The 71,612-nt window shown below is 45.6% G+C and overlaps 4 protein-coding genes across 5 annotated transcripts; all 4 read right to left on the bottom strand.

Moving 5' to 3' along the window:
- Positions 1-30,440: 30,440 nt before the first annotated feature.
- Positions 30,441-31,231, bottom strand: LOC109732987 (BTB/POZ and MATH domain-containing protein 2-like). The gene is made up of 2 exons (XM_020292194.2): positions 30,822-31,231; positions 30,441-30,747 (listed from the first exon to the last, which is right to left on the bottom strand). The coding sequence occupies exons 1-2, from the start codon at positions 31,229-31,231 to the stop codon at positions 30,441-30,443; spliced, it is 717 nt and encodes a 238-aa protein (XP_020147783.2).
- A 4,799-nt stretch (positions 31,232-36,030) lies between these two features.
- On the bottom strand, positions 36,031-40,858 carry LOC109733033 (uncharacterized). Of its 2 annotated transcripts, XM_020292236.4 has the most exons (8): positions 40,675-40,858; positions 40,388-40,477; positions 39,353-39,458; positions 38,392-38,577; positions 37,571-38,044; positions 37,374-37,457; positions 37,131-37,223; positions 36,031-36,436 (listed from the first exon to the last, which is right to left on the bottom strand). In XM_020292236.4, the coding sequence occupies exons 2-7, from the start codon at positions 40,442-40,444 to the stop codon at positions 37,156-37,158; spliced, it is 975 nt and encodes a 324-aa protein (XP_020147825.1). In that variant the 5' UTR covers positions 40,445-40,477; positions 40,675-40,858; the 3' UTR covers positions 36,031-36,436; positions 37,131-37,155. The 2 variants fall into 2 exon arrangements, with proteins under 2 accessions (XP_020147825.1, XP_020147826.1); XM_020292237.4 differs by lacking the exon at positions 37,131-37,223 and having other exon boundaries at positions 40,675-40,846.
- A 7,912-nt stretch (positions 40,859-48,770) lies between these two features.
- On the bottom strand, positions 48,771-60,898 carry LOC109733032 (uncharacterized). Its single transcript, XM_020292233.4, has 21 exons — positions 59,729-60,898; positions 58,836-59,143; positions 58,656-58,723; positions 58,335-58,422; positions 58,046-58,227; positions 57,773-57,909; positions 57,543-57,609; positions 56,384-56,483; positions 56,113-56,224; positions 55,386-55,461; positions 55,082-55,264; positions 54,519-54,679; positions 53,513-53,615; positions 53,008-53,215; positions 52,641-52,927; positions 52,437-52,558; positions 52,202-52,346; positions 51,111-51,203; positions 49,859-49,932; positions 49,500-49,553; positions 48,771-49,414 (listed from the first exon to the last, which is right to left on the bottom strand). The coding sequence occupies exons 1-21, from the start codon at positions 60,763-60,765 to the stop codon at positions 49,111-49,113; spliced, it is 3,909 nt and encodes a 1,302-aa protein (XP_020147822.1). The 5' UTR covers positions 60,766-60,898; the 3' UTR covers positions 48,771-49,110.
- A 3,713-nt stretch (positions 60,899-64,611) lies between these two features.
- Positions 64,612-67,477, bottom strand: LOC109733016 (uncharacterized). Its single transcript, XM_020292218.4, has 2 exons — positions 66,198-67,477; positions 64,612-65,015 (listed from the first exon to the last, which is right to left on the bottom strand). The coding sequence occupies exon 1, from the start codon at positions 67,412-67,414 to the stop codon at positions 66,209-66,211; it is 1,206 nt and encodes a 401-aa protein (XP_020147807.1). The 5' UTR covers positions 67,415-67,477; the 3' UTR covers positions 64,612-65,015; positions 66,198-66,208.
- Positions 67,478-71,612: the final 4,135 nt, after the last annotated feature.

Below are 71,612 nucleotides of genomic sequence, written 5' to 3'. Positions count from 1 at the left end.
AGATGAGGAAGATCTCTTGTAGGACTTGATGAGGACCTTGAGCTCCTTCATTTGATCATCCATCTTGGCGTCATTGGAGTTGTTTGTGGCATCGAACTCGTCGTTGTTGTTGTAGACCGAAGGTGAAATGCCTTGCCTATCCATCACAAGACTCGAGTAGAGGTGAGTAGGAACTGAGATAAACAATACCAAGTTACCTTTTCCCAAAGTTGAGGATGTATCCCGTTTCACTCAATGTGAGATGAAAGAATAGTGGAATTGGTACCGGACTTGTTCACCCACACCTATCAAGTAAAGCTTATGGTGGATCTCGGTGAGGATAGTGGCACAAAAATTTGATGCAAAATGTTAGCAAGAGTCAATAATGTTGAAAAAGATTCACAAATTCGCAAGTGAAACAAGTAGACCAATAGCAATATGTGGCACATGGAAACACACACACGGATATATAAATGGGGTCGTGCAACCAAGGAATGAGCACAAAATGTGGAATCCACAGAAAACGCTCGTGTTGCACAACTCAAGAGAGACGCTAGCACGATTGCTCAATAGGCGGATACGACACTTGTGCACAACCTATAAGATGCAAAATGGATAAACTTTCTATCCCAAGTATGCTATGTATGTATGGTTCCCGGTGTTTCTCTCAAGATGATCCAAGATGATCGGATATGACAATCTTATGTGCAATGTGGTATGATGCTATGGCACTTGCTTACAAGCTTCTTTGCTCTTCTCTTTTTCTTAAAAGATCTATTCTCTTCTTCTTTTTTGATATGGCCACTATGCGAAATGCACAAACCAAGATAGCAATTGTGTATATGCGGGAACAATCTTGTGGCACAAGGGATGATATGATGATACCGATATGATATGGTATGTATGCAATGGACGGTACGGATCACTAATGTGCACAAGTAACGTTACCGGCAATACTCAATGGCTAGTCTCGATAGGCAAGTAACGCAAAATGGGCTAAGGGGTTAACAATGTAATGACAAGAATGTACAAAGATGGGATACCACGATACCAAGATGATATAGAGGTTACCGTTCTTGCTTACGGTTAGGGTGTCAAAATGGCGAAGTGGTCGATGTCGAAGACGACCTCGTGGCGATGATGAGTGGCGGTGTTCTTGATGTAGATACCAAGATGATGTAGACCCGTCCCTAAGTAGCCGAAACACCTTAGGAAACGGTAAAAACCGCAAACTCAAAATCTCCAAAGGCAAATGTCAAATGGTGGTTGCGGAATGCGTTGGTGGCTCCGGAGTTGGCAATGCGGAAGTGGTGGTGGTGGGTGATGACGAAGTGACCGTCCCTAAGTAGCCGAAACACCTTAGGAGACTCAAGTCACCACTCAAGCAACCACAAATGCTATAAGGAGCAAAAATTGCGTTAGGTTGCGGAAAGCTATGGTTGTTTGGCGGATGATATGGTGGATGGCCTATGCAAAGATGCCAAAATGCCAAAATTTTTATGGAGTCCAATGGTGATGGAACCTATCTAGATGGATGGGGGGTGTCAATAGCTACTCAACGAGCTAAAGAACGTCAAAATCGGACTCCGGGAGCGAAAGTTATGGCCGAAATGGTGAAACTCGGAACGCTGAAACTGGGAGGGGCGGAAGTACCGCTTGGAATGGGCAGTAGTACCGCTCGTGTCGGGTTTTTTCGCAAAATCTGGCTCTGGGAGGGGCGGTAGTGCCACTTGGAAGGGTGGTAGTACCGCTTGGAGGTGCTAAGGGGGGCGGTAGTACCGCTGGTGTCGGGAAGATTCGCAAATCTGGATCGGGGCGCGATGTTGTGGCGGAAAAGGATGATTTCGGGGTCAAAATTTGACGGATTTCATGGATGGAAAGTGGGGAAACTTGGGTAGATGCTAGATCCACTCGAAACCAAGCGAATCCATGGATCAAAATCAACAAAACATCATCAAACCAACAAATCACAAAAAAAAATTGGGGCTATTTTTGGTGGGGAAATTTTCAAAATTAGGACGAAATCACACAAAACAAGGCTAGAAAACGGTGGGGGGGACTCCAAATTCGTGATAAACGTGGCTCATGATACCAAGATGTTGTAGGGTGGAACCCTAAGTGAATATCTTTCACGAATTGGAGGGGGAATCCCCAAAAACAAGATGAACACAAGAGAGAAAACAAGAGGAACACTCAAGAACAAGTCCAATCACACATCCACTAGACCAACAAACACACAAGATCCACAAGGTACATGAACAATCAAAGGGAAACAAGATACATGGTAGAGTTCATCCCAAATCCCATGAAGGAGATGAGGGCTTGATGATCTAGGTAGATCCTTCCCTCAAGGGGGTTTTGAATCCCTAGGGATCTTCTCCAATGGAGGTCTTGTACTTCAATGGAGTCTTCTCTCTCAAGAGGAATCCCACAAGGGGAGGTACATGAGCTAAGCTCTATGATTTGTGTCTATTCTTAGCTCCCCCTAGAAAGGAGGTGGAGGTGGTCTATTTATAGTCTAAGCCACGAAGGGGTAAGTGGGAAAGGGATACATGGCCAAAGGCCCGCGGCTGCGCACACAGGCGGGGCGGTAGTACTGGACATCGGGCGGTAGTACCGCTTGGTGTGGGCGGTAGTACCGCTCATCCCGGACTTGGCTGATCCGCTTCTTCCGTCTTCTCTTCCATGCTTCCCTCGCGGATGGTGTAGGTGTTCCTTGGTGCTTGCACTCCTCCTCGACGTTCGCAGCGTTCCAACAATACCTATGCATGCACACGAGAGGGGTGTCAAGTAGTATACCATCCTCGAAGGCGTCAAGTGAACACGTGTAAAGGAGATGATTCACCTTTATCTGCGTGAAGTAGATGTCGCACGTGTCACTTGCCCAATGGACTCTTGACATGGTGATGTCCGTAGGATGCTTCGCATCACGTATGGTATACCAGATAGCCACATGGTCACAAAACACTTAGCTTCATCTTCATGTTCAAGTGTCTCAACCATTGTAGAGATGAAGTCACTTGCGCTTTCTATTCCAAAGACAAACAGATGTGCTCTATCAGGATTTTGTTGGTGAGTGCCCAAACACACTGTGTAGCATTGCACCCAATAAGGGAGTGTCTCCACAAATATCTCCTACCACACACCGCAGTGATTGTTCGATGCTAGGTGGTGTTGAGCATCTACTGTAGTCAACAAAGTCTTTGCTAAACACAATAGGAATGATTTGATCTTCTCTGGCACCCTGGTACGCCACTACTGTTTTGCATGTCTATCTTATGCCCTTGTTTCGATGAGCATCCTATAGGACGACCGGATAGAGAAAACTCCATGATGATCATAGTGCCACGCCCAGAAAATGAGTTGTTGCCTTGTGCTGATATGTATGTTGTCGATGATGTCGCATCCACCGGGAGGAAAAAACATACGAGCTTCTCCTTATTACATCCTGAACTTTCTGCATTTTTAACTTTCATACCACAATCAGTGCATCATCATGGATACATGTGATCGGACGTAATGAACAATATCTTGGCATCCAGTCCTCGTTCCAAGCATTGGTGTTGCAGCCATCTTTAATTCTTTTTATCATTCCTTTCTTCAAGACTAAAACTCCTTTGTGGATGGACTGCCAAATATGAGATGTATTACTTCGCCGTTCGGCTTCAAGGAAATCCCCTGGAGGGTAGTTTATAGGTTTGAGAATTCTCGCACTAAGAGAGTTCCGGTTTTGCAAGATTCACCAGACCTATCTTGCCAAAAGGTGCTAGATTAAAAAGCTCTATGTCATGGAATCCCAAACCTCATCATGCTTTAGGTTTGCACATATCTCTCCAAGAAACCCATGACAATTTTCCCTTCCCTCTTTTCCATCCCCACCAGAATGGGGAAACATAGTAAGTGAGGCCAACTCAATCTCCACTGGCAAGTCTCTCAAAGATTAAGGAGGCTGAACGGATCCAACAGTTCAGACCTATATGCCTCCTTAATGTTAGCTTCAAGATTTTCACCAAAGTGGCTACGAATAGATTAAACTCGGTAGCTGACCATGTTGTCCGGCCATCTCAAACGACATTCGTGCAAGGAAGAAATATACTCGATGGTGTAGTATTTTGCATGAGACCGTTCACGAGATGCATCGGAAAAACATGAGTGGGGTAGTATTCAAGATCGACTTTGAAAAATCCTATGACAAGGTCAAATGGCCTTTCCTCCAACAGGCCCTAAGAATGAAAGGTTTCTCCGAGAAATGGCGCCAGTGGATCCAAAATTTTGTAACTGGAGGTAGTGTGGCCATCAAAGTCAATGATGATGTAGGCCATTACTTTCAGATAAAAAAAGGACTACGATAGGGTGACTCCATGTCCCCAATGTTATTTAACATTGTCGCTGACATGTTGGCTATTCTGATTGATCGTGCCAAGCAGAACGGCATGGTTGCCGGAGTAGTGCCACACCTTATGGATGGTGGCCTCTCTATTCTGCAATATGCCGATGACACAATTCTTTTTATGGAACATGACCTGGACAAGGTTCGAAACCTGAAACTCTTACTTTCAGCATTTGAGTAAATGTCGGGTCTCAAAATTAACTTCCATAAAAGCGAACTTTTCTGCTTTGGAGATGCCGCTGAGGCGGCTGCTGATTATGCCGACCTGTTTGGTTACGCACATGGGAAATTCCCGATTAAATATCTGGGAATACCTATTCACTATCAGCGTCTCACCATTGCGGAGTGAAAACATGTAGAGGAGCGTTTAGAGAAACAGTTGAGCAGTTGGAAAGGCAAGATGCTCTCAGTTGGAGGACGGGTGGTTTTGATTAACTCAGTCCTCACAAATATGGTTCTCTATATGCTTTCTTTCTTCCAACTCCCAAAAGTGGTGCTGCAAAGACTGGACTATTTTAGATCCAGATTCTTTTGGCAAGGAGACGGTGAAAAGAAAAAGTACAAGCTGGCCAAATGGAGCGTGGTTTGTAGGCCGAAAGACCAAGGTGGCCTTGGAATTCATGACCTGCAGGTCAAGAATGTGTCCCTACTTAGTAAATGGTTGTTCAAACTTTTTACTGAGGATGGTGTTTGGCAAACCATGTTGAGCAACAAGTATCTAGACCAAAAGGCAGTGGCTCAGGCCTATTGGAAACCTGGCGACTCGCACTTTTGGGATGGCCTAATGGCGGAAAAGAAACATCTCTTTCGCTTTGGGTCTTTCACGATAAAGGACGGGTCGGAAATTCGTTTCTGGGAAGACATATGGCTAGGCAATGCCAGTCTCGAGAACAATACCCAGCCTTATACACCATTGCTCGCGATAAAAATAATACTATTGCACACGTGCTCAGTTCGTCGCCGCCGAATATTTCGTTCAGGCGGGACTTGATTGGCCCCCCGACTTATATCATGGCATAATTTTTTATCCTAACTGGATTCGATTAACCTGACACAAGGTCGGGATGTTTTTCGCTGGAACCTTACTACATCGGGGACTTTCACAGTAGACTCTATGTATTGCGCGCTAATGCATTCTGAGGTACCGGTGAGTAATAACAAGAAAATTTGGAAGTCAAAGACTCCACTAAAAGTTAAAATCTTCATGTGGTATCGTTGTAGGGGAGTTGTGCTAACCAAAGACAACCTTGCACAACGCAACTAGCCAGGAAGTAAGCAGTGTTGCTTTTGCGCTCATGACGAGACAATCAAGCACCTCGTTTTCCAATGCAAGTTTGCACGTTCTAGATGGTGAGTCATCCAAATAGCGTCAAATTTGTATCCGCCCACAAGTGTTGCCAATATATTTGGTCATTGGTTGGACGGTATTTCAAATAAGTTCAAAACGCTAATAAGGGTGGCTTACTTTGGTCGTTTTGATTATGTAGAAATGATTTAATTTTTAATGACAAAAATGCTTTTCCTCTACAGGTTATTTTCCGTTGTACGCACTTGCTTCGTATGTGGTCTAGGCTACAACGACCGGAGCACCAACCGTTGTTCAAGGTGGTGTGTACGCGGTTGGAGCAGATGGCTATGGCGGTTTTTCCCAACATGGGTGGCATCATAACCTTCGAATCGATCTACCTCCATTTTTAACATAGGCATAGTGTCGGTCTATAGAACTCTACTGTTGCTGACTTGTCATTTTTGTTACTTTTCCTTTTGCCAGAATTTTGTTGTTTGGCTGTGTGCATCCTATTTATGCAGACGCCGGGTGATACTCATAATGTTTTGTATCTGTTTGATACTACATTTTGAGATAATAAAAAATGTCCTTTATTGAAAAAAAAAGTCTCTCAAAGTGCAGACACCCATAGACAGAGATCATATTATCTGGCATGATTATGTTTCATACAAGAAACATGGGTCTAGTCTAGAGCTGGCCCTTCAGGATGCAACATGCCTATGCGTGGAGAAAGCGCGCAATCGGTGGTGAAGATTCAGTTATGCGAGCGCACGATGGAGCCAATGTAATATTATTGTTGTTGTGCCTTTTTGTTTGCTTTAAAAAACGGAGATGCTAAATCTCAGTGGACTACGAAGTCTCAGTCGACGCATCAGCCATCGGATCCTTGCTTCAAGATTCACCTTGGTTGTGCGTTCGTCTCGTTTTGGCTTATTAACATGTGTCCAGCCTGGTTTTCTTTTTCCTTTGTCTTTTCATTGTTTGGGCTCCTTTTGTTCGTGGGCCAGGGATTGCACCATGAGATGAGGACGTTCGGCCGTGTGGGGGACTTTTTCTGTGTTTTTCCTGCGACTTGTTTCTTTCTTTCTTTTTTCATTTTAATCTTGCTTTTTTTGTGGTGCAGCGGTGGACGCTGGTTGTGAACTTGACCTTTTTCACTTTTCCGGCGTTGTTATGTTTTAGGGAGATGAAAAGGCTTTGTCCATCTCATTGCATGTGTTGTACTTTTTTCTCATTTCTTATTTTCTAGCGGATTTTTTTGTAAATACGGAGTACAATAATACTTTTAAAACTATATGAATATTTCTCTATAGATATTTTTCTTCTTCTAAAATTTCTATTTTTTAATACATGAATACTTTAAAATTGTATGAATTTTTTTTGTATAAATTGTCTTATTTTTATAAATGTTTTTGTTATACACACATGTGCCACCTGCACGTAGCCCACATGAGCCTTTTATTTGAAAGATATTGCTCATTTTTCGATTTCTTAATTTTACACGGCGACTGCAAGTGTGGGCTCTCCGCCAAAAAAAGACTACAACTGTGGCCAGTTTCATGCCTGCCACTAGGAACGCAACTGCAAATGTCGCCAACTACTACAACTTCATGTCTTCAACATGACTACAACTTGGTGGTGTTTTGTCGGGGGAAGAGACGACTGCATGTTTGCCACCAACACGCAATTGCAAGTGTCGACCACGACTGCAATTGCATGTTTTCAACACGGCTGTAACTTGGTGGTCTTTGTTGGCGGAGGGGACAGTTGCATGCCTGCCATCAACATGCAATTGCAAATGAATAAGCAACTCCATGCGTCGCCCCCGACTGCAATTGTATGTCTTTAACGTGACTGAAGCTTAGTGGTGTTTTGTCGGGGAGGGGGCAGTTGAATGCCTGCCACCAATACGCAACTGCAAGTGTCGCCCCGACTGCAATTACATGTCGTTCAATGGGAATGCAACTCTATGGTGTTTTGTCAGGAAGGGGCAGTTTCGTGTCTACCACTAGGCACACAACTGCATATGTCGTCCCTCGACTGCAACTATGTGGTATTCTGTCAGGAAGAACAGTTGCATGTCCATCACTAGTCAAGATGGGAATGGGCCGGGTCGGCCCGCTGGGTCAATGACCCGGCCCAAAAAGTCGGGGTCAATGGGCCAAGTGGGTTGGCCTCAATTAATATACGGGTCAGTAGAGCCGGCACCATGCGACCCGATGGGTCGGACGGGTTGTCCCATTCTGGAGCCATGTAGCGGCAAAATGGTGCCTTGGTCGCCCTGCCTAAATCATGTTTTCTTTACATATGCATACTGCAATACGTGAGTAGCCAGCTGAATGCGCGAGAAATTATTCATCTGCTTAGCTTGCCTGAACGCACTAGAGATTTACCTTTCGCAGTCTGAATGCCCATACGACTGCAACCCACTCCACAAGAAGACAAGACAGGACCTACACACCTCACATCCAACGTTGTATATATATTCAAAACAACTTAGTATTGACTAATGGGTGGTAGTATTGAAGTACTACGGTTCAGAATTTTTTGTGTCCCCTCCTTTAGGCTGGCCCGTCCAGCTGTTCATTTGTAAACACAATTGTGAATTCGTTGGATTTTGGGTCGGCCTCATGTACCCAACGGGTCAGCGAGCCAGAAATTTATGATGAAATGGGCCGACCCATGGCCTCATAGATTGACCTTGGGGCCACAGAGCCAGATCCAAGGCCAGGGCCGGGTCGGCCCATTCCCATCTTGAATCACTAGGCATGCAACTATAAGGGTCGTTCCCTATTGCAACTGCATGTCTTCAATTCAACTGCAACTATAATGTTTTTGTTGGGTAAAGGGGGCAGTTGCATGTCTGCTACTAGGCATTCAGCTGCAAGTGCCGCCCTCGACGCAACTGCAAGTGTCGTTCCCGATTGCAACTACATGTCTTCAACTCAACTGCAACTGTGATGTTTTTTTCAAGTAAGGGGGTAGTTGCATGTCTGCTACTAGGGATGCAACTGCAAGTGTCGCCTTCAACTACAACTGCATGTCTTTAACACGACTACAAACTTTTGTGTGTTTTGTCGAGAGAGTCAATTGCATCTCTGCCACTAGCATGCAACTATAAGTGACACTCCTAACTGCAACTATGTAATATTTTGTCGTGGAAAAGGGGTAGTTGCATGTCTGCCACTAGGCCCATAATTACGAGTTTTGCCTCCAACATCAGTTGCATTTCATCCTGATGTTAGTTGGCTAAGATTTAATTAAGTCCCAATCGACTATGTCGTATGCACACCCTATTATTAACTTTGTTTAATTTCCTTTTCTATTTACTGCTCTTTATTTTCATTTTTCATTTTTGTGTTTTTTTTGTTTTTTCTCTAAAAAGAGGTGTTTCGATTTATGTTTTTCTAAACATGCCACAACAACCTAGGTGCATGTCCGCACCTTATGTGCAATTGTATATGATGGGCTCTCTTTTTTCTGTACTATTGTTAATTTTTGGATGATAGTGAAAATACAAATAGACAAGTAAAACAATGCTCGACCTTACCCAACTGAAGGAAGAAAATATTAGCTAAATCCCAACATTTTTTAATTGCACCAGGAGTATTTTTAAATAATATTGAAAGTTTTCTAGTTACATGATATTATTATTTTCAAATACATGATGAATATTTATAAAAATACAGGAACACATTTTTCTAAATTGACGTCAATTTTTACATTTAATAGAATCGAAATAATAATAATAATGTAAGTAGAAAATGGAAACAAAAAAATTGAAAAGAAAGACAAATTATATAAAACCAGACTTTAAGAAAACGGAAAAGCTAAATTCAGACTGATCCGGGAAAGGCTAAATTTCAACTGATCCAGACTTTAAGAAAGACAATATTTTCGCTTTTGTGGAAATAATATGTGAATATACGCAAAACAGAGCTGACAACTCACGTACAAACACCATAATAACATTTTGACCTAGTAAAAAGATTGTTAAAAAATGTATGCCCGATAACTCCTGCATAAAGGTAATAAAAACATCACAAACATGATAATTTAGGTACGAACAGCGCGATAACTTTTACCCGTGGAAAAAAAAGTTGAATACACACCCCCGGTAATTCCTATATAAGTTTCATGGTAATATAAGCATCGCAGACCTGATAACTTAGGTACAAATACCACGGTAACTTTAGACCCGAATAAAAAGTTGTTGAAACATACCCCAGTTACTTCTATGCAAATAGCATGGTAATATATGCGTCGCGAACCTGATAACTTAGGTACAAATACCACGGTAACTTTGACACAAAGAAAATATCGTTGAAAACACATCACCGGTCACTTCTGCATAAATAATATATTAATATACATATAAAATAATTGATAGCTTACGGTAAATTTCGACCAAAAAGGTGATCAAAACATGTCAACATGAGATCTAGTTTCAAAGTTCTCGTCGCGAGGGATTTTTTATGTGAAAACAACTTTTGAATTAGAAACGACAATTTAAGCTATAAAACATTTTACAGTTTCGAAATAGTGAGAATCTACAATGACATCAGCTTTCCTGTGCTCTAGTGCATTTGCGTTTGGAGAGAATGTTGGAGTCATTTTTATGCCCCTGTAATTTCTATGTAAATTGGACAGGAATAACTTTTGACCAAAAACAAAGTCGTCGAAATATATCAACATGGGATCTAGTTTTAAAGGTCTCATCGCGACGAATCTATTAGGTGAAAACAGTTTTCAATCGGACCAAACAGTTTGAGCTACAAAACGTTTTAAAATTTTATTTTTAATGAAATCTTTGCTAACATCATCTTTTCATCTTATCTACATGTATGCATTGTTAGTTGGGTTCAATAGGTGCGCTTGATGCAAAAAAAAAAAAAGATTAGCAAGATATGCGCCCACTGCATGCGAGATAGGCATCCGCTACATGCGTTCGGAACTTCGAATCTATCGCTAAATTCCGACTAGTCAGAAGTTAGCACAGTCCTTAAAAAAATTGTACGTACAACAGTTTTTTTTTAGGGTACCTACAACGGCTAATATACCAGACTGGTGCACCACATGAGTTGATGAGCAGCAGCGCCCAAGAAATATGTTACACAAACTCGCTGGCCCAACGCTCATACGCACAAAGACATGGCCAGCTCAAAAAGCAGGACAATAAACAACAAAGGGATAACATGTTCTAGAAAAAAAAAACAAATGACATCACCCGACTAAGACTTGGACAGACCCTTTAAGAAACACGTCGGCAAAATTAAGTGGGAAATTCCTCACAGGCGAGGTGAAAGTTCTTTACATATGCAAGTTTAACTAGCAAAACTTTTTTCTCTCTTGGCCTAGTTGGGTGATTTTGGCATAGTTGCATGAAATTATTGGTTTCCATGATGTCTAAACAACTTTGTCACGGGTTCTCGCCATGTATTTGATACAACAATTCTTTAGTTGCTGGCAGTTGTGTCGCTCGGCGAAACCCACGATGAAACCCACCGTCTTGGCATCCAGCGCCTTGCTTAGCTTCAGCCTCTCCATGGCGTACCGGTGTCACGCCCAAGATGCGACCCTATCCTAAAGGAACTCAAAGGTCCCACCAAGGATAGAAGCGCATCTTGAAAACGCTTTTGCAAGATGGATATCATTACATCAACATTACATAATAGATGGGGATACATACAATGCATACAAATGCCGCAAGAATACATCAATATACATGAGAACAACATCCGACTACGGATGAAACACAAACAGAAGCGCAAACGACATCCACCCTGCTAGCCCAGGCTGCCGACCTGGAACCTATCCCCTGATCGAAGAAGAAGCAGAAGAAGAACTCCAAAACAAGCAAAATCGCTCTCGCGTCATGATCATCGCAAAACATGTACCTGCAACTGGTGGTTGTAGTAATCTGTGAGCCACGAGGACTCGGCAATCCCATTACCATGGGTATCAAGACTAGCAAAGCTTGATGGGTAAGTAAAAGGGGTAAAATGATGAGGTTGCAGCAGCGACTAAGCATATATGGTGTCTAACATACGCACATAAAAGCGAGAAGAGGAGCAACGGAACGGTCGTGAAGCTAGCAATGATCAAGAAGTGATTCTGAACTCCTACTTACGTCAAACATAACCCAGAAACCGTGTTCACTTTCCGGACTCCGCCAAAAAGAGACCATCACGGTTACACACGCGGTTGATGCGTTTTATTTAAGTCAAGTGTCAAGTTCTCTACAACCGGACATTAACAAATTCCCATCTGCCACATAACCGCGGGCACGGCTCTCGAAAGTTTATACCCTGCAGGGGTGTCCCAACTTAGCCCATTATAAGCTCTCACGGTCAACGAAGGATATTCCTTCTCCCGGGAAGACCCGATCAGTCTCGGAATCCCGGTTTACAAGACATTTCGACAATGGTAAAACAAGACAAGCAAAGCCGCCCGATGCGCCGACAATCCCGATAGGAGCTGCACATATCTCGTTCTCAGGGCAGCACCGTATAGGTCAAGCTACGAGTAAAACCAGCCCTCAAGTTGCCCCGAGGTGGCCCCGCAGGCTGCCCGGTTCGGGCCAACACTTAGCGAAGCACTGGCCCGGGGGGTTTAAAATAAAGATGACCCTCGGGATGCGCGACTCCCAAGAGAAAAAAGGCTAGGTGAGGCAAATGTAAAACCAAGGTTGGGCCTTGCTGGAAGAGTTTTATTCAAAGCGAACTGTCAAGGGGTCCCCATAACAACCCAACCGCGTAAGGAACGCAAAATTAAGGAACATAACACCGGTATGACGGAAACTAGGGCGGCAAGAGTGGAACAAAACACCAGGCATAAGGCCGAGCCTTCCACCCTTTACCAAGTATATAGATGCATTAATAATATAAGAGATATTGTGATATCCCAACATAAACATAATCCAACATGGAGCAATCTTCATCTTCACCTGCAACTAGCAACGCTATAAGAGGGGCTGAGCAAAGCGGTAACATAGCCAAACAACAGTTTGCTAGGAAGGGTGAAAAGGTTAGAGGCTGACATGGCAATTTGGGAGGCTTGAAAAGCAAGTGATAGGTAGCGCAGCATAGCGATAGAACGAAGCAACTAGCATAGCAATGATAGCAATGAGATCCAAGTTGACGGTCATCTTGCCTGAAATCCCGCTAGGAAGAAGAACGAGTCCATGAAGAAGATGAAGCCACGAAGACGAACCAGGCGTAGACGAGAAGGAGCACAACCGAAAAGAAGCAAACAACAAGGTAAACACAGAACACATAACAAGACATGATGCTCAACCAAGTATGATGCATGACAAGGCTATATGAAGCTACTCATGGCAAGAGATGATGCATACAATAACAACACATCAAAGCAAGTTTAAATGAGGCCGGAAACAACACATAACAATTCTGGTAAGTCCTCATATGCAAATTTCGAAATTGGTCCAGATCTGAATAAGCCTTATGTTCAAGTTTTTAAACAGCAAGTTAAGATGCACCAAGATGATCTACGCGAAATTCTAGTCAAGTTACATATAAAGTTCATTTAGTTCGGAGCTACGGCCTAGAAGATATGAGCAAAACAAGCTAAACATGGCATTGATGCAAAATGCATTCAAACATCAAGCAAACACCTCAAAACAAGGATGCAACAAGAAGCTCACCTAGGGCCCAAGGGCCTGTCGGTGCTGGGTTGGGCCGACGGAGGTGGCTCTGGACCGGGGCGAGGCCGGGCCCACGAGGCCGAGGCGACGAGGCGCGTCGTCCTCCTCGTGCTCGAGCACGAGCAGAGGGTGGCGGCGCTGGGGCTTGCAGGCGGCGGGGCGGCGTGGCCCGGCGGGAGGTCGCCGGCGGGAGCGGGACGGGGCGGATCCGGCGGCTCCTTGCCGGATCTTGCTGGAGGCGGGGCCGGCGACGCGGGATGGCTGCGGGGCGGAGCTCGGGGCGGCTCGGTGAGCTCCTGCGCGGGGAGAGAGAGGGTGAGGCAGGGGAAGGAGAGAGGGAGAGGAAGAGGGCGACGGGGACGCGACCTGGGGCGGAGGCGGCGGACTCCGGGCGAGGCAGCGACCGGAGCGATGCCAGCGGGCGGCGACCGGAGCGGAGGGGCGCGCCGGCGAGGCGGCAGCGGGCCGGTGCGCTGGGCGCGGAGGCGGGCTCGCGCGGGCCCGCGATAGGCCTGGCGGGCCGCGGCGGTGGACGGAGGCGGGATGCCACATGGCGCGCTGGGATTGGCGCGGGGGCAGTGGCGGGCATGTCCGACGGCGAGGGGGTTTTGTCCGGCGGCGCGGAGGGGAAGAAGACTAGGGTTTGTCTGCGAAAATGGACGGGGGAGGCCTTTATATAGGTAGAGGGAGTTAGGAGTGTCCAACTGAGGTGCGGTTTTCGCCCACACGATCGTGATCGAACGACCGAGAGCATGGAGGGGGTTTGGATGGGCCAGTGGGCTGTGGTGAAAGGGTGCTAGGCTGCAAAGAGAAGGGGGCTTCGGGCTACGCGGTTAACCGTTGGGATATCAAACGACTTCCAAATGGAACGAAATTTGACGGGCGGTCTACCGGTGCTATACCAAGGCCACTCGGTAAATCTCGGCCCATTCCGAGAACTTTTTCTCCCGCTCACGAAAGGAAAACAGAGGGGTGCAACGGGCGCGTGCGAGAGTGTCGAATCGCAAAACGGACAACGCGGAAAAGGACCGGATACAAGTTTTGAAAATATGAGGATGCAATGCATATGATGACATGGCAAAATGCAACACGCAAGCAAAAGACAAGGCAACAACGGCGAATAACTGGAAGACACCTGGCGCATCGGATTCGGGGCGTTACAACACTCCTCCACTAACAAGAGATCTCGTCCCGAGATCTTAGGACCGGGACGGAAGGAAAAAGGGATGAGGTGAAATAAGAACAAAACAGTGAGGTGAATAATGTCAAGAACACTCGAGTAGGAAAGAGGAATGTTGAATGAGACAGGAAGCAAAAGCTCAAGGAATACGGCTGAATTTGAAACCACTCCGGTTAGGACAAGATAGAAAAGGAATAATAACGAAGGAATTTATGCAGCAATCCGGCTGAACAAGGAAAGAATAGAACATGAACTTGAGAAATGGAACGACACTTTACTTGAGGAACGACACAAAACCTCTGGAAGACTTGAAATAGTGGAATGAGAAGAACGGGGAAGAAGATGACAACTTCTATCATGAATGAAATAGAGAGCATCCTTAGAAGGAAACATTGAATGGAGTTGTTGGAAATTCAACAACAATAGACTAAGCTTGTTGTGGACTTATGGATAACATCTTAAAATTATGAAGTGGTAACCTACCACAAGCGGAAAAAAATTGAAAAGCTGAGAAGAACGAGGAAATGCAAAACTCCACTTCAGAAGAATATGGAGAATTAATTGCACTTTGAGAAGCAAGAAGAAGATACTTGAGCTACGCCTACAAGAATCTTGATGAACACTTGAAGAATGACTTAAATCATGACGAGCCACCGTGATGAACTCCGGTAACAAAAGAATGACGAGAGAAAATTGAAGGATGAAAGGGATAAGATTAAATCCTTGCGATGATTTAGATGGAGGTTCGCGACGAAATCGGCGAGAGCTTGGAACTCCGGACAAGAAAAGATGAAAACACTTTGAACCGAGAATGTGATAAGATGAACAAACTCCGAAAAGAAGAGATAAAACCACTTGAAGAAAGAAGAATAAGGATTACGTTATGCTTATGTTGGAAATATGCCCTAGAGTCAATAATAAATGGTTATTATTATATTTCTTTGTTCATGATAATAGTCTATTATTCATGCTATAATTGTATTGTCCGGAAATCGTAATACATGTGTGAATACATAGACCACAATGTGTCCCTAGTAAGCCTCTAATTGACTAGCTCGTTGATCAACAGATAGTCATGGTTTCCTGACTATGGACATTGGATGTCATTGATAACGGGATCACATCATTAGGAGAATGATGTGATGGACAAGACCCAATCCTAAGCATAGCATAAAAGATCGTGTAGTTTCGTTTGCTAGAGCTTTTCCAATGTCAAGTATCTTTTCCTTAGACCATGAGATCGTGCAACTCCCGGATACCGTAAGAGTGCTTTGGGTGTGCCAAACGTCACAACGTAACTGGGTGACTATAAAGGTGCACTACGGGTATCTCCGAAAGTGTCTGTTGGGTTGGCACGGATCGAGACTGGGATTTGTCACTCCGTGTGACGGAGAGGTATCTCTGGGCCCACTCGGTGATGCATCATCATAATGAGCTCAATGTGACTAAGGCGTTAGTCACGGGATCATGCATTGCGGTACGAGTAAAGAGACTTGCCGGTAACGAGATTGAACAAGGTATTGGGATACCGACGATCGAATCTCGGGCAAGTAACATACCGATTGACAAAGGGAATTGCAACGGATTGATTGAATCCTCGACACCGTGGTTCATCCGATGAGATCATCGTGGAACATGTGGGAGCCAACATGGGTATCCAGATCCCACTGTTGGTTATTGACCGGAGAGGCGTCTCGGTCATGTCTGCATGTCTCCCGAACCCGTAGGGTCTACACACTTAAGGTTCGGTGACGCTAGGGTTGTAGAGATATATGTATGCGGAAACCCGAAAGTTGTTCGGAGTCCCGGATGATATCCCGGACGTCACGAGAGGTTCCGAAATGGTCCGGAGGTGAATAATTATATATAGTAAGTCAAGTTTCGGCCACCGGGAAAGTTTCGGGGGTTATCGGTATTGTACCGGGACCACCGGAAGGGTCCCGGGGGTCCACCGGGTGGGGCCACCTATGCCGAAGGGCCCCGTGGGCTGAAAGTGGAAAGGAACCAGCCCTTAGTGGGCTGGGGCTCCCCCCTTGGGCCTCCCCCCATGCGCCTAGGGTTGGGAACCCTAGGGGGGAGCTTCCCCCTTGCCTTGGGGGGCAAGGCACCCCTTTCCACCCCTTGGCCGCCGCCCCCCCCAACCCTAGATGGGTTTTGGCCGCCCCCCCCCCTCCCAAGGGGGCCTATATAAAGGGGGGGAGGGAGGGCAGAAACCCACAGCCTTGGGCGCCTCCCTCCTTCCCTGCAACACCTCTCTCTCTCGCAGAAGCTCGGCGAAGCCCTGCCGGAGAACCGCTACATCCACCACCACGCCGTCGTGCTGCTGGATATCCATCAACCTCTCCTTTCCCCTTGCTGGATCAAGAAGGAGGAGACGTCGCTGCACCGTACGTGTGTTGAACGCGGAGGTGCCGTCCGTTCGGCACTCGGTCATCGGTGATTTGGATCACGGCGAGTACGACTCCCTCATCCACGTTCATCGGAACGCTTCCGCTCGCGATCTACAAGGGTATGTAGATGCACTCCTTTCCCCTTGTTGCTAGTATACTCCATAGATGCATCTTGGTGAGCGTAGGAAAATTTTAAAATTATGCTACGATTCCCAACAGTGGCATCATGAGCCAGGCCTATGCGTAGTTACTATGCACGAGTAGAACACAAAGAAGTTGTGGGCGTTGATGTTGCCAATTCTTCTTGCCGCTACTAGTCGTTTCTTGTTTCGGCGGCATTGTAGGATGAAGCGGCCCGGACCGACCTTACACGTACGCTTACGTGAGACAGGTTCCACCGACTGACATGCACTAGTTGCATAAGGTGGCTAGCGGGTGTCTGTCTCTCCTACTTTAGTCGGAACGGATTCGATGAAAAGGGTCCTTATGAAGGGTAAATAGAAATTGGCAAATCACGTTGTGGTCATACGTAGGTAAGAAAACGTTCTTGCTAGAAACCTACAAACCACGTAAAAACTTGCAACAACAATTAGAGGACGTCTAACTTGTTTTTGCAGCAAGTGCTATGTGATGTGATATGGCCAGAAGATGTGATGAATGATATATGTGATGTATGAGATTGATCATATTCTTGTAATAGGAATCACGACTTGCATGTCGATGAGTATGACAACCGGCAGGAGCCATAGGAGTTGTCTTTATTATTTTGCATGACCTGCGTGTCATTGAATAACGCCATGTAATTTACTTTACTTTGTTGCTAAACGCGTTAGCCATACAAGTAGAAGTAATCGTTGGCGTGACGACTTCATGAAGACACAATGATGGAGATCATGGTGTCATGCCGGTGACGAAGATGATCATGGTGCCCCGAAGATGGAGATCAAAGGAGCATGATGATATTGGCCATATCATGTCACTATTTGATTGCATGTGATGTTTATCATGTTTTTGCATCTTATTTGCTTAGAACGACGGTAGTAAGTAAGATGATCCCTTATAATAATATCAAGAAAGTGTTCACCCTAACTGTGCACCGTTGCGAAGGTTCGTTGTTTCGAAGCACCACGTGATGATCGGGTGTGATAGATTCTAACGTTCGAATACAACGGGTGTTGACGAGCCTAGCATGTACAGACATGGCCTCAGAACACACGCAATACACTTAGGTTGACTTGACGAGCCTAGCATGTACAGACATGGCCTCGGAACACGGAGGACCGAAAGGTCGAGCATGAGTCGTATAGAAGATACGATCAACATGGAGATGTTCACCGATCTCGACTAGTCCGTCTCACATGATGATCGGACACGGCCTAGTTGAATTCGGATCATGTTTCACTTAGATGACTAGAGGGATGTCTATCTGAGTGGGAGTTCATTAAATAATTTGATTAGATGAACTTAATTATCATGAACTTAGTCTAAAATCTTTACACTATGTATTGTAGATCAAATGGCCAACGTTGTCCTCAATTTCAACGCGTTCCTAGAGAAAACCAAGCTAAAAGATGATGGCAGCAACTATACGGACTGGGTCCGGAACCTGAGGCTCATCCTCATAGTAGCCAAGAAAGATTATGTCTTAGAAGCACCGCTAGGTGAAGCACCAATCCCAGAGAACCAAGACGTTATGAACGCTTGGCAGCAGCGTGCTGATGATTACTCCCTCGTTCAGTGCGGCATGCTTTACAGCTTAGAACCGGGTCTCCAAAAGCGTTTTGAGAAACATGGAGCATATGAGATGTTCGAGGAGCTGAAATTGGTTTTCCAAGCTCATGCCCGGGTCGAGAGATATGATGTCTTCGACAAGTTCTTCAGCTGTAAAATGGAGGAGAATAGTTCTGTTAGTGAGCACATACTCAGAATGTCTGGGTTGCATAACCGCTTGTCTCAGCTGGGAGTCAATCTCCCGGATGACGCGGTCATTGACAGAATCCTCCAGTCGCTTCCACCAAGCTACAAGAGCTTTGTGATGAACTTCAATATGCAGGGGATGGAAAAGACCATTCCTGAGGTATATTCAATGCTGAAATCAGCTGAGGTAGAGATCAGAAAAGAACATCAAGTGTTGATGGTGAATAAAACCACTAAGTTCAAGAAGGGCAAGGGTAAGAAGAACTTCAAGAAGGACGGCAAGGGAGTTGCCGCGCCCGGTAAGCCAGTTACTGGGAAGAAGTCAAAGAATGGACCCAAGCCTGAAACTGAGTGCTTTTATTGCAAGGGAAGTGGTCACTGGAAGCGGAACTGCCCCAAATACTTAGCGGACAAGAAGAAGGCCGGCAACACCAAAGGTATATGTGATATACATGTAATTGATGTGTACCTTACCAGTACTCGTAGTAGCTCCTGGGTATTTGATACCGGTGCGGTTGCTCATATTTGTAACTCAAAGCAGGAACTACGGAATAAACGGAGACTGACGAAGGACGAGGTGACGATGCGTGTCGGGAATGGTTCCAAGGTCGATGTGATCGCCGTCGGCACACTACCTCTGCATCTACCCACGGGATTAGTTTTAAACCTCAATAATTGTTATTAGTGCCAGCTTTAAGCATGAACATTGTATCTGGATCTCGTTTAATTCGAGATGGCTACTCATTTAAATCCGATCATAATGGTTGTTCTATTTATTTGAGAGATATGTTTTATGGTCATGCCCCGCTGGTCAATGGTTTATTTTCGATGAATCTCGAACGTGATGTTACACATGTTCATAGTGTGAATACCAAAAGATGTAAAGTTGATAACGATAGTCCCACATACTTGTGGCACTGCCGCCTTGGTCACATTGGTGTCAAGCGCATGAAGAAGCTCCATGCAGATGGACTTTTGGAGTCTCTTGATTACGAATCATTTGACACGTGCGAACCATGCCTCATGGGTAAGATGACCAAGACTCCGTTCTCCGGAACAATGGAGCGAGCAACCAACTTATTGGAAATCATACATACCGATGTGTGCGGTCCAATGAGTGTTGAGGCTCGCGGAGGATATCGTTATGTTCTCACTCTCACTGATGATTTAAGTAGATATGGGTATGTCTACCTAATGAAACACAAGTCTGAAACCTTTGAAAAGTTCAAGGAATTTCAGAGTGAAGTCGAGAATCAACGTGACAGGAAAATAAAATTCTTACGATCAGATCGTGGTGGAGAATATTTAAGTCACGAATTTGGTACACACTTAAGGAAATGTGGAATAGTTTCACAACTCACGCCGCCTGGAACACCTCAGAGAAACGGTGTGTCCGAACGTCGTAATCGCACTCTATTGGATATGGTGCGATCTATGATGTCTCTTACCGATTTACCGCTCTCATTTTGGGGCTATGCTTTAGAGACTGCCGCATTCACTTTAAATAGGGCTCCGTCGAAATCCGTTGAGACGACACCGTATGAATTATGGTTTGGGAAGAAACCTAAGCTGTCGTTTCTAAAAGTTTGGGGATGCGATGCTTATGTCAAGAAACTTCAACCTGAAAAGCTCGAACCCAAGTCGGAAAAATGCGTCTTCATAGGATACCCCAAGGAAACTATTGGGTATACCTTCTACCTCAGATCCAAAGGCAAGATCTTCGTTGCCAAGAACGGGTCCTTTCTGGAGAAGGAGTTTCTCTCGAAAGAATTGAGTGGGAGGAAAGTGGAACTTGATGAGGTGATAGTCACCCCTTCCGAACCGGAAAGTAGCGCAGCGCGGGAAAATGTTCCTGTGGTGCCTACACCGACTGGGGAGGAAGTTAATGATGATGATCATGAAGCTTCGGATCAAGTTACTACTGAACTTCGTAGGTCCACAAGGACACGTTCCGCACCAGAGTGGTACGGCAACCCTATCCTGGAAATCATGTTGTTAGACAACGGTGAACCTTCGAACTATGAAGAAGCGATGGCGGGCCCGGATTCCGACAAATGGCTAGAAGCCATGAAATCCGAGATAGGATCCATGTATGAAAACGAAGTATGGACTTTGACTGACTTGCCTGATGATCGGCGAGCCATAGAAAACAAATGGATCTTTAAGAAGAAGACGGACGCAGATGGTAATGTGACCATCTACAAAGCTCGACTTGTCGCTAAGGGTTATCGACAAGTTCAAGGGGTTGACTACGATGAGACTTTCTCACCCGTAGCGAAGCTGAAGTCCGTCCGAATCATGTTAGCAATTGCCGCATACTATGATTATGAGATATGGCAGATGGACGTCAAAACAGCATTCCTTAATGGCTTCCTTAAGGAAGAGTTGTATATGATGCAGCCGGAAGGTTTTGTCGATCCTAAGAATGCTAACAAAGTATGCAAGCTCCAGCGCTCAATCTATGGGCTGGTGCAAGCATCTCGGAGTTGGAACATTCGCTTTGATGAGATGATCAAAGCGTTTGGGTTTACACAGACTTATGGAGAAGCCTGTGTTTACAAGAAAGTGAGTGGGAGCTCTGTAGCATTTCTCATATTATATGTGGATGACATACTGTTGATGGGAAATGATATAGAATTCTTGGAGAGTACAAAGGCCTATTTGAATAAGTGTTTTTCAATGAAGGACCTTGGAGAAGCTGCTTATATATTAGGCATCAAGATCTATAGAGATAGATCAAGACGCCTCATTGGTCTTTCACAGAGTACATACCTTGACAAGATATTGAAGAAGTTCAATATGGATCAGTCCAAGAAGGGGTTCTTGCCTGTATTGCAAGGTGTGCAGTTGAGCACGGCTCAATGCCCGACCATGGCAGAAGATAGAGAAAAGATGAGTGTCATCCCCTATGCCTCGGCCATAGGGTCTATTATGTATGCCATGCTGTGTACCAGACCTGATGTAAACCTTGCCGTAAGTTTGGTAGGAAGATACCAAAGTAATCCCGGCATGGAACACTGGACAGCGGTCAAGAATATCTTGAAGTACCTGAAGAGGACTAAGGATATGTTTCTCGTTTATGGAGGTGACGAAGAGCTCATCGTAAAGGGTTACGTCGACGCTAGCTTCGACACAGATCTTGATGACTCGAAGTCACAGACCGGATACGTGTATATATTGAATGGAGGAGCAGTAAGCTGGTGCGGTTGCAAGCAAAGCGTCGTGGCGGGATCTACATGTGAAGCGGAGTACATGGCAGCCTCGGAGGCAGCACAGGAAGCAGTCTGGATGAAGGAGTTCATTACCGACCTAGGGGTGATTCCCAATGCGTCGGGCCCGATGACTCTCTTCTGTGACAACACTGGAGCCATTGCCCTTGCGAAGGAGCCCAGGTTTCACAGGAAGACCAGGCATATCAAGCGTCGCTTCAACTCCATTCGTGAAAGTGTTCAAAATGGAGACATAGATATTTGTAAAGTACATACGGACCTGAATGTAGCAGATCCGTTGACTAAACCTCTCCCTAGGGCAAAACATGATCAACACCAGGACGCAATGGGTGTTCGATTCATCACAATGTAACTAGATTATTGACTCTAGTGCAAGTGGGAGACTGTTGGAAATATGCCCTAGAGGCAATAATAAATGGTTATTATTATATTTCTTTGTTCATGATAATAGTCTATTATTCATGCTATAATTGTATTGTCCGGAAATCGTAATACATGTGTGAATACATAGACCAAAACGTGTCCCTAGTAAGCCTCTAATTGACTAGCTCGTTGATCAACAGATAGTCATGGTTTCTTGACTATGGACATTGGATGTCATTGATAACGGGATCACATCATTAGGAGAATGATGTGATGGACAAGACCCAATCCTAAGCATAGCATAAAAGATCGTGTAGTTTCGTTTGCTAGAGCTTTTCCAATGTCAAGTATCTTTTCCTTAGACCATGAGATCGTGCAACTCCCGGATACCGTAAGAGTGCTTTGGGTGTGCCAAACGTCACAACGTAACTGGGTGACTATAAAGGTGCACTACGGGTATCTCCGAAAGTGTCTGTTGGGTTGGCACGGATCGAGACTGGGATTTGTCACTCCGTGTGACGGAGAGGTATCTCTGGGCCCACTCGGTGATGCATCATCATAATGAGCTCAATGTGACTAAGGCGTTAGTCACGGGATCATGCATTGCGGTACGAGTAAAGAGACTTGCCGGTAACGAGATTGAACAAGGTATTGGGATACCGACGATCGAATCTCGGGCAAGTAACATACCGATTGACAAAGGGAATTGCATACGGATTGATTGAATCCTCGACACCGTGGTTCATCCGATGAGATCATCGTGGAACATGTGGGAGCCAACATGGGTATCCAGATCCCGCTGTTGGTTATTGACCGGAGAGGCGTCTCGTTCATGTCTGCATGTCTCCCGAACCCGTAGGGTCTACACACTTAAGGTTCGGTGACGCTAGGGTTGTAGAGATATATGTATGCGGAAACCCGAAAGTTGTTCGGAGTCCCGGATGAGATCTCGGACGTCACGAGAGGTTCCGAAATGGTCCGGAGGTGAAGAATTATATATAGGAATTCAAGTTTCGGCCACCGGGAAAGTTTCGGGGGTTACCGGTATTGTACCGGGACCACCGGAAGGGTCCCGGGGGTCCACCGGGTGGGGCCACCTATCCCGAAGGGCCCCGTGGGCTGAAAGTGGAAGGGAACCAGCCCTTAGTGGGCTGGGACGCCCCCCTTGGGCCTCCCCCCATGCGCCTAGGGTTGGGAACCCTAGGGGGGAGCTTCCCCCTTGCCTTGGGGGGCAAGGCACCCCTTTCCACCCCTTGGCCGCCCCCCCCCCCCAACCCTAGATGGGTTTTGGCCACCCCCCCTCCCAAGGGGGCCTATATAAAGGGGGGGAGGGCAGAAACCCACAGCCTTGGGCGCCTCCCTCCTCCCCTGCAACACCTCTCTCTCTCGCAGAAGCTCGGCGAAGCCCTGCCGGAGAACCGCTACATCCACCACCACGCCGTCGTGCTGCTGGATCTCCATCAACCTCTCCTTTCCCCTTGCTGGATCAAGAAGGAGGAGACGTCGCTGCACCGTACGTGTGTTGAACGCGGAGGTGCCGTCCGTTCGGCACTCGGTCATCGGTGATTTGGATCACGGCGAGTACGACTCCGTCATCCACGTTCATTGGAACGCTTCCACTCGCGATCTACAAGGGTATGTAGATGCACTCCTTTCCCCTCGTTGCTAGTATACTCCATAGATGCATCTTGGTGAGCGTAGGAAAATTTTAAAATTATGCTACGATTCCCAACAGCTTATCCTCCACCAATTAAATTGATGAGGAACAATGGATTTGCATAGTACTTATTCTTGTTGGAAAGATAAAGGGGGGATATAGCGCAAAACTTAAGAAAGTCTTCGTGAATCCCCGGTAGGGCTGGAAAGAACGAATGAATTGATATGATAACAACGGAAAGGAAATCTTGAACGAAGCACTGTAGGAATTGAAACGAATGACGAAAAGAGAATGAATCACCGGAAAGAATTGGAAAAACACAAAGATACTTGAGGGAATTAAGAGACAAGAGAACGAAGGGATTGCGAACTGATTGAAGAATGCTTGAACGAGGAGCCGGTGCAAATATAGGAACGAACAGAGCTGAAAACTTGGAACGAAGAAATATTCCGAAAAGATGACCTTCGGATGATTGAGAGAGAAAGCAACTCCTGAAATACTCCGGATGGATGAAAAGAATTGCACGACTAGAAACAATATGAGCGGATAGCATCAAGCTAGCGACATGAATCTTCGGGAGAACGGACAAGATTTAAGAAAAATTCTACTTCAGTCTTCAAATGTTGAGAGTGACGACGAGAAATAACACCAAAATTGTTGAGATACTCCGGGAGAATGAAAAGCGAAGAGGTAGAGTCAACAATGAAAAATAATTTGAAATCGATCTTGGAAAGGCATCTGACTGATGAAATTCATTCTTACGTCAACTTCGAAAAGAATTTGAGAATAACTCTAGGAAAATTAGAAGAGTCAGGTAAGATCCTGGGAAATGACCTGTGGGTTAGGGCCCACTGAAGAGAAAACACCGTTGGAAAGGATTATTGAAGAGATAGATGATGCACAGGAACGACTGAAGGGCTTGAATTAGGTGACAACCTCGAATTAATTGGAACACAGACGAATCTCCTGAGATGTCTTCCGAACTCCGGAATGATTAGATGGCGAGAGGCGAACAAGCAAGGGGAAAACATTTGATCCAAGGAAAGAATATGATCAACCCGAAAAACTTGAATTGAGTCCACCGGAGAAGAAAAGAGATGAAGAATGTCAAACGAGACGAGAATTCACCGGTTGAAATAACTGAGGGAAGACTGGAGAGGCTCCGCATGAATGAAATTGATGCTCGAAAGAGACTCAAGCTCCGGGAATAAAAGGGGATGGGAGGGCGGGAAAAACAACGAAAACTTGGAAGGGAAAATCGACGAATAGCTTTGAAGAGAAAATGCCGGTTGAAATCATTGAGGAAAGAATGCAAAGACTTCGCACGAGTAGGATGGATACTCGATCACGGACTCCGGCTCTGAGAAGAAAAAGGGGTGGGCAGGTGGGAAAAATAAGGACAACTTCGGATGGGAAACAACGTCGGTTGAGAAGCACTGAGGACTGGTCTTGCCAAAGATGACGAGGATCGAAACCACTCGAAGAGAAATGCGCCGGATTGAAAAGAGGATGGACAACGAACAAAAGCTAACCGCGTGATCCTAAAGAAAAATTTGAAGGGGAAGAGAAGTAAGTCGAAACACCTACATCAAGATTCCTCACCAGAGCGACGAAGGGGCTGAGGAGTAAAAGAAATCCTACTCTCCGATATAGCTAGACTCCGAAAACAGTTTTCTTCTAGACTCAACAACGGCCAAACTACACGATCAATCAAGGGGGCTCCTATGGTCGGTCGAGGCTCTGATACCAACTTGTCACGCCCAAGATGCGACCCTATCCTAAAGGAACTCAAAGGTCCCACCAAGGATAGAAGCGCATCTTGAAGACGCTTTTGCAAGGTGGATATCATTACATCAACATTACATAATAGATGGGGATACATACAATGCATACAAATGCCGCAAGAATACATCAATATACATGAGAACAACATCCAACTATGGATGAAACACAAACAGAAGCTCAAACGACATCCACCCTGCTAGCCCAGGCTGCCGACCTGGAACCTATCCCCTGATCGAAGAAGCAGAAGAAGAACTCCAAAACAAGCAAAATCGCTCTCGCGTCATGATCATCGCAAAACATGTACCTGCAACTGGTGGTTGTAGTAATCTGTGAGCCACGAGGACTCGGCAATCCCATTACCATGGGTATCAAGACTAGCAAAGCTTGATGGGTAAGTAAAAGGGGTAAAATGGTGAGGTTGCAGCAGCGACTAAGCATATATGGTGTCTAACATACGCACATAAGAGCGAGAAGAGGAGCAACGGAACGGTCGTGAAGCTAGCAATGATCAAGAAGTGATTCTGAACTCCTACTTACGTCAAACATAACCCAGAAACCGTGTTCACTTTCCGGACTCCGCCAAAAAGAGACCATCACGGTTACACACGCGGTTGATGCGTTTTATTTAAGTCAAGTGTCAAGTTCTCTACAACCGGACATTAACAAATTCCCATCTGCCACATAACCGCGGGCACGGCTCTCGAAAGTTTATACCCTGCAGGGGTGTCCCAACTTAGCCCATTATAAGCTCTCACGGTCAACGAAGGATATTCCTTCTCCCGGGAAGACCCGATCAGTCTCGGAATCCCGGTTTACAAGACATTTCGACAATGGTAAAACAAGACAAGCAAAGCCGCCCGATGCGCCGACAATCCCGATAGGAGCTGCACATATCTCGTTCTCAGGGCAGCACCGTATAGGTCAAGCTACGAGTAAAACCAGCCCTCAAGTTGCCCCGAGGTGGCCCTGCAGGCTGCCCGGTTCGGGCCAACACTTAGCGAAGCACTGGCCCGGGGGGGTTAAAATAAAGATGACCCTCGGGATGCGCGACTCCCAAGGGAAAAAAGGCTAGGTGAGGCAAATGTAAAACCAAGGTTGGGCCTTGCTGGAAGAGTTTTATTCAAAGCGAACTGTCAAGGGGTCCCCATAACAACCCAACCGCGTAAGGAACGCAAAATCAAGGAACATAACACCGGTATGACGGAAACTAGGGCGGCAAGAGTGGAACAAAATACCAGGCATAAGGCCGAGCCTTCCACCCTTTACCAAGTATATAGATGCATTAATAATATAAGAGATATTGTGATATCCCAACATAAACATAATCCAACATGGAGCAATCTTCATCTTCACCTGCAACTAGCAACGCTATAAGAGGGGCTGAGCAAAGCAGTAACATAGCCAAACAACAGTTTGCTAGGAAGGGTGAAAAGGTTAGGGGCTGACATGGCAATTTGGGAGGCTTGAAAAACAAGTGATAGGTAGCGCAGCATAGAGATAGAACGAAGCAACTAGCATAGCAATGATAGTAATGAGATCCAAGGTGACGGTCATCTTGCCTGAAATCCCGCTAGGAAGAAGAACGAGTCCATGAAGAAGATGAAGCCACGAAGACGAACCAAGCGTAGACGAACGAATCCTCATGATCGCAACGAAACAGGAACTAACGAGAAGGAGCACAACCGGAAAGAAGCAAACAACAAGGTAAACACAGAACACATAACAAGACATGATGCTCAACCAAGTATGATGCATGACAAGGCTATATGAAGCTACTCATGGCAAGAGATGATGCATACAATAACAACACATCAAAGCAAGTTTAAATGAGGCCGGAAACAACATATAACAATTCCGGTAAGTCCTCATATGCAAATTTCGTAATTGGTCCAGATCTGAATAAGCCTTATGTTCAAGTTTTTAAACAGCAAGTTAAGATGCACCAAGATGATCTACGCGAAATTCTAGTCAAGTTACATATAAAGTTCATTTAGTTCGGAGCTACGACCTAGAAGATATGAGCAAAACAAGCTAAACATGGCATTGATGCAAAATGCATTCAAACATAAAGCAAACACCTCAAAAGAAGGATGAAACAAGATAATATGGAACTACATGCAATTCTAAGCAAGTTACATATAGAACATGCTCAAAACGGAGCAACGGTGCAACACATACATTCCAAACAAGATATAGCAACAATCTGTCCAAAATAGCAACTAGGCATCTTGCAAGCATCGAAACAACATGCTACAGCATCTCAACATGAAAACAAAAAGCATGGGCATGATTTACAGGTAAAGCATGACAAAACATGAACACTAAGCTAACTCCAGATATCACAAGAACATGCTCAAAAGGACATGGCAAGATTGTAAATAATACCAGATTCACAGACTTAGCAGAAATCACTGGGCATGGCAGAAATAACATCAGGTTGCAAAGTTTAGAGCTATCAAACAATATTTTAAAGTAACAGATCATAGCAAAGAAAGGCATGACATGAATCTACTAACGGCACAGAACAAAAGTCCTTTACTGATCACGAGCCAAAAAGGCACAGAAGATATGATGGCACCCATGTAAACATAGCAAGTTTCATAAACAGATTCAGACTTGGCAGAAAAACTGAGCATGGCATAAACAGAATTATGAAGGCATCTTTGCGAGCTCAAATCACTCATCACAAAGCATTTCATGGCATGTGAAGGCATCAAATAGTAAGATGGCATAATTATGAAGTTAAGCATGGCAAGATCAAGATCATAGGGTGCATGGATCACTAGCAAAACACATGTCAAAACTGAACTTCATGTTAACAGGCTGACAGCAACATTATTTAATAATTTGAGAGCAAGTTTGCAACAAGCTACAGAAGGCTATAAATGCAAACAAGGGCATGGATGGATAGAGCATAACATGTATACCATAATATACAACTCATGGTAGCAGCATGGCAACATAGCAACAAAATATAACAGCTACAGACTTAGCAGAAATGACCAAGTCACAGAAATCAGCAACATCATGGAGGCTATTTTGCATACTTGTGCTAGTCACCATATAGATCACAAAAATACAAGACAAGCACCTCTGTAAATATGACATGATGTAGTTCAAAACACATGTAGAGCTCATGCTCATAGGATGCACACACAAAATGCAATGAAAAAGACAAATCACCAAGTTCTGCAAACAGACAGCAGTTAACATCATATAGCACTCTTGCAACGATGATTAAGGCATCAATATGGACTCAAACAAACATGGCACAATGGAACAAAATGAAGAGCATCTCATGATGAACATTATGATATATTATACACGTAAAACGGAGGAGTACACACAAAGTTACATCACTCACAAGAATGCAATATGCTGATGATCTCAAAAAAGACTTGGCCTTTTTTCTAAAAAAACGAGCGAGCGCAAGATTTTAAAAGTCGCCCGGGGCGAGGGTTAGGCGAAAAGAAGCTCACCTAGGGCCCAAGGGCATGTCGGTGCTGGGCTGGGCCGACGGAGGTGGCTCTGGACCGGGGCGAGGCCGAGGCGGCGAGGCGCGTCATCCTCCTCGTGCTCGAGCACGAGCAGAGGGTGGCGGCGCTGGGGCTTGCAGGCGGCGGGGCGGCGTGGCCCGGCGGGAGGTCCCCGGCGGGAGCGGGACGGGGCGGATCCGGCGGCTCCTTGCCGGATCTAGCCGGAGGCGGGGCCGGCGACGCGGGATGGCTGCGGGGCGGAGCTCGGGGCGGCTCGTTGAGCTCCTGCGCGGGGAGAGAGAGGGTGAGGCAGGGGAAGGAGAGAGGGAGAGGAAGAGGGCGACGGGGACGCGACCCGGGGCGGAGGCGGTGACCGGAGCGGAGGGGCGCGCCGGCGAGGCGGCAGCGGGCCGGTGCGCTGGGCGCGGAGGCGGAGGCACTGGGCGGCGGCGGGCTCGCGCGGGCCCGCGATGGGCCAGGCGGGCCACGGCGGTGGACGGAGGCGGGATGCCACATGGCGCGCTGGGATTGGCGCGGGGGCGGTGGCGGACATGTCCGACGGCGAGGGGCTTTTATCCGGCGGCGCGGAGGGGAAGAAGACTAGGGTTTGTCTGCGATAATGGACGAGGAGGCCTTTATATAGGTAGAGGGAGCTAGGAGTGTCCAACTGAGGTGCGGTTTTCGCCCACACGATCGTGATCGAACAACCGAGAGCATGGAGGGGGTTTGGATGGGCCAGTGGGCTGTGGTGAAAGGGTGCTGGGCTGCAAAGAGAAGGGGGCTTCGGGCTACGCGGTTAACCGTTGGGGTATCAAACGACTTCCAAATGAAACGAAATTTGACGGGCGGTCTACCGGTGCTATATCAAGGCCACTCGGCAAATCTCGGCCCATTTCGAGAACGTTTTTCTCCCGCTCACGAAAAGAAAACAGAGGGGTGCAACGGGCGCGTGCGAGAGTGTCGGATCGTGAAACGGACAACGCGGAAAAGGACCGGATGCAAGTTTTGAAAATATGAGAATGCAATGCATATGATGACATGGAAAAATGTAACACGCAAGCAAAAGACAAGGCAACGACGACGAATAACTGTAAGACACCTGACACATCGGGATCCGGGACGTTACAACCGGTCGGCAGCGACGAGCAGATGCTGCGCCATGTTCGTAGCCTCCTCGGTGGCCTCCTCCATGAACGGCGGCAGGGTGTCCTTGTACATGTAATACAGTAGGGCCTCGAAGACACTTGCGCATATGCCCCTGACGCGAATACTGCTTCGCCTGCTCTCCACCATGGAGACGCACAGCTGCGCGCGGAAGACCGGCGACCGCGCGGCGAGCACGCACCCGTGCACCTTGAACCTCCTGAACCAGCCGATCTTGACGGTCATGTCCGCCTTGAGGCCGTCGTCTAGGATCTTGCCGATATCTCTGGTCAGTTCCGAGGGCGGCACGACGACGCTCGTGTCGTCGTCTCCGTGGCCCTCTGAAGATGTCGGAGGCACTTGATCAGGAGGCAGTCGTCGTTGAGGTAGCCCCACTTGGTTAGATCGGCTTTGCGCACGAACTTGCTGAATCTGTAGCTCTTGTGCGCGGCGGAGAAATCGTGCGTGCTGCTGTTAACTGTGGTCTTCTCCCCCGTCGCCGGCAAGCCAGGGCAAAAGGAGTAGTTCGCCCGGACAATGGCCTCCCCGGGGTTTTCCAAGTTGATGAAGACCGACGTGTGTTGCTCGCCGGTGTTCTTGTTGCCGGAGGGGTAGTACTCGACGACCCAATCGTGACCGGCGACGTGGAAGGGCTTGGACTCGACGCTGATGCTGGCTCCTTTGATCAGGGAGTGTCCGGCGACCTTGAGCAGGTGCACGCCTGTGGTGGACGACAGGCGGTGCGTGGAGGCGGTCTCGTTCGCCGCCATGGCCGGCGCCGCACGCACGAGATCGTTACGAGATGGAACCACGGAGTCGATCAATGGAAACAACCTGATGCGTTTGATTCACTTGTCCTTCAAAACAAGATTGTGGAGTAGTTTTTTTTTAGAACGAAGGTTCAAGAAAAGCCCGGCTTTGAATTAACAAAGCCATCAACCGGCGAGGAGTACAAGAGCGAGACCACCACACAATATCGGCCAAACGATACAAGGGGGCTTACAGCGCTACACCTACAACCAGCAAACAAAAGATAACTAACTGCTAGTTGAGGAGAAGCCCACTACAGAAAGGCACCTAAAACGACTACAAGTGAAGCCTTGAGGATCAGCAACCGGCAGAGGAGTCGAACTCAGGACTGAAAACCAGGGGCTGGAGATGACCCAACACGTGCCTCCTCTAACATCGAAGGGGATCCCTTCCCCCCGCCTAGGCTCGAAGGCGCCGCACCGTCGAATGTAGAGACGCTCACCCGAGAGCTAGAGCAATGGTTGGTCTCGAGTCTGGGGCAGCCACGGAGCACGACCACAAGTCAGAGCACACACACATCGGCAACACCGCAGACACCGAAGGAGATCGATAGTAGAGGGTAAGCCGCCGGAAGAGTCACCGAAATGAAGGAGCTACCGAGCCACAAAGACTCTATACCCGCGGAAATTGAGGAGTACCAGATTTTGGTGGGTAAAATCGTAACGATGGTTCATGAATTGAGAGGGTTTTATTTTTGGACTTCGTAAGTGCCACACATGATAACTCCGAACGTGTGACCTAACCTGCGGTTGGATGGTTAGAGGGGCAGTGATATCCCCAGCCCACCAGGTGCTCATATCGGTAGGGCGTGCGTGTGTGCATTCATAAGGGTGAGTGCATACGCGTGTATATGAACGCTTGCGTCTGTACTATGTTAAAAAAAAACTCCAAACGTTTTTATATGGAAAGTTTAGTGACGTGGATGACAATTTTAGTTGTCAAGCATGACAACCTCTTTTTTATGACAAGGTTTGGCTTTTTCGGGTTCGGTTTTTTTGGATGACAACTTTAGTTGTACCCGCAAAAAATACTTTAGTTGTAAAAAACGTCAGGACTGGAGTGCTTCGTGTCACATGTGTGACACTTATCATTTGGTTTATTTTTCGTGAAATGAATTGTGAGTATTGTGCACCAAGTTGAACAAACTAAACATAAATTTTTGAGTAACCCCGGAAACAGTGGATCCCGTACACAGGCGAAAAGGAGGCGCCCACGGCTTCCCTTTGCACGCCACCAGTGCTGCTGATGGTTCCCTCTCCCTCCACCAGCCGCTCCGGTGGTGGGAGGGAGGGGAAACCTCAGATTTGTGCATCGGGTGGATTCTCAATAAGGTTAGGGTTGAGGAAGACGTTGTCGACGCCGTTGCGGTGTCGTCATGTCTGTATAAGTTTCTCTGGGCTCCGTTTGCGGTTAAGCGGTCCGGCGTCACACCTGAATAAGTTTCCCCAAGCTTCGTTTGTGGTCAAGCATGGCTCTTGCCTTCGTCTAGGAGCCAACGGGGTGGCGGATCTCCGGATCTTGTCGGGGTCGCGGGCTATGGTGTCTAGAGGTCGATCGACACTGGCCAGTTGGGTCCACGGATGGGAGGTGGTTGCGTGGAGATGGAGATTCTTCTTCCTCCTCATCGGTATGATTTTTTGTTGCTGTTCTATCTCTTTCTTTGTGCTGCTGCTCGAGGGATGTCCAGCTTTGCCCAGGCGGTTGGCCCGGCTACAGCACAGGGACCGGATCCTAGTTCTCCATGTGGAAGGGGCACATATAGTGGTACTTAAAGCCACAGATAGCGAAGACTGGTGTAGGCATGTTGGATGCACATGTATGTCCTTGTCTTTTCGGCACCTGGGCAAAGAAAAGAGGGAGCAACGTGGCGACAATTATGTCGTGATTGAAGATGATGACTTGCTTGCGACTGGTTGCATATACTTGTGTTGCAGAGGTCTTCTCGTAAGATCCAGGGATGATGACATTGAGTTGTGGAGATCTTCGTGTTCAATTGGTTATTGTTTCTCTAATTCTTTGTGCGTATGTTAGGATGTGTTTGTACGGGTCAAGGACTATGCACTATTTCATGATTTGAATACAAGCATCTTTTAGAAAAACATAAATTTTGGAGAACTAACTTAGCTGATCATAAATTACGGAGTACTTTTATTTTGTATACACCTGCAAAATGAGATTTACTACATGTGTATTTTTCCCTGTATTAAGGCATCTCCAATGTTGTCCCGCAAATTACTCCAGCAACTGTCGGACCAGTTCGTGGATACTGATGCAGAGGCCGCCATCCAAAGCTAACCAGACGGTTCAAACTAACTAGACAAAATTCATGCAAACACGACATATTTTCATATAAACCAAAAGAGATTCATGCAAACACAGCGGATTTCATATAAACCAGACAAAATTCATTATATTTCGGACATACTTCAAAAAAGGGGGATTTCGTTTGACTCTGGAGGTATAATTTCGGACATACTTCTATTTTAAACCCAAACTAAATGATCGCCTTGGCGATGTCCTCCTCGTTGTTAGTCTTGCTCCACACCTTGTCGACCTCCAGTTCCACCTGACATTGGTGATACCACCAGCGGGCGAGGTGGATCACGCGGGCGGAGGGGTAGGACTTGAATAGCGCCGCCTGCTCCGCCACGTCCACGTCCGGTGCGATTGCCCTGCCGGCGGCGAGCTGCTCCTCTGCCTGTTGGTGCTCCTAGAGGAGCTGGAGGTTGTAGGCCATGTCGGCCTACGCCTCCAGAAACTGCGCCTCCCGCACCATGTCCATGTAATGGGCACGGTCCACACCGATGGTCATGGTGCAATGCACCGACGAGGGTAGCGCCGGCTCTTCCTCGGCCGCGTCATCCATTGGGACGTCTTCGGCCATCGGCTGCCTGCCAGCCAGCAGCAATGGCAGCCATCTCATTCTTCTACTCCGGCGACAGTCCGTCCCAAAGAGTTTTGGACCACGAGGAGGCCATAGTGGGAGTAGTGCGAAGAGGAGAAAGGGACCGGAGGCGGATGACTATGGCTATGGACAAGGCTAGAGTTTATATAGCGGGTGAATGGCAATGGTGGGCAACAAACGGACGAACATGTGGCGCCAGAGTAGGTTCATTGCAACCGCGTGTCATAAATGTGGGCGGTAGACGGACGGACGGACGATCGTGGTGTCATTTGAACGCGAAGCAGTCGCGTGCACCGGGAAGCGGCGCGGGCGGCGCTCTCTCGGCCGACGCGCCGCTTCAATGCCAGCGCCAATGAGAGGTCGCGTCCGCTCTGACCAGGCATGAACGCAGCACTGACACTCTGGAGCGGCGCTAATCGTTTCAGAAAGAAAGCATGCGCGAGCAAGGGAGGGTGTTTTTGTGGGCCACGACCGTCAGGAGCGGACGTACCAACTGTCCGGACACCCGCAAAGCCCCCCCCCCCCAGTTTGTCTCCGGTTTGCGGAAAAAAATACGTCCGGACCGCTCAGCGGACCGATACAGGTCCGCATTGAATGGCACAACACGGGACAGCGTGGTCCAAACTTACACGTGCGATTTGAGAGTCGGCGTTAGAAATGCCCTTACAATGGATAAAATCTAAATCAATTTCTAACAATAAAGACAGATTGTGGACGAACATGTCCACATAAATTTTACCATAATATGTCCTTATAACATCATCACAGATAGTTTGCGTTGAGTGAGAGATTCGTATTACTGTACTGGCAACGGACTTTTTTATGAAAAATCACACATACCCTTTGAACTCGAACATCGCGGCCTGCTCTGCCACGTCCACATCCAGCGCGATTCTAGCGGCGAGCTGCTCCTCCGCCTGCCGGTGCTCCTGGAGGAGCTGAAGGTTGTAGGCCACGTCGGCCTACGCCTCCCGAAACTGCTCCTCCGGCACCATGTCAATTTATATAACACCAATTTAAAATTTCTTTAAAAAGTATACTTTCATTTAAAGGTATTAGATGCACGAAACAACGCGTAATCCCTCTGTCCCGAATTACTTGTCTTTCTAAAGACAAAAAAGACTAATTCTACACTAGTGTCAAAAACACTTTTATATATAAAACGGAGGAAGTAGTAACTAAAAGAACGTCCAGAAATTAAATCACTTTCGAGTTCCATAATACCCGCTAGTGATGACTAGACATGACCTATCATAGTGAGCTAAGATACGCTCTTTGGACTATCACTAGTGGTTGGGGCGCCACCAGGTGGCGCCGCTTGAGAGAAAATTGTGCGCACGTTTTTACTTAAAAAAGTACATGTAGTCCTCACCTTCATCTAGGAAAATATTTTTTTTAAACATCACCTCCATCTAGAAAAAGAAGTAAAAAAAGAAAAAAAAAAGATCACCAACACGGCCTACCAGCACTCGCCACTTTGCGCAGCCCTCCATTTAAAAAAATATATGAGGTCAACACCTTCATCTAAAAAACATTTTAAAAAATTTCTCACCTCCATCTAAAAATAATATTCAAAAGCTTTTTCAACACGACCAACAAGCTTGCGCCACGTGGCATAGCTGGTTGGCCGTCCTTCACGTGTAGCTTAATAGGTTTAATTGTGAGCTCTAGCTCTTTTTAAGATCGTCTCAACCACTTATTCTTCACCCTCTCTGGACTCAGAACTAGCAGATTATCTCTATTGTCGTATGCTTTGATGATAAATTTGCAAACAGATTTCATAAAGTGAGAGGGGAAATAAAGACCAGTAATGTAATCTTAATCGCAATCATCATAACAGCAGTCCGTCAAGGATAGCAAAACCTTAAAAATAATATTACCAGCCTTAAAAAGAGGCGACTAATAATCTTCGGTTTGAATGGAAGTGGAACATGACATTGGACAAGTACGAACCATAAGCATCAGTTAAGAACACTCTTTATACAAGATTCTCACAGATGATAACTCAACCACCATACGGGGGGGGCTCCAACCAAACCTAATGCTATCTTAAGTAACTGAAACAGTTACAGAAGGCTTCTACAATACCATCAGCAAGGATACACGAACATAGGCTTCTTGCATCCCCTTCTACTACAGCACAGAACCGCAAGTCCGACAACGAACAGTTTCCGCAAATTAGCTGTGTTCACCGCAAATGATTATAGAGGTTTGCCTGCCCAAAGGACGACTCTGTACAGATGGCGGATCACTACTCAAACTGCACACATAGGATGGAGGACAAAATATATTAGAACAGTGAAGATCTTGGAAAACTTAAAACGGTATCAGCTAAAGGTAAACACTTCGCTAGCCAGCTGGGTTATGGAAAAAATATGCAAGTTCAAACAACGGATTCACCTCCGGCAAGAGCATTGCCACACACCACACACCACTACCATGTCCTCAAAAGATGATATCCATGTGTCCCCAACTAAGAAATAGTTTCCTTGTACCATCTTAAGTTACTCAACCATGGCAATCTTACAAGTTAAGAGCATGCCATTTACTCTTGATATAAAGGTCATATCATCCAGTTTTCACAGTTTTAATATAAAGGTCATGTGCTACTTTTTATTTTGTTCTGATGTACTAACTACCAAGCCCGCATAACGACTAATGGTGTAGTGAACTCACATTCAGCTACAATCTTCTTGAGCTATACTCGCTCTATTCTCTACACAGATTAATTCTAATGGCAATAACTTCAACCCAGAAGATACCAATTGAATGTGCCAGTACAGATTTCAGCTTAGACATGGAAAACAAGGTCCGTTGTAGGTTAACCATTTACACCAGGTCCCCAGCCAATCAAATCCACACGAAGACCAGGAAATTACATGAAAATAAGAAAATCTATCTATTTGTGAATTTACCTAACAGCTGTTAAAACCTATTTCTGGTCACGAAATTACCTCAGGCAGTATGATCAAAAGCTGATTAATCACTTCCAAAATCTTCATAACTAACACCCTCAGATATGGAATCTAGCCGTATATTTCCTATTTCTGACAATAGCAAGAGAACCATTAGCTAGATCTAACATTGCATCAATGCATAGTGCTGTAATTCAGAGTGAATACTCGTTTATCTTGTTGCCTTATTTAGGGTGGGTGAGCATGAAAACGAGGAATGTGGACGGAAGGAGGATGTTTAACCTGTGTGTCCTCCAGCAGTAGACTCTGAGAAGTTGTTCGTCTCAGAAGGGATGAAAGGGGATCTGCCATAATTTTCTAATATTTCTGCAGAGAACCCAAAGAAAAGGGTATTACAAATACATAATAACAGTATTGTAACAGCAGGACTTAAGAAAGCAACAGAAAGAATAAATATCAGAAATGTCAATCAGAAGTACCTGTACTATGACTGAAATCCTCTGTTAAATCTGAGAAACTGAAATTGCGAGGAATCTGGCTCAAGAAACCATATGATGACGTATCCATGTCAAGAATTGTATCACCAAGTGGTTGCCCATTCAGTTCAGAGCTACTAAAGGACCCACCAGAGGCATCCCCAATTGATTGGCAAGGCTCTAGGTAAGTGTTCTCGTTGCAGAATGCAAACTCTGGATTGCTCGAAAAGCTAGACTCTGCCTTTATTGTTGTGCCATTGTCTCCATTAAACTGTCCACCAGTCGAATTATGCGCTGATAGTAGACTAACTGAAGCATCCATACCACTAGGAAGACCATGGACAACTTTACCACCATAGATAAACTGGTCAGTAGCAGGAGCGCCATTTATTACACCACTAGAATTTCCATTGTGTAGGAAGCTATCTGGAATTGCAGTGCTAGTAGTGTCTTGTAAAAAACATGTATTTTGGTTCACTGAGGAAGTAAGAAAAAGACTGCTTTAGAGCATAATAAAATAGGGTTGTGACGTAGCTAAAATTAAAAGCAAGCTACTAATGCATAAATCAAGAATCAAGACTTGCAAAAACCAGAAATAGTGATCTTGATCTGTAATGAATGAATAAAAGGAATCTTTATCAAACTATCACTGGAGATGAGATAACTACCATACAATTATACAAATGAGTTTGCATTGGCTCTGTATGGGCAACATATTAAATATATTAATCTAACTGCACTGCCACTGGAAAATTTTAGGAGATAGCAAGTGGACTCCCAGTTAACTTAGCTGTATAAAAGCTACCCAGGAAAAAAAAACTTACATGTGCTCGAGTCAGAGCCATTAGGGGCAGTAGGGGTAATTGAAAGCGCTCCAGAAGGATCTTTATTCATAAGACGACACTGATGCGCAAGGAGCTTGTTGAACACATTTATTTGATTCTTAAGCATCAACCTCACATAATATGCCTTAAAAAACTCAGGGTTCTCTTCTTCAAGTTTCTGCCAGACTGGAGGAAATAAGGATGAGAAAGAGAGGGCCAAATCATCCATACATGTACCAGTAAAGACACCAAACGAAGATTCAATTGTTTATGAACAAAAATAGAATCATTATGTTCTCAATGTCAGAAAAGAATCACTATGTTCTCCAAAATTCTGATAGAAAGACAAATATTCCTTTTCATCATAAGCTAATTGCCGGGATTCATTCATCATGTTAAATTGTAATGAAATGGCATTAAATTCAAAAGATAAGGCTGTTTAGATTCAACGCACAGCATGGAATTTACTTTGACACATGAAAGCCTCCTACGTGGCTCTGTCATTAATTTTGTATCAGAGAGCCTCATGGAGTGACGGTGTGAAATTTTTTCTACTTTATAGAAAATGCACATTTTGCTCAAGTTGCTATGCTTTATTCAAGGATGGGGAAACTGCAAAGATCATGAAGGCATTGCATACTGCAATCATATTTACAAAAACATAGAGCTGGTAATGTTTTCATTCTGTGACAAGGTAGTCAAAACAAGGAAAAAGACTAACAAGCTGACACCATCATGCCAATAAAGCTAGGACTACATAATATATACATACAGCATTCAAATACAATACAAAACTGTGCTTTCAATCTTAAGCACCATGTATGCTATGTAAAAAGTTGGGAAAAAAAGGAGTCCATGGGATCTAACTATTAAGTGTTGCCAGTTGTGATACCTCACTCAACTAAATCAAGCAAAAGTGCAACATAAGAAGTAAGCGAACTTCTGAGTTCACGAGTATTACCGAGCTCAGTAAAGCTGGGTTCTATTTTCGCCTGGAAAGATAGAGTTTCAACCACTTCTTTCTGGTTCATGTAAAGCTGAAGACAACGTTCGATGAGATTCTGGACCTGTAAAGTAGTTTCCGCATGAAAACTCATTGCTTCAAGGAAATATGCATGCACAAAACTAACAAAGAATCCTATCTAGATGCAAAGAAATTCCAGTCACAACTTTATGTCAAACAAACACATACAGTGCCATATACAGTAACCACAATTGACTGTGCATACAATGTGATAAACAGACTCAGACACATAGGAGACACATAACAAGGCAGATATACGTCTGTGAAAATGGCAGTAACTAAAGAGCAAACCGCAAGGTAGGAAATGACATCGAACACATTTTATCAAAATCAAAAAATAAAATAAAATGGAAAAACAAGAGTGTGTAGTCAGTGCGAACTATTAGGGTCTTGAAGTGTTAGCATCTTGCTTCAAACTTAATGTCTTTGGAGGGAAACAGAACCCTGTTAGTAGCACAATCTTGCGCAATGAATTTCGAATTCTGAAGAAAATCGCATGCGTCCCATTGATGAACTATGATTAGGACTTCAGAAGAAGGATGTAATCACACACAAATTTGACTAGTTGTAGTTGACGACCGATCAGATATCATAATTCATGTTAAGAAATTTCCTAGTTTGCATTCCAGTTCAGTCGATTGCAATGGGGGCCACATATTCCCCCCTCCGTCCTTCCTTCACCCATTTATTACCCTCACCTGTACCTTTGCCTCAACACAGCCATTCCGTTCCATTCTCAAGGGCCAACAGTAATCAGAATCAAACACACGGACAAGAAGAAAGAAATAAAACTGCAACGGCGAGCAATTCTAATCAGCCCGGCCTGCAAGTACCGCACAACCTAAAGACTTTTTCGGGAAATAAATTGAGAAAAAAAAAACAGAGCCTGCTCGGATTCAGCTAGACAATAAATTATTAAAAAATCATGCGAAGAGGAAACCGGAGCCGGGATCATGGGGGGTGGGGGCTCACGAGCTGTATGTCCTCGCGAGACACCTTGCGCCCTTCGCCTTCCTCTCCCCCGGACATGCCGCCTCCTGCCCTAGCCTCCCTCCTCCTCTCCTGCGACACCAACCCAATAAAAAAACAATTAATCAACAGAGCGCAGGCAGAGCGCCGATTCGAAGAGCAAGCGAGAGGAGCGCGAAGCAGCGGCGAGAAAGGAACCGTTCGACCCCGCCGGCCGCCGGCGAGCGGCCGCGCGGAGGGGGCCGGAAGGGGCCGGTCGAGCGAGAGCGCTGGCCGCCTCGCGTACGTACCTCGGCCTGCTCGCGGGGAGGGAAGGAAGCGCTGACGACGCCGAGGCGGGCGCGCGCGCGCGTGTATGATCGGATCACGGTGGTGAGGGCGACGGCAGGAGCGAGAGGGGGGCGGGGTCGGGGGCGTTTGTCCGCTTGCTTGTTTGCTGCGGCTCGTTAACCCGTTGGGGTTATCGATGGATGCGTGATCTTATCCGGTTTTGTTTATTAAATAAAGGCGGATGGGATGGGGATGGGGATGGGGATGGTGGTGGGAGGATGCTGGGTGGCCACTTGGCTCGGGTCGGGTCAGCTCGGCTGATTGGGTGGGTTGGCTCCCATAAACACGTTATCTGACACTGTTGCGTTGTGTCCGATATGCTTGCTTTTCTTCTGTGTAAAAAAGGATGGTTTTGGCTGCTGTGTTTGAGTTGGTATTGACTTGTAAGTTGAATCAAGAATGGTTAAAGTGGATAGAAACGCAAGGAATGGCATGTTCGCATGGAAAAACACGAGAAAAGCATGCCCGAGGTTTTTGTTTCCGACTGGATTTTTTTATAACACATGTTAATTAACATGAAAAGATCGAACCTCCTGCAAAAAAAAAAAAGATTGCAAAGGTGGAAGTAGAATTCTTTCGCATCGTGCTGGCGCATAATAAAGGTGGATCTTATGAAAGCTTTCGAGCTGTTCTGCCGTGGTGACATGTAGGGCCTGCCGGCGATCAATAAAGTGTTTACGAGTATGATTATTGTCAAGTTTCGAACCAGGTTCATGTCCCTAGGTGAGGGGAAAAGGTACATATTTCATTATAATATCCCTATTTTCAACTAAAAAAAGGGTTTTATCAGTTTTGCCATCGGTTGTATTACACTACTCAGTTCTGCCACTAAATTCTTTTACTGCTCAGAAATGCCACTGTTCCGTTAGGCGCGTGCTCAAAAAAGCCATTTTTTCACCGTTATTGTGAGGTCAATGGACGTTGACCACGTTATCTCTACTTCTAATGGAGCAGTTGGTAGTCTCGCTTCCAGGGTTTTTTTCGTCCCACCTCCCATGGTTTTTTTGGTACCTCCTCCCTCCTTTGCTGGTTTTTTTTCGTAGATTTTTTTTCGTCCCCTCCCCCACTTCATCGGTTTATTTTCGCGTCACCCTCTCACACAACGAAAGAAATCTGAACAGATCAGAACTTTCCATACTGGCGCAAGTTATTTAGTAATGTAGAATCAATCACGAGCAATCTCTAAAGATCAAATCTAAATTAATTAACCTTACCTTAAATCACTCAATCACATTAATTAGAAAACAAATAATTGATTTTCAGAAAAATCGCTCAATCACATTAACCTTACCTTAACTCGCGGATGGTAATCAATCTCCAAACAAAGGAAACAATACATCAAGGGAGCAGTAAATAAACTCCCTTTCTTATGACATGTATATGATCTTCCCTTCCCTCTCTGTTGTCGAGCGTTCTTGATTCTCGAGGCCGATGCTTGGGCTGCGTCACTGGGTCGCGACGGTGCCGGAGGACGAGGACGGCGAGGCCGGGTGCCGCGGCACCGCGTTGGCCGCGGCCGGTGAAGGGGGCGAAGAAGGGTGGCTTCCCTGGCCCTGACTGTGGACGTGGCCCTGGGAGTTGGTGCGGTGGAAGCGGCACTTGAAGGACCCGACATGGGTGGCCGGCGCGCAGACGCACTTGGAAGCGGGCCCGTGGCCCGCGCCGGACGGCGCCGACGCTGACCCGGGCCACCTCCTCCACGTATTCTTGGAGCTGTGGCTGGCTGATTTACATGAAATTAATTCCCTCAGTTGTGGTGGCAAATATAATACACATAATCCATATTGTTATGCACTAGCGTGTGTGTGTGAAATAGATGGATTATGGTCCCGTACCCAATAAGATGGATATGTGTGTGTGTGTGTGTTAGAGAGAGAGAGGGAGAGGGGGAGAGAGAGTGAGGAAGAGGGAGGGAGAGAGTGTGTGTGTGCGGATTTGATGGTAAAAAGGTCGCCAATGTCACTTGATATGTATGAGAATATTAATATTGAACTTTTAAAGTTAATGTGGCCCCGTTGCAACGCACGGGCGTTCTTCTAGTATGACTACAATGCCCCTGGTCTCATTTGCAAGATCTCTCTCCATGGTGTGGGCCCAACTTGTTAAGGAGTAGGAAAAGAAATTACGAGGAAAAAGAGCGACATTGTGGATCGAACCAGAGACGTGAGTGTGGTGAGCGGGCAAGCTAACCACCACATCCAATGAAAGCATTTGTTTGAGGAACAGATGTATTTAACCTTATCCAATATCTAACCTGCTCGTATCAGTTTCCCTAGCCGGAACCACAATCCCTATCCGCCGTCTACCGATCCTCAACTGCAACCGCCGGTCGCCAGGCTGCCCACCCAGCTCCGGCGCTCCTCCACTCGCCGCAGCCGCCGCGCTGCCCGCCCAGCGCCGCCCTCGCGCGGCTTCGGCGCTGCCTCCCGCCTAGCACCGCCACTCGAGGCAGGCAGCTCCGGTGCTTCTCCCGCCTGACTTCGCAGCTCCTCCCAAGTCCAGCTCCGCCACCTCCCGTGATGCCTTGAAGTGATTTGTTCCATGGCAATGGTGACGGACAACCGTCTTGAATCGGAGAGGTGCGTCGGCCACCGAACGCCCCAACATGTTGTAGCCTCTGAAATTCTTGCAGGGTGAGTATGCTAATTCTAAGTGTGGTGGGTGTGTGGCTCATAGTAGCTTGTAGAGATGGAATTTCTTGTGTAGAATTTGTAGTAGCTGATTGGTGCCTTGTTGATACTCATGTGCAATTTGATACACGTGTTCTGATGGTCAGGATGGCTATGGAATTATGGATACTAGAAGTAAAAAAAGGTTGCACCTGTGAAGTTTGTAAACCTTGCTGCGTTTGTGTTGTTTTCAGAAAAATGGGCAGGCACAATGCTGAAATTTTCAGAGAAATTTAGAAAATCATGTGCTCCTGCTATCATATTTGTTGTTGCTGTCAATTAGTGTGTGATGCATGAATTAGCTAGCTGGAGAAATGGAGTAGCGAGCAACAAAAAATGATATTATATACTGTTCGGTTTGAATATTATTTACCTAAAGGATATATGACATACATTTTCTTCTATACCAAAAGTTTCCCTTAGCTCAACTCGTTAGCACGCGCACCTGTCCAGGTCGTGGTCTTGGGTTCGAGAAACCCCTTGGCTCCAATTTTCGTCTTCTATTTTCATGCTCGCCTTACAGGTGGGCCCATAGCTCAAAAAAAGAGAGGATAGTTGACAAAAGGAATAGGGGTATTTTCGTCGTCTACCTTCGGTCAACATCCATTGACCTCGGCTCCAATTTTCGTCTTCTATTTTCATGCTCGCCTTACAGATGGGCCCATAGCTCAAAAAAAAGAGAGGATAGTTGACAAAAGGAACAGGGGTATTTTCGTCGTCTACCTTCGGTCAACGTCCATTGACCTCACGGTAACGGTGAAAAAATGGCTTTTTTGAGCACGCACCTAACGGAACAGTGGCATTTCTGAGCAGTGAAAAACTTTAGTGGCAAAACTGAGTAGTGTAGTACAATCGATGGCAAAACTGATAAAAACCCAAAAAAAAATATCCCTGTTTCTGGTGCATCATGCAAATGTGACGATTTCCACCCAACTGTCGGCGAGGACGTCCTCCTTGAATGATAAGTCAGCAGTTTCCAAATTCCGAAGTACTCCTACTACAAGTTTCTTAAGAGCATGTATACTCGGACTTGGCAAATCCGACTCACTAAACATGCGCGGACCCCGCCCCCACCCCCTCCGGATGTGACCCCGGACAGCACCAGACGACCCCTCAAATGTCCTCCACTGCATTCACGTCTTTCATTTTCAAATCCTCAAATGTAAACACATGCGCGTCGATCGTACACATGAATACCACATGTAAACAACATTTTTTCATAGCGAAAAATACATGGTTCAAACCTAAAAATTGTTCTGAGTGCACAGTTCAAACATTAAATTCCTTGGTTTCCATTGTGGGTCCACATATGCTCCACAAGATCATTGAATAGTTACATGTGCACTTTTTGATCTCGAAAATTCTGACGAGTCTCTAGAAATTTCACGACATGCTTGACATCTTGTTCTGGGAGGAGGACATTTATTTCGGAATTCTCAAAATCACGTGTTTGGGCTGCCCCTTCACCCTCATCCTCGACAATCATGTTGTGCAAGATAACACAAAATATCATCAGTTGCCACAATGTATTTGATTCTCACATCACTGCAGCTCCACAAACAATACTCCAAAGAGCATGGAGCACTCAGAATGCTCTCTGCATATTCTTCCTGGCTGCTTCTTGCATTGTTGCAAGGCATTATTTGTTACCATGGGGATAGGAACCATCGGCAAGGTGGTACCCCATGTTGTAGTTGTGCCCGGTGTCGTGTAGTTGCACGGGAGCATCCACATCACAAAGTCTCTTGAAAAGTGGAAATCGCTGGAGCACATTGATGTCATTGTGAGAACCAGGCATGCCAAATTCACAAGTCCTTTGATGCCACTTCTTCGAATATGATGGTGGCCTCTTTGGTGTGACCTTGGTGCATCCCGCGCAAATGTTTGGGGACAGCTCTTCCATTGCCAATGCATGCAATCAACTGAGCTGATTGAAAAACCTCTTGGCGCTCCAATTGCCATCAACCTTTCTGTGTCTTTGACAATTGGTTCTCTCGGGTATTCCGCTCCAAACACCTTTACCACAGCTCATGCAAACTTGACGGCGACCTCGAGACATGTGCTTCCCCCATCCGGACCATCTCACCAACATCATCTGCAGTGGTACCTAATGCAATCATTCTCAGAGCGGTTCGTGCATTTCTACAAAGGAGAGTTCGCAACAATCCTTTCTGAGACTGGACTAGCATGCCCTCCACCACACACAAGAATAAGGGTTTGCACATCCGAAAGCGACGCCGAAAAAACCCATCCGGGTTGGAAGTAGTCGTTGTAGAGCAGTTGTGCGCTAGCGATCCTATCACGGTGTACAAGTCTCCGTCTTTTGATCGAATCCTTGAAGTTCAACAAATGTTCCATTCCCTCCTGAATGCTCATCGTCATCATGAGCTCATCATCTGACGAAACGCCGTTTTGAATGAATTCACCAAGCTGATTGGTTTGAAACTCCTCATCCCACGAATGGTTTTACCTACAAAAGAATAAAAAAATAGCTTAGACATTTTGTCGAACGCGTGGAAGGAAATGTATATGACCAAGAGAGCAGGACATATTGCGACAGCGTCCAGGACAACGATCATGTCATGGGCGACGAGGAGGGATTTTGTGCCGATGGTGGTGCTGTTGTGGGGTCAAGATAGCGGCAAAGTTAAGGTGACAACGGAGCTAGGGGAGGGCCGTCGTAGGAAGAGGGCAGGGCAGGCTAGTTTGGAAAAAATTGAAGGGATTTGGGTGTGGGTCTGCTCTATCGAATCCTGGACGCTTCCAGGCCTCCCCATATCCACCCAAAATATGGGTCGGGTTTAAGGGGTGCCGGACAGCCGGAACATATATGGCCAATTTAAGGGCGTTGGTTGGGTTGCATTTTCACGCCATCAGCCCGAACATACATGGGGGTTTAGAGCAACTCCAACGGGCCGACCCAAACGGACGACGATTTTGTCTGTTTTTTGTCCGTTTGGGTCGGCCAGGCGGACACGGACGTCCGCTTCCGCGTTTGGGTCGGCGTATGCGCCCAACGCCCGCTCGACCCGTTTTGACAGCGCCGACAAAAAAACAATGCATGCATATTTAAAAATAAAAACAACTTAATTAAACATTAAAGCCGACCAGGAAGGTCGGCGAGAGTCCACGCATCCACATTAGCATTAAATAAAACTAAAAGCAAACTAAACTACGAGGCGGCACGCTACCCTAGGCGTGGTCGTTGTCGTCCTCGAGGTCGGTGAGGTCGATGAGGGTCGGCGCAGGGCCGGCCCAGGGGAACGCCGTGTTCCAGGCGGCGGCGATGTCGGCCGCAGGCGGCTGTGCCGGCGCGGGGGGCTGTGCGGCCACATGTGCAGCCGCGGCCTGGCGCGCCTCCTCCTCGGCCTCGCGCTGCTCCTCCTCGAGGTCGCGCTCGAGCATCCCCTCGTACTCGCCGCGACAGCGCTCCTCGGCCAGCCGTCGCTGGCGCCACATCTCGATGTACGCCGCCTCCTGCGCCGGCGTCGCCTCCATCCAAACCGATGGCGCGGAGACCCACTCGCGCAGTACTCCCGTCCAGGAGTAGCGCTCGGGGACGGCTCCGGCTGCGGCTCCGGCTCGGCCTTGACGCGACGTCGGGGAGGGGACGGCGGGGCCACCGGCGGCAGCACGCAGTCGCTCGCCGCGGAGAGGGCAATGGCCCGCGCCATGGCCACCTCGTACCGAGCCTCCTCTTTCTCTACCGCCTCCACCCTGCGCCGCTCGTCCTCCTCGCTCTCCCGGTAGACCGCCGCAAGGGCCGCCTAGTAGGCGTCCTCCGCCGCCTGTTCCTCCTCGCGGACGACGAGCGGCGGCGGCGGCACGCTGCGGTCGACCTCGCGCAGAGGCGGAGGCGGGAGGAGCTCCGAGGGGAAAGGGATGGCTGGGGCCTTGCCCTTGCTGCTGCTGGCGCCGAAGAAGAGCCCCATCTCGCTGTGGTGGTGGTGGTGGCTAGGGTTTGCCGGCGACGGGGGAGCAGACCTTGCTAGAAGATGTGGACGGCGATTTGGATGAGGACGGCCCCGCCGCACAGTCAGCTTAAAAAAGGACGACCGTCGTCGCTGACGCGTAGGTGCGAGGTCATAAATTAAGCTGACCAGGTTGGCCGCGGGCGGTTGGACGACCGCCAGGTGGGGCCGCGGCGGACACCGTGGAGGCGCACGTGGCGTCCGTTCTGCGTCCGCGCCGACGCATTTGGGGCGCAAATTTAAGCCGCAAATGCGTCGGCGCCGACGAGATTTGGGTTTGGATCGGCGCGTTGGGCCATCACTTTTGCCTGCGCTGACCCAAAAGGACGCCAGGCGGACGAAATGGGTCGCCCCATTGGAGTTGCTCTTAGAGGGGTCAGGCTGTAGATGCTCTAAGTACCATAACAAAATGCAAGTTCCCTAAAACAAACGGAAACACTAACGCCCACACGTGTGGGTGTTCCCCAACTCGCCCACACACCCGGATCGTCGTCCAGTGCCTTTTGCACGAATCTTGGCACGAAAATGTTGATTTTCTGTGCCACGTAGGACGGGGCTGGTGTGTGGGCGTTGGAGAGTTTACCCACACGCCCGCATCACGCTGTTTGCCAGCTGCGCTGTGCGGGCGAACTAGTTTCTGCCCACACAGCCACCACCTAGGTCATGCGCGTGTGGATGAACTGCTTTTCGTCCCACACGACACTCCTACGTTGTGGATGGCAACTGCAGTTACGCGAACGTGGCAACTCGGTACACACACATGGCAACTGTGATTCTTTGCTAGACGGCAACTGCAGTTGCGCGTACGTCGCAACCAGATAAACACACATGGCAATGTGATTAACAATACATGGCAACTATGGTTGGACCACACGTGACAACTAGGTAAACACACATGGCAACTACTGTTTGACCATATGTGGCAAGTAGTTAATCACACACGGCAACTACGGTTTGATTACACGCGGCAACTATCATAAATTAGACATGGCAACTATAGTTAACCAAAACAGGTGGAGTTGCCATGCTTTTACAACTACACTTGCCATCCCGGATAACTACATCTGCCAACCAGGATGGCAACTAAATCGTCACCCCACGGGGTACCTAACGTAGCTGCGCCAGGACGTGTGGGCATTTTTGCTTCATGTCACACGCGCAGGGTGAAGATGCGTAGTACTTGTTGGGCGTGTGTCACGAAGTAGCCCCGCCCACACGTGTAGGCAATTCTAATGTCCGCCCACACACAGCCCGTGTGAGCTGCCTCCTGCTCACATCACACACCGTATGTGAGCGCATGTCGAATATACCACACGTGTGGCAGTTATCGGCGTCCAAAACAAAATACACAAGGTTGATTTACACATATGTTGCTAATCCACCGGTTGATAGTGATGGGTCAAGGCACGTGAAACATTTTCCCAGATTGAACAGATATATGTTCTGCAAAACAAGTGTAGTAATCTCTGCTAAAAAAATGATACATTGTGGTTAAATTCACTGCGCAGTCGCTCGCTCAACCCATCACATAAAATTTACATTACTGGTACAAGAAAAAACAGTGCCAACAGTCATCACCTACAAGACAACATCGCAAAAGCTGTTTCTTCGATGCCTGGGTAGCATACCACGCAACACTCTACTCAGCATCCAGCACTGGGCAGATCCTGATGAAAAGCTTCACACAAAATTTCGACAATTACAGTTGCAGACCGGATGTCGAGCCTCAGTTCATCCGCAAAACTTGTGTCGAGCCTCAGTTCACAATTGGTTCCATATCCATGCAAAGATGAATCAGTTTCTGCTGGTACTGCCCGAAGACCTCGCTGACCGCAATCAGGTTCTCGTCACTCACATTCTTTGATGGGAACAGGAGCTTTTGACTCCGCTCCGTTGCTGATCCAGGCACCTCATCGGCAGGCTTAGACTCTGTGGTAATTTGTGAATAGATCTCATGGCAGGCAAGCAAGAACAGAGCGGCAGTGTCTGGTCGCTGGTTGCTGCGGAGCGTCTCTAAAGCCTCCGGGAGTGCTCCAGCAGCAACATATAGTATTAGAGCTCTAGTAAAGAAACAAACAACATATTGATACCTGGCCGGATAAATAAGCAATTAACTAGTGTTGCTGTGTGTGCCGGATCAGTTACCTCCACATATTTTGTTCACCACGAAGAACAAAACCAGCCCACCTCTGCAGTACCCTGCGTGAGTCAGGCAAAGGACAGAAGGGAGTACCTTAGCGGATTAATAAAGTGAAACAGCAAAACTAACATTTTAGCTACCCAAAAAGGCATTTGCGCCCATTTATCTGCTATTCAAAGACTGACATGAACAGATGACTAAACCAAACTAAATTACTGCCATCTTCTGCCTTTCTAGTCCCTGCCATGGGCAGACAGGCTATACAGGGCCATACTGGTCCATCGACATGTGATTGTGTGTTGAGACAAGACATGGCACACAATTGAAGTACATTGGAGAGTGAAAAAATAATTGATAAAGTTACCTTGCGTAGTCAGATCCATGCAAATGAGTTGCAGCCAAAGTAGCAGCATCAATCCAGCAACCAGCATCTTGAAGCTGAACCATTCAGGTGAATTTCATTATGCACAAATCTAACTTGAAAATTCAAACATCACGGTAATAGAATGTCCCTCGAATTAAGTGCCTAAGGGCATCTCCAACGCTATCCCCTAAAAGTTGATTAATCTACACTGCAATGTAAAGGAAATAATTAAAAACCAAATGCTGTTAGTTCAGAGATGCTTGTATCTTCCATTGATTCTTTTCGTTGTGCAACCACAATGGTGTTTATCTAGACATTTTATAGAAATAGGAAATGGCAACTTATCATTTTTAGAGAGGCTTATCTTTTCTTAGCAGTACCCTCAATATATTCCAAGCTTTGTCAGCACATCTCCAACGCGGACCCTCAAAATGCCCGCAAATGTCCGGACAAGATGTCCGGACGTAGTATGCCATCCGACGCGGACCCCTGTCCACGTGTCTGTTTCCCGCAAACCGGACGAAAACCAGGGGGGGGGGGGGGGGGGGGGGGGGGGTGGCATCCGGACCGCCGCCACGTACCCGTGCCCACTCTGGCTTCACCATGGACTTCAACGCCGTATGGCGGAGGAGCAGCCAGCGCAGCCGGTGTCGGCGTTCCGGCTGGCGCAAAAGGACCGAAACACAACCTCGCCCTCCTCGCGCATCATCGGCTGGCAGAGGGGCAAATCTACCGCGAGTTCGCAAGCAAGGAGATCATGGCGGCCATGGTCGCGAGGACCAAACTTCGTCGACTAGCAATGGGTCCACACGGCAGACTCTTCCTTGCGGGAGTTCAGAATTTCAGAGTTTTCGTTAAATAAGTTCGGAATTTTTGAGAAAATCCATTTTTTTGTTAAGCATGTACTCCCCCCATTCCTAAATATTTGTCTTTTTAGTGATTTCAAATGGACTACCACATAAAGATGTATATAGACATATTTTAGAGTGTAGATTCACTCATTTTGCTCCGTATGTAGTCACTTGTTGGAATCTCTAGAAAGACAAATATTTAGGAACGGAGGGAGTACATGTGTATTTTGTGGGTGTAAAGTTTCATGGAAAAAATATAATTTTTTTTACTCCAAAAAGCAATTTTGTAAGCACCACACTTGTCTTCTCTCCATACAAGTGTACATGCACAAAGGACAGACAATTATTTCTTTCACTCCCAGGTGCAGCTTTGAATTATTGAATATCAGCTAGGATGTTACCTGAGAGCATGCTTCCTGATATTTCCCCACAGCACACAGAAGATGTGTTCCAGATAATGATTTGTCCGTTCTAACCATATTGGCTGCAACAACCTACAAAAGATCATAACTTAATTAAGGGTCCCCTCCATGAACAAACAAGCATAGCCCATAGGGTTTTTACCAAGAACATTCTTAGCTCAAATCTGAGGACAAACTGACACTAAATGTGGAAGCTCATGTCTTCTAGATTAGTGGGAGTACACAGAAATTTAAACCTAACATCACAAAGACTATTAACTATTAAGAACTAAAAGTAAGATCCATGGACACTAATAAGATGTACACCAGGTTTCTACAGTACAACCGAAGTACATTGTGGCACATAAATGATCAACGAACAGTAATCAAGTTCACTTCATGTTGAACCATGCTATAGAACACTGCAATGCTTGCATTCTACAGTAAAGAGACGATGCATGTATTCTGCTCCCTCTGTAAACTAATATAAGACGTTTTACTATTCTATTTGAGCTTTAGCACTATTCTATTTTATATCTTTACAAATATTAATTTAAAATTGACGTCATTGCTGCAAGCCAGCAAGTAAACTCTACTCCCTCCAGTCTAAAAAAATGCTATTTTCCTTTGTGGCTTGACATATCTTTGGTTGCTATTTTGTATCTTCTCCCTCTGTAAAGAAATATAAGAGCGTTTAGATTACTAGAGTAATATAAGAGCGTTTAGATCACGTTTAGATCACTAAAGTAGTGATCTAAACGCTCTTATATTTCTTTACAGAGGGAGTATATTTTATTTAAGTTCATCACGGCAATACCACAAAATACTTTTGATAGCACATTTTCTTATATTAACTTCTCATAATTATGAGAAACATGCATGACTCAAAATGTACTGATGCTCAAAATTGTGAAGGTGGATCCAAACATCCTTTGCAGACAATTATATAATTATGTAAATTGCTATTTTCATCGACCTTTCACTTTACCCTTTAAGCCAAGTTGGTACGCTATTGCACTATGTGTCATGTCCTAAACAAGCTATGTTCCATACTGAAGAAAAGAGTATGGTTATCTTTTACGGCTGTTCACCTTCACTGCAAGTTCATGTAAAGATCTTGACACTGCAGATGACAATACAACTGCCCTTAATGCATTAGGGTAAAAATTTGTTCCTTCAGGAGGAGTTGAAAGTAGCAAGGACACCGCAGCTTCCAAATTTCCAAGAGAGACAAGCCTGAGTTGGCAGAAAAACATGTGGCACAAGGAATTAGATGGATGTGCTTAGTTTCATAATAAACTACTGGTTTACATATTTGATTCTTACTCATGAATACGCTTTTGCAAAGCATCTTCACTGTCAAGCTTGTCATGCCAAGGTATCCTTTCATTCGCATTGAACCACAATTGCTCTTGCTTAAATGCCATCGTACTTAATTGCCCACAACTCTGCAGAATGGATAGATTACTACATGCGAAAGTATGCATATATGGACGCTGGAAATTACCGACCATCAGATTAAAATATTACCGCAGTATTGTTGGCCACATTTCTGGCTGCAGACCTCTCGCTTGAAGCTATCCTATTTAATGTGGAAGTTTGTTCAGAATCACCGCGTACACTTGATTCGAAGCCCTTCTCACTTGATCTACTTGTCGATTTATCCAGAGAATGCTGAAGGGCTTGCGGAAGCTGTAACCAGAAAAGTGCTTCTTGGAAATCACCAAAAATAGCAGCAGCAAATGCAAACCTTGCACAAGTTCCTTTATTTACTATAGCTGAATATAAGCTGGCTCTTCCATCATCAAGGATGCAACCTTCTCAACAAAAGGGAAAGGAAATATCTCCATCATTTATGCCAAATCATCTGCTAAAGAAAATATATTGTTGACATTACCATCCTTTCTGTATGGCTCCAACACTTTAAGCAGCAATTCAGCCACTACAGAATCACCAATAGGAGGAAGTGTTGTCTCAATCATGTATGAACGAAGATCCCCGAAGGTTGCCGGTCCTTCCTTAAAGCTGTTAGAGCCTAATTTATCACTATTATTGCATTCAAACCAAGAAGGCTTCACACCGAGCTGCAGAATCATACGCAGAGCCTGAGACAAAAAAAAAGGATAAGTGTTTGTGTTGCGTCGCAATTCAATCTTCAGAAGGTGGAAAGTGCATGTCCAAAATGGCCATTCAAGGAGACTGATTAGAAACACTAGTTACTTAAAGGCTTGGTTCTTTAAATGAAAGAACGTAACCATATCTGCCAGCAGCATTTTAAGCAAAAGCAATGAAATGCAAGTCTTTTGAAAGCTAACTTCAAGAAATATATAGTAAAATATAGAGTTCATACACGATTATATCAAAAGATGAGTTCAAATATTACGATACCACATCCATCTTACCAAAGCATGTGCTGTGGGGAACAGTATTGGTAGGCATAATGGCATTGGCCTAAATCTCTCTTTTGTAGTCAGCAGCCTAGAAGCAGAATTGATCTTTGTATCACTGGTGCATGAAGAACAGATGTTACAAACAAAATTACATATATGGTATCTAAAATGGAAACTAGAGCATCAGACGTCTGCCGCATAAAAAGCATCATGTGACGAACTGAATAAGGTCTAGAGCATCCCAGAGCATTGGACAATATTTTTGAGTTACAGAAAACTAAATTAGAGAACAAGCATTACCATACCCAGCTACCTTTTTCTGTTCGCCCCCACCAGACACCAACAGCATATATTGATTAAAAAGCAAAGGGCAAGGAAAAATAATAGACCGGTGGATAAATAAGTTAGATGGAAGAGAAACAAATTTACTGCCAATTCACGCTGGCGGTGCCTTGAATAATGGGTAGGAGGCTACTCTGAAATCACAAATTGTGCAAGTGCGCCTGAATAGTGCTTATGGGCTAGGTCCAAATTCAATTCACATACCAACCAAATGCCATTTAGATATTATTCTTGCCCTTTCCTGTTCAATGGCTGGTTTCCCTTTATTTTCTTAAGTTGGGTTCAGTTTTTGTTTACAGATTATTCTTCTAATCCACCTTTATGTTGACAATTTCTCAGTGTTTAACTGGTATGTCCTAACTGGGAGAATTATATGATTGACATAATTATTTTAATATTATTAATAACAAGCTACATTAGTTCGAATACCATATCAGAAGTTCCTTGTGAGTTCATACGCATATATGCTATGTGAAGAGTTCAGAAAATTAACGAGCCATCTTGACAGCACATGAAGAGAATCAAACACTATGGGGCACAACATTGGTCGCATCAGTTCATTCATAGAGATTGACGGAATTTTAATACAGTGACAAATCTAAACCTCATAAATAAATAGAATATCCGTACAATACAGTGGAATAAGAAAAGGTTGTGCATTCTTAAAATGACATACGTGTTAACTTCAACCAGACGAAAGCTACTATCAGCTCCAGCGATGCATAATACAAGTGGTTCATCCTTCCTTGTTCGGGTTGATAACCAATCAAGCTCCAAGACGAGTGTGCCAGGAGATTGTGGATGGAGAAGGGCATTTGCCAAGGGATCTGCACTATCCTAAAACATAGTTCCTGAATTCAGTGGCACACTACTATTTTGAACTTGTTCCATCATGGCACAGTATGAGATACAGTTTATAGACATGGTAAGAAATACAAAAGGATCAGATGTATACTGGAAATGGAAATAAAACATGCATGGTTTACAATGAGGATGAAAGAAGAGCGCGAGTAACTTATTCAATATAACAACCTTTTCTCTACTCAAGTGAAAATAACAGCTTCTTATAAATATTCTTAGCATATTTTTTTTGCACAAAATACACGTGTTTCATATAACTATTTAAAAATCATACATTTGACATCAGACTCCAATAACAAGTATCACGTGATGTGGGTAATGAGTCTTGAGCAAGACAATGACATGATAGGCTGTTAGCTAATGCTTCTTTGTACTTACCAGGTCAAATATAGAGAATGTATTATCATAGAAGAGCACAGCAATGCGTCCTCTACTCCGATCACCGTGAACAACAGGAGAAAACTTAATCCTCCTAATGCCTTCCCTATGAGTGCTAAAAGAAGAAGAAAGGCCTGTTATAACGTCCCACCATCGAATGTTGCCTGATCTATCACCCATCACCTATTTTTTATTAAAAATAGTAGTTTTAGGTCAGAATGTGTCCCAGGATAATCTACCTTACACATAAAAAATACTGCAAAATTGAACTTATAAACTACATGTGGTGCCACAATGTACATACAACATGGGGAAGACGATAAGCCATAGCAGTAACCAGGCCATCTGAAGAGGCAAATGATGATGACGGCCACTTTGGCCTGAAAAACACAATAAAACTACATAATTAATATGGATAGACATTTAAAACGAGGGTAGTAGTGGTTAAACATCAAATAAACTGTAGGCCAGCAGTGGAGGGGGTGGGGCACAAAATTTTACTTTGATCTCTCATTCTAGGCCAGTTAGAATTCGTAAGATCTCAACTCTGAGAATCAAACCTAATAAAAGTAATTAGCTTCAATTATAATCAAATTACTCGAATGGCATCACTAATAACAATCTGTACTTGATGTCCTAATTCTACAAGCACCAAGTATCTCCCACCCTACAAGCACCACTTATCATTTGGAGAAATACAAACACAACACTGGATGCAATCAAGCAATCACTACCAAAAAGCCCACTGTTTTCTGACTCCAATACAGAAAGAAAAAGCAGGAAACACGATGGATCAGAAAATTGCCAGAAAAAAACTAGCATCAAATAGTAGAGGTCACATAAAGAATTCAAGAATAACGTATTAGTTTTACTTGCCTATCAAATATTGTGATGATCTAGCATGATTGGGTAGAGGATTAGAATAAAATGAATAACATAGATTTCTGCAATGTATAGACTGATGATCTGATCAAGTGTGCATGTGAGTGTCTTTTCATTGCAGAAAGATATAAAGTCAGCCATTCAAGTACCTAAAATCTCGTATTCGCCGTCCGTGCACTTCAAACACACCAAGAGCACCATTGACTAATGCAAAAGCAAAACTTTCAGATGTTTCATCAGAACTTTCTGCAGCAGTACCCTCTGCAACCAAATAATTCTATCATAGTATCATCTTGCAATAATATTGCAAAAATGCAACCAGAGAAGAGTAGAAAGCTTAAATAGATAGTATATATGATTCAAGTATGGAACCTATAACGTTTCCAATAATATGACTTTGCTAGTGAGTTAATAGTGCACCTTTGGAGGTAGGCGATTGCTTAGATGCATTCTGACTTGGTCGTGGTGCCGCTGGCAGTGTCCATTCTAACACCGTAAAAGGAAGAGCCAAGGATCTAAGCTACAAACAGTTCAGAAAATTTACAAATATCATGCTTCCAGAACTTCTACGACAAGAAAGAACTGATTCACACATGATACAGCAAAAGTGGGGCAATTTACGGAGATAAATTATTACTGTAATGGTCTTCAAGATACAGTTACTGAATGTAACAACAGTATAGCCTCTGGATTCTCATTACGATATGGAAGTGCAAATTTAGCACAAAAGTATTGCTGCTTTAAATTCATTCCTTGGTTGTAGCCTGAGTTACTTGAAATAGTATTTTCCCTAGCACTTCAAAGATAATTGATTTGTTTGGCACTACATCAAACAATGTTAACATAATTATTCTGGTGCCTTGTTACAGATCATTTACAACACTCCAACCACCTTTTGTCAAAACTGATTTGGTAATTGGGTTTTAAATGGCTATGCAAAGTAAACAACAATTCCCTATTCCAGAGATAGTTCCCTTTCAGGGTTGCCAAAAACTGACACAACTTTAAAAAAAAAGAGGCTGCAACCTTGATTCCTGAGGTTAATATCTGTTTATCAAAACTACTCGAGGCCCCCACACCAATGGTATCCTTTTGTGAAATTCAGTGCACAGATTAAGATAAATAATGGTAAATATACCTCCACAGAGGCATAATAGCTCAGTTATATGACAGCCTATTATGGATGCTATTCCAGTCTGATAAACATGACCATGTCTAGCAAAGTTTGAGCATAAATGTATATAGGCCAATTTGCCATGCACAAGACGAGAGCGAGTGACTTAAAAATATGCATCTAAATTCATGTGCATAACATTCGAAATATGGAAATCAAAATTACAAAAGGTAACACTATGATTAATGGAGGAAAAGCCGACTTTAAGCTCTTTCTCTTGTTTTTTTGGCCGTGCCGTGAAGTGCAATGCGTTTTAGAGAGGTTGTCGAAAAAAGAATCTATAGAGATTCCCCATCTATATCCAATCAAGAATAGAAGCAAGTCGCTTTAGGCGTCAGCTTGTAACTGGGTAAGAATAAATAATTGCTCTAAAACTTGCATAGATACAGGCAGAGAAATAAGTACCATAATCGGGTTCTTTGTCATGGCCCACACTTCAACAGGAGCATCACGAAACATAATCAGAAGGTACCTGGTAAAAAATATTATGCTTGAGAAACCAAATATTGAGCTTGAGAAATCACAGCAAGCACAACGGCGATAAGATTATGTGCACTGAATTAGCAAACTGTAAAGGGTAATAAGAAGTTCTGGACAGTGAAAGATGTTATCATAGGTCAAAACATGAAACCAACCTTCCAGATGAAGATGCCCTCAATGCTCTTATTGCTGCACGCTCAGGCTTTTGGAGCACACGGAATGGGCGATTTAGCCCACTTCTCAGGCATGTGATAATAAGCTTATTATTGAATCCTCCACTCTTATCACTAACCTGTACCAGTCAAATCAATGAGAAAATTAAGTATCTTTGGCTCTTTGCTGTTGGTGGATTGAAAGCCTAATTAGGAAAGTAGACAGGCATTTAATTATCAATCACAAATTCACAATATACTAGATGTATAAAGCACCTGATTATATGAGAAGGAAACAAGGCGCGAGTTTCCAAGCCATCTTAAGCCTCTGACTGTGCTGCTATGAACAGCAAAGCTGACAGAAACTGCATTAGCCAATACGTCAACAACTTCAATGGTCCCATTTTGAGTTCCTAGAGCAACAAGTGGTACTGCTGGAGCAGGATTGTTTCCACCACCTTTAGATAGAAATGTTGTTCAATGTTATAAAAGTGTGAAATTTTAAAACCTGAAGATAATTTCAGAAAGAAAACAGCTAGCAGTACTATGAGCATCAGGGACATACGGGCTACTGTGGCAAGTAAAGAAGGGGATGGCACCGCTAGAGTAGTCACAGTAGAGGACAAAAGATGAAGCTGGCCCATCAAATTAATCTGCATAGCAAAGCAAACATGAGAAAACCCGCAAAGGCAAGCAATAGTGCACCAGCGTTAAGGGATATGAACCAAATTTAGATCACTAAACAGGTACATCCTAGTCCCAGAGATCTAGAAGGATCAAGTTATGCAAAGCAGCACAAAGATTTCACATTTGACTGGAACTATGATCCCTTACAATGGTCAACAAGAGAGAGAGGGGGGGGGGGGGGGGGGGGTTATAACACAACCTTTATTGTAAAATCAAGCCCATTGGAGCGCGGGTTGGAAGTTCCAGCATCACTATGGTTCGATGTACCTGGTTCCTTCCCGACATTAGTGACAGAAATGGAATCATCAGTCGATTTAATAGCTGGGCTAGGAATAGGATTTATTTATTTATTTGCTGTCTTGACAACACTGATTCGCACCTAGATTAATTTTCTTGGAAGATACTGACTTGTCAAAAGTTAAATGCCATGACCAGATCTTGCCATCTTCAGATATCGATGTTAGATATGTCATGGTCCCTTGATACATGTTCTGGTGCGACTTTGTATCAAAGATCATAGACTGTGAAGATTGCATATGTGCCAAATCCTGAGATTGTTTGTCGATGTTACGAAAAATAGACTCTGACTGCCAGATCGTAGTAGCAAGAACGGCCGGGGGAGGAACAACGGTACCAATTGAAGGCATGAGCTCTTCCACTGCATGCAACAAATGCACTTGTTCACCCCTAGAATAAAAAAAGAAACAAGGTTGAACTTAATATGTTACAATAAAAAACTACTCATACCTGTTAGCCATTTATGTACAATACTGAAACTATATCTATATTGGTGTGCAAATTGTTAAGAATGTATGCCAGCAAACTAGCAGAGCAGGTTACACACTTTCAATGAGGCATACACAAATGGCAAAATGACATCTACAAAATGTGTGGCAAGAAAAATATTCTTCCAATTAGTACACATATCGCTGACTGTTCATTCCTTTTAAATGTCAACTACATGATACCCCAATGGTTATAACTTATAAGACCATCTATGTTTGTCAGCACATTCCCAAGGATGTATACATAATATCTTATGCACCCGTCTGTAAACTTTTATAAGAGGGAGTACATTCTAAATTGTTCTCTCTTTTTTAGATAAAATGACTAAGCTACTGATTGCAATTTTTTCTATGGCTGTAGTCAACCATAAAAATGCCCATTATGACAGTTGTCTTTTCAGAGATTGGGCATTCAGTCAAGTTCTCAGTTAGGTGTTCTTCCTCAATTATTATTGTAAAAAAATATTTGCAAGATGCGCAAACTTACTCCTTGCGCTTCCAGATGCTCAGCTTGCCATCAGCATGTGTGCAATAGAGCAGGTCAAGATCAGTATCGGCCATAACATCCGTGAACTTGCCGAACCCCCTTGGCAATGTAGCAACAGAGAGCGCAATGCTGTAGTTAAGTTCAAAGACGACGAGCTCCCGAGGGTACACAGCATATAGGATGTGTCTCCACAGTGGGGAGAAGCACAGCCTAGCCGCAAAGAGCGGGAAAGCAGCGAGCGCCGGGGCTGGCGCCGGCGCTGATATGTCCTTCTCCAGCCTCTGCAGCTCTGCCACGTCCCCGGCGCCGCAAACGATCCTATGCTCCTTCAACGAGATGTCGGAGTCATGCCGTGGGACAGCGGAGAGAAGGAAGCCCTTGAGACCCAGCGCGCAGAGGTGGCGGTCGTCGAAGGGGTCCCGGCGGAGGCAGGAGAGGTACTCGGGCGAGGCGTCGAACATCCAGAGCACGCGGGGGTTGTTGCTGGTCTCCCAGATGCAGAGCAGCGAGGGCCCGTGGATGGATGCGAGGAGCCAGCCGGAGGCGTGGTGGATCCAGCAGAGGTCCTGCACGCCGCCGCTGGTGCCGGGCGCGACGCTGCGGGACTCGTCGAGGCTGAGCAGGCGCAGCACGGCGCGCGCGCGGGCGTCCCAGACGGCGACGCGGCCGTGGCGGTCGCCGGCGGCGAGGCGGAGCGGGCGGTGGTCGTCCTCGGCGCCGGCGGCGTCCTCGGCGGCGGCGAGGGAGGACGCGCTGGCCGCGGGCGCCCAGCGCACGGCCGTGACGAAGGAGGCGGGCGAGGTGGCGGAGGAGGAGGGCATGGGGAGGACGCAGACGAGCTGCATGGAGCGCGGGTCGGAGACGACGACGCTGCTGCCGGCGCCGTGCGCGAGGAGGCCCGAGGTGCTGAGGTCGATGCAGCCGCCGTTGCCGCGGCTGGCCGGGCCCGGGAGCATCGTCGACGTGGCGCTGCCGCCGCCGGCGGCGGCATTGCCGCGCGATCGCGCCGCCGGGGAGGCGGCCGGCGCGGCCATCATCGCGCGGGGCTGGCTGGGGCGAGGCGGCGAGGCTCTCTCTCTCTCTCTCTCTCTCAGATCTCGCGGCGGAGCACCATGTGGGATTGAGATTTGAGAATTGAAGGAGGCTCGATCTGCCCCGTGCGCGTGGGAGGAGACCGGGAAGGAAGACTGGTGCGGCCTGTCGGGTCAAGGGGCCCGGAGGAGATCTGGTCCGTCGCAAGCGGGTCGGTGCTTTGAGATTTGTGCATGCCCTATGGGGCAAAGAGGCGATGTACCGCGTGTGGGACCCATAAAGGTTCCTCTTCCTTGCCTAGTTGGCGGCTCGAGGACCACGGTGGCTCCGACTAGGCGACTCGAGGACCACAATGACATTGACAAGGGGCGTGAATGGTATTGAAAGGATTTAGACTCTTCTCGTGCCTCCCCTGTCGAGCGAGAGCGGAGAGGTCAATGAGAGACGATGACTTTGCAGAAAATAGATGTTAGGTTATACAACGATGGAGAGGCACAAACCGATATCCAAAATCGATGGATTCTGGACTGAAGGAGGTAAAGGATGTGTGTGAATAAGTATGGTCATGGTGAAGGAGAAGGGTGAGAGGCGTGATGGTATCATCCATTAGTGAAGTAGAAGAAAATGGTGCCACCTTAGTCTTTCCCTATTTTTTTTTAATAATAAAGTATGGATTGGCTCCGTGGGTTCACCGTCACGATACGTTTCTTTTTGTGAATTTACGCTTTCAGTTTTTTTCTTCAACACGTTTATATTTATTTTCTATCCAAGGTGGAGTACTAATCTATCTACATGCTGGCTGCCTGTACGTCAAAAGCATTGCGTGACTTGGGCCTCAACCCGCGTGTTATGGCTCCTGGGCCAGTCGCCTTGGCCCGTTTAAGTCACACACCTGGTGAAAGGTGGCCCCGCTGCAGTGGAGGACGGGAGGCAAAAATTGATGCTGGTATATGATTCAAACTCGTGACCTCCAGCCCTGTAACAGGGATTGCAAGCAACTCAGCTAGCTCAAATTCTGCTAGGAAAATGTTAGATGCTCCTTTTAAATAGTCCCACCTCGCCCCCTTGCACTTGCTTCTTCCAATTTATATACGACTTCAACTTTTTTGGGTATTGAGGAGGTGTTTCGGGAATCAATAAGCAAATGAAGATACAGACGCTGAAAGAGAAACAAGGAAAGAAGAGGATCGAGTGCTGCTGTTAAAGGAGAAATAAGAAAGGAAGAGAATTCAGTCTTACTGCTAAAAGGTTGGAGGGAGAGCTGTGTCAGCGGAGGACGGCGGCGGCAGGAAGCTGACAGTAGAGGCTAGCGCTCTACCGTGGCGACCGAATTTGATCTTGGGCAGCCCGTGGCAAAGCTTAAGAAGAAGGGAGAGCTAGCGGCCATGGCCTCGGCTCGCTGCAGGAAGTCAAAGGGAGGGAAGAAAACGGGAAGGAGGCCCAGTGATGCAGCAGGGGAGGGAGGGGGTTGGCCGCTGTGCTCCTCTCTCCGCTGTGGTGCTGGGCGGCGGCGCCATTGCTGCGGCTCGAGCGAGCTCGCGAGAAGGCAGGGGCACGAGGTTGGCGTCCATCGCGCGACAGAGGAGGCCTGCAGAGGATGAGGTCGAGGCAGAGAGGGGTGCGGTGGAACACCTGCCGGCTGCGCGGGGTCGCTCGTCAACTCGAGGTTGCTGCTCCATGGTGTCCTCCTGTGACGACTGACGAGTGAGAGAGAGAGAGAGAGATGGGGAGAGGCAGAGCCAGGAAAAGAAGCTTCAGGAATATAAGCGGCGATGCTCGAAGAGCGTCGACCGTTCAATCTCGCATGCAGCAAGGGGCTACGAGAGCAGGCATGTTGCACCTTACTTTATTTTTCTATTTAAGCCGGGGTGGACTTCTTTGTCAGCCAAATTGGCCTTTCGGCCTGATCTGCACTGACTAGGATTGAGGCCTACTCACGGATTTTTTTTGCCCAAAATGAAACACGGAAAAAAAATGTAAAACCGGCATAAGCTTTTGAGCTGCAATTTTATGTGCTATGGTAACTAGGTCACAATGGATCGTAGGGTATGTATAAACTCAGATTTTGTCTGGCCTGTTGTACACTATATTGTTAATTTCACCCGATTTAATTTCTAACCATGGCAACAATGCTCAGTTTATTGAAGCTAAGGAGCAATAGGTATGATGCATGTCCTGAATTTTTGCATTGAGATTCATACAATTCCACAGTTGAGACTGCTAACCATGATATTGACGTATGATGTTTTTGAAAAAGAGCGAGGATGCTATGAACAAATTTAAGTGGTCAAGGACGGCAATACATACCATCTTCCCAAACTAGCGTTCCAAAACACCTTACATCTATAATTATTATTTTGTCCGAGACTTTTGTCCCGTGTTGTCTTGACTAAAGTAGATTTATGTTACTTGGGTGACAAGAGAGTTAAGTCACGATCAATTGATTTTTTTTTTTTGCATAGCAACGCATGGGCATTTAACTAAAGATCTCCTTATGTAGACAAATGCATGTATTGTGCATGTATGATACTTTAGCAAATGGATAATTAAGTTTTTGATTAAGACAAATCTTGATAGCATCACATACGTAGTGTCTTTCCTTGGCAACACATACCCACAAACTAAACATGAAAGATATTTTTTTCTCCCGGTGCAACGCACGGGCATTTTTGCTAGTGTTACCTAATAGGTACATTGGTACCTTGTAAATAAGGTCGTTCAAGCCCAACATCGTGATCGTTGCGATATTATGTTAGACATACAATAACTTTGTTTCAAAAACACTTTATACAACTTGAAAAAGATGTCAGTTAAATTTACCCATTTATACCTGCAAAAATGTAGCCTTTGTTGCACTGCCACACCGCCAAGTTGCACGGATTTATTTGTCTGTGGATCCTACCTAAGGCGGGCAACATGTTAGTATGTTACCAAGCGATTTTTATAGTCCGTGTTGGCACCTTCCTTTGTAGACCCTTGTTTGGTTGAATAATGATGCCATAAAAAATGATCTTCTTTCCATACGAATTTTGCAACAAAGCAATTGAAGGGGCCAAATTTTTTTATGTGAGGCGACTCCTTCAAATCCATATGGATCAAGCAACCATTGTATGGGAGAATTTTGCAACAAAGCAATTGAAGGGGCCAATTTTTTTTTATGCGAGGCAACTCCTTCAAATCCATATGGATCAAGCAACCATTATATGGGAGTGTTAGGCTTTGTTCAGGTATAGACATTGGGTGTGGATAAATTGAGATGGCGCGGGGTATGTGAGTGAAGGTGGAGCCTTGAGGTAAAATCAGTCGAAAAATGATGGCGGGGGCAAAGAATTCGCAGAAGGGCGCGCAAGTGTTCACGCACGATATAGAAGTTCAAATCCACAAATGAATTTTTTTAGAAACACAAAACAAACACAAGACAAACACACACACACACACACGCATACACGCATACACCTACCCCTACAAACATAGTACGCGCACCTACCCGTATGAGCACCTCCAGCACAGATCTTGAGATTGACAAAGTCAAACATCACCTTTTGCTGAAAGAATATTCCGTCTTTACAAGTTAGTTGCCATGAACAGATTATTAGATCACCGCACCGAAACAATGACATTCGTGGTTGGCAAATACTCCCTCCATTCACAAATGTAATATGTTTTGGATATTCTAATATGGACTATATATGGACTGAAATGAGTGAACAAACACACGGAAACATGTCTATATACATCTGATTTAGGAAAAAAGTTAGAAATATTTAGGAATGGAGGGAGTACCAATTGCAAATTCTAGCACTGAATGTCTGCATCTGAAAGGGGCATCACAGAATTTCTAAAACTGCATCTGCAGGAAAAACAATTCATCTCGGTCTAGATCACAAACATGAAAGCAGGGCATAACTTGGCCGCAGGCACCAGGATTCGTACAACAATAAGCATAGTGGCAACTGAGCAAAACGCACCACCATCACTGTCTTCTAGGTCATGGACAATCTCCCGGCACAAAGCAACAGTATGTCTCTTACGAATTAGTGGTAAAACAAAGTCACCTTGGTTACAGTAGCATGTCTTGCTTAAACACGCCTAACACAGCCCCAGCGAAGTACATGACAATCGATTTCTGATAATTAACACCAAGACTTGAGTACTGTATCATTGAGACAGCATATTGTCAGGACCATCTTCCGTCGACACATGGATGATATGCCCCCAAACAAGAGACCCCAAGAGCAGCAAAGTTAGTTCATACCTGCAGATATATTTAGTTAGAATTCAGAAGTAACCGATGTGGAGGTAAGAAGTTAGAATTCAGAAGTAACCGATGTGGAGGTAAAAACCTTCACTTCTTTCAAAATGTGGCATGCATACAAAACTGGTAGCTTCGGACTAGAGGCGCATAAGGTGCTCATTCATGCTTCAAAATATTCCCAAAGACATCTTATGGCAGTTTGGGAGCAATATACGCAAATTTATGCCTGATTTGCAAAACTGAAAAGTACAGTAAATCTTAAGCATAAATCGGAAAGGTCACATAATTAAGCTGATTGTCCATGTTTCAGGCGAATCCCAGGGCCATGTAACTCCAGTTTTGAAGCAATGCAGAGTGAGTAAAAATAATAGAAACATAACATTGAGTGGTAATAAAAAGCCTCAAGGCCCTCAAACATTAACTAACTTGTGTGCAGATTATGAGTTTATGACACATACTTCTTTTGGATACCATCGGATCAATGAATTATGTGCAGATTTCTAAGACCTAAAGATGGAACGTAAGCCCCAGCCATTTCCCCTCCTATACGCAGACAAATCTGAACAAGCCACACGATGAGATTCCTAACACCTAAGGGCAAATTTCTGAAATCTCTCTACAAAATCTCCATAGAGAAGCGCTGGCAAGAACCTGATCAGCCTGATATTGAACAAGCTCAATATAACCAACAAGAAAGATTGGTTCCAACAGGCTAGTTTTTTCACCTTTTCTGTAGCATGCTTATATATAATTTGACGAACTCACTGCACTGGGACCAGAGTTATCAGACCCGGCTTGGACAAGCAATTTGGACCAGAGAAACTAAAACGCAAGGACCAAAATGGGCAGTGTTACCTCGATCAGGAGACAAGTTCTGGAACCACGGGGTGGTTTCAAGTCAACCTGACTGCATTTTGTAAAACTGATGGGTAGAGGTCATCGGATAAAAAGGTGAATTTATCTAGATTTTCTCTTGTCATTCAAAGGTAATATGGTAGCTAATTCGCAAAAAATGAAAGAAAAAAAGGTAATATAGTACTTCGCTGACACCCTTAAGATCTTCTGTATAGGATTGCAAAGCACCATAATGATTCATAAATACAAACATATAAGCTTGTCACTTCCCGATTCAGATGAGAAAATCCAATGAAATAAGCAATACTACTATGTAAAAAATCTTACCACTTTGTAGTTCATAGACTTGGTTTCGATAATGATGGTGGGAAGCCAAAGTACGAGCAAACACGCCTGGTAGGATCCTGTGGTGCTACTCTGCAGACCTTTGTAAGTTCAGAAGTCTTGAGATCCAGTGAAAATAAATCTTCTACATCCCGATTCCCAGGCAAACCATGATGAGGCTCCTGATAGCCTCGAAGGACCATGAATCCCTCGGTTGCACCCACAGTATCATAGAGACATCCGCGAGGCAATGCTGCAACATTTTTTAGCTGCCATTCGTTGAAAGATTCACCGTCATTCTGCTGAGTGGTATGATAGAGACCATACAAGGCATCTGAACCGTAATCACCAATGAGAGAAAACATCTCAAGGGCTCTGTCTGTACCCACAGCAATGGAAGACCTGATCATACCGTGTCCACGCTTATTTAGAAGCTGCCGATGGTTACCCGCGGCAAAGTTGGCAATGTAAAACTCCCTCCTGCACGTGTCTAGCACAAACAGCTTCCCGCGCCAATCCGCGTCCCAGTAGAAGAAGCTGTGTAGGTTGTTGCAAAGGGGCCTGGCCAAATAGGGATCAGCTGTGCCCAAAGAACCCCAGCTGATGGATGCAGCTACACACCATTGCAGAGTAACAGAAGAGAATACATAGGTAAGCAGCTTGCTTTTGTAGTTCGCCATGAAGATCACCTTGAACGACGTCTCGTCCTCGTCCTCGGCTATTGGGGCGAGGATAGAGCGGAACTCAAAGAGACGCTCCTGCGGGATGGTCATTTCCTCGGGTATGGCTGGAAGCACCACGTATCTCCGTGACAGGGGATCGCACACCGCGTGGCTCGGGATCGTCTCGAGATCGAACCGGTAGCTGGCCTCCAGGAGGAGGCGGCCGTCGCGGGCGTCGCAGGGATGCCAGTGGCCGAACCAGCTTTTGGCCTTGGGGACGAAGGAGTAGGTGAAATCCGCAGCGTCGACGATGGCGCGCGCGAGCGGGGCGGAGGGGTGGGGATCCTGGGCCGGGTAGAAGCCACCTACGCCAGCTGCGAACCCCAGGAGTGGCGGCGGATGGAGGGCGAGGAAACGGCGGAGGAAGGCGCGCTCGGTGATGATGCGGCGGAAACGGGGGCTGGCGGTTGAGGCGCGGGCGAGCGCGGCCGGGGTGGGCAGGCGGAGGAAGATCTCCTCTAGGATCTCGTCGACGAGGTGCCGCGCCGTCGGGGTCATGGCTGGCGGCCGATCGACCGCTGCGCAGTGGAGAGGAAGGGGGTAGCGCTTTGGTGGGAGTTAGCCGCAGCGGTCGTGGTTATTTTTTTATAGAAAAACTCAGATCAGAGAGTAAAATAAGAATCCTCCTTTTACTACCCACGCTTCTTCTTGAGAGAATTCTTTATTTAACACTGTTATTTTTTTGCCCTAATTGACATCAAAAAATAATTTCTTCCCTGTGTAACGTTGAGTCTAAATTTTATACCTTTTATAACACTTTTGTCCAATTTAAGCTTTAACGGTGTCAAGTGACATTTGAAAAGACTCTTTTGTCCCTTATGTGTATGTGATCAAAATTTTAATACTACTGTAGATGCTAAGAGCATCTTTAATAGAAGATATTGAAGATGCAAAGTTGGAGATATAAAATAGAAGATGTAAAAGTTTACATCTTCAAAAAATGTTTTTTAATCTAAAAAAAAGACAACTCCAACAGACGATGTATATTGAAGATGTAAAAATGCAACTCCAATAGATAATGTATATTTGTGATGTAAAAGTACGACCGCTTGGCAACAGTGCTACATCCACTTAACTGAATACATATCAACACTAAAACTGAAACTGTAATGGTCAATGGTACAAAAGGAGCTCTTGAGATGTTTACTCTCAACACCGAGATCAGGTGACTTTCCTCTGAGCAGTCACGCTGTAACACTCGGCCATTTAGATACATTAAAAATGAGCACTCTCCCAGCCCTCTCAGGCCATCAGCATTTCTATCCATTGGATTGTCTTTTTTAGACTTTTCTGGCCATCCGATTCGCTCTTAATCGCGCCCAAATCACACGTACAAGCTTCCTAAGGAACGCTAACCTTCTCGGGCCGCTGCTCCGACGGTTTTTTTGGGTACCTGAGATTCAATTGGGCCTACTGGGCCTGCTCGCGACCCTGGTCTCTTTCGCTCGCGTGGCGGCTCTTCCCACCATGGACGACCTAGGTAGGTCACGAACGATGCGGGAGCGACGGCCATGGCGATCCTGGCGGCTGGGCGGGAATCCTACAGCCTACTGCGACGCAGCCTTCCCTGCATCGTCGCCTATCACGACCTCACGACCTCAAGCAATGGTGCACCTCCCTCTTTCTTGATCTCTAGCAGACTAGCAGCAATGCCCACCGCCAAGCGCTAGCTTTCCAGGTAGCAGCGCCCCCCTCGGTCGTTTTGCTTACCACGACGACACGTCCCCCCGTCTACCTGAGTGCTCAGATCCGTCCATGAATGTGGAACGCCACCGCCGCTACCATCCAGGGCCGTATGTTGCCGCCACTGGCCTTGTGGCTCTGGATCAAGGGGATTTGGGCTGGATCAAGAGGATTAGATTTGGGCGTTTATCTATGCATCATGAAACCCTTCTCCTCTAGACGTTGATGTCAAATCCCCTCCTCCCAAGGTAACCAGTCAATCACCTTCATACAACTTTGCAAACTTTTTTTATCTCTGTCTTCCACTCACCCCCGTACGACATTTCATCCAATCTGCGATTTCTCTCAGTTCTGGTGGAGCCAGTTGCAGGTCAAAGCGTTGTGCTATGAGGAGGTAAAGGAAATATTTATGGAGGAACTTAATGTTCAGGTATTGGTAGTTCTTTCTAATAACTTTTCTATGGTGTCATTTGATTAATATAGGTAATTGGTTGTTGCAAAATATAATTACGGTTTGCTCTTTTCAACTTTAGTGATATCATGCCATCATCCTCATAGGTGTGTTCTGCAGGCTTCAGGTCATGTTCTTTGTAGCTTTCTTGTGTGGAAACAACCAACTAGAAAAGGCAGGAAGAGTGTCTTAGTGATCATGTTTCAGTACTGCACACAAGAAGTTACCCGCTCTGAGTTTTATTTTATGAAGCAGACTTGAATCTTTGCTCCAAGTGGAAGAGAGTGTTACTGTCAGACGGTATTGGTTGCTGTTGCAGGATTACAGTAATAATTTATTAGCTAGGAATTTTTGTCAGCTGAGCATTTTCCTCTAGACGTGTGTGCCATTTGGAATCCCTTCGGTCCAAATCAATTTCTTATCTATGTTCACTCTATGGCGATCCCATTTTTTATAATATGTGATTCCTTCATGCTTCTTTCATTGGTTCATATTTTACGATGATTAATTACACGACAAGGAATGCAATCAGTTGTTTTATATTGTTATTCTAAATATCAAGGTAACATATTAGTTTGTGTAATTCTAATATCTAATTCAACAATTCCTTCCATCTTATAAATCAAACAACTTCTGCGTATACTATCTATTGACACTAGTAGGAAAAGGGGCTTTTACCCGGTTTGTAAGGGCCTTATGTCCCGGTTTTCGAACCGGGACTAAAGGGTCGTTACTAAAGCCCTAACCCTTTAGTCCCGGTTCTTACACGAACCGGGACAGAAGGTCCTCCACGTGGCCGCTGCTGCCAGCCTAGGCAGGGGGGCCTTTGGTCCCGGTTGGTGGGACCAATAGGCAAGGCCTTTTGTCCCGGTTGGTGTCACCAACCGGGACCAATAGGCATCCACGCGTCAGCATTTCAGGGGCTGGCATTTTTGTTTTTTTTGAAAGGGGGTGGGGTTGGGGGGTTTTGGGGGGTTAATTTAGGTGTTTCATATATTGTGTTAGCTAGCTAATTAATAGAGAGAAGTGTCCTCTCTTATCTCCGTGCTTGGTCGACCCTACGTACTATATACGTATGGAGAGGACTAGACACGCTAGCTAGTAAGCAAATGAAGGAAACAGAAGATCGTCATGAACATATGCATACAGAGAGAAGTGATATCGACCACCTCTCCTTCTCCGAGAGATTGGTCGAACAACAAGTTCTCGTATATCTATCTGACACTACCGGCTACATATATACAATAATTATCTCTTACAATATAATCTCCTAATTAAATTGTAAGAACACAGGGTCCACATAGCATTCTCCGTTTTCAGCGATCACGTGGTCAAGGAAGAATGCCGCCAATTCCTCTTGAATTGCTCGCATACGATCTTTTGCTAGGAGTTCATCCCGCATCCGAAACATCTAATTTGAAGAAGGGGTCAATACATATATATATATGAATAAATGAAACTGACACAAATGATGGTAATAAAATAAAATTGTGAATATTATTGCTTACGCACTTCATATTGTTCGTCAGAGTAGCCCCGCTCACAAGTCGTGTGGCGGATAGACTCGCAAACGTAGTATCCACAGAAATCATTCCCTTGTTCCTGCCACAACCACTTTACAAGAAATAGAGGTCAATCTAACTGATAAGCAAGCATGCTAAATGGTATTGATGAAACTAGCGCTTGAATCACTAGGAGATGTGCGGAACATGCTACTATAGTACTTACTTTCGGGTGTCTAAATTGCAGCTTCTTCGGCAGTCCCGGAGCTTTTGTTGTGAATTTTCTCCAAACCCTGCCAGACAAAGAAAACAATTACTTGATATCAGGAAATGAACAAAGTTGCTGATATGATGGATAATGATCGATTTAACTTACTTCTCGAGCATTTGAGTCATGTCCGCATAGTCCTGGGGATCTTTTCGTCTCGAGTCTAAGACGGTTACTACTCCCTGCTCAAGCTTAATCTCTAGGAGAATATAGTGGAAGCTGCGCATGCATGCATAAGTCATCAATTACATTACCATAACCTGGACTAATAAGGGAAACCGAATATGCACAAGACAGTAACACTCACTTGAAGTTGTAAGGAAAGAGTATTATATCTTTGTTCTAATTTAATACCAACGATCGTAGCAAGTTGGCCTCGGCTTCTTTGGCATGTTTTTCAACCGTATATGCATCTATGAGATTTGTGTTAATGAACCCAATATCACCGATTTGTCTTTTCTTCAATTCGGCGATCTTCAATCTGCATAATATAGTGAGGATAATTATAAATACATACAATGAAAGAGCTGACCTATATAGAGAGACTTAATGACAGAAGTAGTACTACTTACAGACAGTAGCAAGTGATCGTTGATTTATCGAGGGCCTTTTGATTGAAAAACTGGAAGAACTCCTCAAATGCAACATTCAGCAGTTCAATTCCAACGAGGTCATGCTCTGGTTTAACTCTCAGCGTCAAAGTATTCATCCCATCAGACTCTCTGCAGGTTTTCATGTACCAATCATGTAATCTTCGCATCATCGTTGTTAGAGATCTTTCATCTTTGACGA

The sequence above is a fragment of the Aegilops tauschii genome, chromosome 6 (assembly GCF_002575655.3).
Source record: "Aegilops tauschii subsp. strangulata cultivar AL8/78 chromosome 6, Aet v6.0, whole genome shotgun sequence".
Lineage (NCBI taxonomy): Eukaryota > Viridiplantae > Streptophyta > Magnoliopsida > Poales > Poaceae > Aegilops > Aegilops tauschii.
The sequence above is the reverse complement of the archived record's forward strand: the minus strand, read 5'-3'. Positions and strand labels throughout refer to the sequence as shown.

Coding starts and splice junctions, on each gene's coding strand:
- LOC109733033 (XM_020292236.4), bottom strand. CDS start 40,444: ATGTCCGGGGGAGAGGAAGGCGAAGGGCGCAAGGTGTCTCGCGAGGAC. Junction 39,459..40,387: donor CTCGCGAGGACATACAGCTC/GTGAGCCCCCAC, acceptor ACTACTTTACAG/GTCCAGAATCTCATCGAACG. Junction 38,045..38,391: donor TGGCTCTGACTCGAGCACAT/GTAAGTTTTTTT, acceptor TTACTTCCTCAG/TGAACCAAAATACATGTTTT.
- LOC109733032 (XM_020292233.4), bottom strand. CDS start 60,765: ATGATGGCCGCGCCGGCCGCCTCCCCGGCGGCGCGATCGCGCGGCAAT. Junction 57,910..58,045: donor TTTCCTTCTCATATAATCAG/GTGCTTTATACA, acceptor TGACTGGTACAG/GTTAGTGATAAGAGTGGAGG. Junction 49,415..49,499: donor GGTGAACAAAATATGTGGAG/GTAACTGATCCG, acceptor TTTCTTTACTAG/AGCTCTAATACTATATGTTG.
- LOC109732987 (XM_020292194.2), bottom strand. CDS start 31,231: ATGGCGGCGAACGAGACCGCCTCCACGCACCGCCTGTCGTCCACCACA. Junction 30,748..30,821: donor GACGACTGCCTCCTGATCAA/GTGCCTCCGACA, acceptor GGAACTGACCAG/AGATATCGGCAAGATCCTAG.
- LOC109733016 (XM_020292218.4), bottom strand. CDS start 67,414: ATGACCCCGACGGCGCGGCACCTCGTCGACGAGATCCTAGAGGAGATC.